Genomic DNA, 72089 nt, shown 5'->3' with positions numbered 1-72089 from the left:
TTCTTTTCCAAGCAGTGCAACAATACCCAACATCCTGTCTCTTTGGATACAGCTTCCTGTTATGCTGCAGTCATCGGACATAGTGAGGTGTGCATATAAATGCAAAGCTATCCTGAAGTCCTGAAGGTTTCTCCCCAAATTTGACACAAATCTTACCAACTGGCTATTCAGACAATTTCACTTTCCAATTCAAAGTAAAATCCATTACAGAAGAGCCAAAACTAATAAGCTGCTTAACATGTTACATGCTTGACATCTCGGTGACACACATGACAACTCTGTAATGCAGATGCCAGATTCATTTACTGTCATGGTATGAAATTTTAGCTGGTCTCCGGAGCTGCAGAGGTGTTAGGAGCCAGTGTGTTCCCATGGGAGAAATAGCACGGCACTTCAGGCACATTCGATGTGTGTGCTTGCACATCAGAAGCCTCGAGAAAGTTTTCTGGGTCGAGGTGCTCTTGCAGCAGTGTGTTTAAGACTATCCTGTCCACCCTAGCAGTAATTCTGATGCATCAATCTCTGCTGAAGTTTGGAAAAGTGTTCACATCATGTTCCAGCATCCGTACCGACTTTAATCTCATCAACTCATCAATCATTGGGTGTGCACCATGATTCAACAACTTCTGTCCTTGCCAGCAGGTAATACTTTGAGTAATGTGTTTTTAGTGATAAATACTGCCCACAGAAAATATTCATTAGCTTAGCAGTGATTATTAATATGCTTGCTGACCATAATTTCACTGCTGAATAGCTGCTGTGTGTACACTTATCAGTTTCGTGGGCGCTTTCCAAGGTAATCGCTAAGGAAATTTAGCAATCAAGGAACTGGACCACCACACTGGTCTGATGTGTGTCCAAGCTCACAGGAAACCAACATGATGAAAAGCAGTGCAGAAGCATGTTATTATGACATACAGTAACGTAGATAACATTGTTTATGGGAAATACAAGACTGTGTGAACAGTCAGGGCTCAGTACATATGCAGGCTTGTAGGGCATAAACATTGTATCTATTGTCACAGGAATAAGTAACTTAACAAATATATGTCAGCCGATGCATCTGCAGCGAGTGCATTATGTAAATATTGTGAGTCACTGTGAGGTTTTCCATATGTGTGACAGATTTTACACTCATGTTAAGCATTAGAAAAAACCTGGTAAGCACTGTGTGCACCCCATACTGAGACTGCACTGTATTTCACAATAAGACTCCATTACTGCAGTCTGTAGAAACATAGATGCATTAAAATCAAACTTTTGAAAGGGAAAGCCAAAAAAAAAAAAAAAAACACGCTGTAAAATTCTCAGTACTGACCAGTATCAACATATTTAACTGAGTCCAAGTTATTAAGCTTTTCTTACTAAATCATGTCACACTAAGTTATTACTGGAGAAAGCTCTGGATCACAAGCGCCTTAAAAGTGCATAATAGCCTTATGAGCTATATTTGACATGTGCAATAGCTCAGGCATTAATTAGAATTCAGGCCAAAAACATTACTGGAAAGCTGTAGTGTGTTTCCGCCAGAACTTGTCACAGTTAGCATCATGCAGTTTTTTTTTTCTTTAAAGCTAAACGATTTTTTTCTCTTTTGGACTAAACCATTAGCACCTTTCAGCGGGTAGGAGATACATCAGAAGCTCCAATACTGCTGGAGATACAATAAAGAGTAAATCAAAGTATTCATTCAATAAGCTAGTCGTTTGTTTACTGTGCCTAAAAATGTTACATTTCAGAATTACCAATAAAACTGCTTTTTTTTTCAGGATATATGATGAGGCTGTGATTATTTACCTCCAATATTCCCCACCCCACTGCTGGGATGCCCTTTTATGTTGATAAAACAGAGAGATCCCTGGGAGGGCACCTTATAGAGGTTGCAGCTGATGACTGTGTTTTCCTTGCTGCCTCAATCCTCTTACCTTCCTGTTTTCTTATAAAGAGGCTTTTTGGCTGAATGCAAGCCGAACCCACTACTGCGTTATGTAACGTTCCAGGAATAAATGGCCTGAGGTGGCGTGTGAAAACCTCATCTCAGGCTGCAGGTGATTTGTGATAGTAAACACTTTCTTTGGGGAATTCAGTCTGCAAAAAAAATCAGCCATTACCCGGTATGATTACTTAAATACTGTACAGTCTATCCATCTTAATTTCCATGTGTGATTACAGGATCCTTGGCTCTTTTGGATGTGTCTGCTTGTAGGAGATAGCTCGGGTGTGGGAAGGACTATGTGTGTCACAGCTACACTGTGATTCACATGTCTTTTTGTTTTTTTCACAGATTGCACATCTTCCACATCTCCCACCTTCTTCCACTGTCGCTTTTGCTGTCGGGAGCCCCGGCAGGTCAGGAAAAAATACATGACTGCTGACCTTTGTTGTGTCCCAAACAAACAAGATCTCCCTCACATTTTTCCACAGCTTTGGACAAAACCGCCCTGGAATGCGAAAGCGTGACCAGATTAATGAATCCTTGAAGGTCATGCATGTCACTACATTCCCTGAAAGAAGTTTCACCTTGAATTATAAGCAATCAGCCGAAATTCAGGATGGCTTTTTGTTAGGAAAGCTGTTGATGCCAAAACGGCAATAAAAATATCACAAATTACATCAATTTCACTGCAAGAAAAAATAGAATTGGCTCTTTAAAAAAATAAAATTAATTCAAATAATTAAGCAGGCATGGCATATTTTTTGCAGATCATTAAACTTACTTTGAATCTATTCAGATTAGCAACTGATCAGCTTGTTTCATCAGCTGCTCTGTGAATCGAAACGAGGCATAAAGGGCTACATCTTTGATAAAGAGCTGTAATGGTTGTGTGCACAGTAGAGGAAGGCGCTTTTAAAAGTCACTTCCAGGGCCGTAGAGAATAGGCTTCCTGCAAAAACACATCAGGGAATTATCGCCCTTCTCATTTTAAGAGAAAGAACACATTTGTAGCTGGTTAGAAGTCGCTCACTTTCAGAGCATTTGTAGTAATTTAGTTAACGCCATGGTGGCCCTTTGCCCTGGGCTGAAAATGAAAAAGAATGGGTGTGGAATAAGGGTCTTAAGCACATTAAGCCTCATTTTATCTTCAGCAGTGGGATCAATTTCCTGTGCCATAAGAAGTGTGAAAGTTTTTGCATCCAATAGTCTTTTCTCCTAAAACTTCACAGAAAGTCCCAATTTTGTCTTCATTTGGAGACACTGAGAAAAAGGGAGGAATGACTCAGAACTCACAGGACTTACATAACATGTATAACAAACTATCACTATCAGACAAGTAGTGGGCTCTCAGGTACTCTATTATGAGATCTTATTCTTCTTTTCTTTTCTTTTCTTTTGTTTTTAATTGTAGTAATGTTTCTCGAAGAAGTATTGCATCCATTACATCTGAGAAAGTAATTGTGTGGAAAATAGAAAACACTTCGTGGGTACTTTACAAATAACCTTATCTTACAATAAGATATGTAGTTGACAGAGCAACATGAAAGCCTGCAGTGGAATATTTACTATGACTAGAAAGCATCAACATTTATATTTGACTTGCAGAAAAGCTTTCCGACAAATATTGAAGAAAATGTGTGGCAATCATGTAGACTTAACATCCGAGACGGAGGAATCCGCCAGATTTTATAAGCAAAGCTAGGAAATTGCTCCAAAATGTCTTGAGCTCCAGCTGAACCCTATTGAGAAAAAGTATCAAATTCTCTCATGAAATGCTGGGGAGGGGGGCCTGTTATTAGTCAAGCAAATTTGGCATCACTATTATTCATATAGAAAAATGCAGAAACAACAAATTAGCCTCAGCAGACCTGAAGGACCTTGAAAAGTTGTTTTTTTATGAGGCTAATATGATGGAAAGATCAGTCTATGGGTTCACCCTGCATCTGTTTAAGTGAAAATGATCTAATTTGTGCTTTCCTCTGGCAAAATATGCATCTGGTCTATATGCAGTATGATTATGAGATCTTTCTTCTATCTTTGGACATTCAGGATTTGACCGCAGGACCCAGGTCATATGTACATATATACAATACAGTTTCATTATTATGTGTGTTAGCCAACCCGTTCTCACTCCCAAAGCGTAACATTTTACGCTAGGTGACAAATCGTCACCATATTACGTTTTCGGCTACCCACCACGTTCCTAAATGACGACCTCGGCAAAACGAGGAAACATGAGAACCGTCTGGACTGAATCTACACATGTTCACTCTTTTTCTTCAAATCGCTTAGAAACACGCTATTTAACATCATTATAGTCCTGGTTAAGGTCAGGAATAAGGTTATGGTCAGGGCTAGGGATAAGGTTAGGTTTAGGGCTGGAATACAGGGCTGGAACGTCTATTACCGTGGGAGCGTCACTGCACTGGATTCCAGCCATAACCCGCCGCGTACCATAAGAACGCCGAAGGTCTCCTTTCGCGTTCCTCAGGAACGCCGCGGGACGTGACAAAACGTCGACATGTTACGCCTCGGGAGTGAGAACGCTTAGCACGCTAACAACTGTGAACAACTAATTAACCTACTAAACATTCATTCAAATGGTTACTAGCTTATCATTCAAGCACCAATGCAAATTCACCACTAACTGCATGTAGTCTCATGTTAAATTTGAGCATTTTCACACTTGAAAAAGAAAACTGCCTTCACAACAGGTGTCTTATAATCAGGCTATGGCACCCCCTGTGGGCTATGAAAATGAAGTAATTTGCTTGCATATGCTTTTCTTTTTTTTAAAGTCTCCAAAATAATCTGTGTCTACTGTGTGCACATTCCAACCATTAAAATTAAACAGCTAGAATGAAATGTATCCCTGTTTATCCTGCCACCGGTCCAAGAACTCATCAGAGCATTCATTATGGATTTGACTTTTGGCTCCTTGCCTGTTTTTCTTTCAGCTTGCACGGTGTATTGTGTTGTTTTTTTTAGTGATACAGAAAATATCTCTCTTTATTAAGTGCAAGCATTTTGGGCAGACATGCTTCTCTCTCAAATACAACACACATATACAGTTCTTAACAAATTTATTAACTCTTGAATCAAAATGATGTTTTTTTGTTTTTTTTTTAACAAATTTTGACAGACTTCTAAAATATTTATATATATGTTTCACAACATAAGTTTTTATGATGAGTGGTCAAATAAATGTGTTAAATTTGCATTGGAATTTAAAATGTTACAGAGTAATATTACATTTCTTATACCTTTTGTATAGATATATACAATATAAAAAATATATTATCTTTCATGTAAATTAAAATCATTTTCTGTATAAATAATCTAAAAGATTCCAGACTGATGACAACCCATATGCAAAATTTGTTGAGGAGCTTTGCTGGTATTTTCTTTTAATTTTCTTTAAACTATTGATTTTAACTTGGATGTTTTGGCTAAATTTGACTCAAGGAACCTTTTTGCAAGACAGATCCATGCTGTATAGTAGCGGAGCGAGAAATCTCATAACAGTGCTTTAAATTGTTGCTGTATTTACAAAAGATCCTACATCAAATGACCATTGAATTCTGAAACAGCACCCAGTTCTTCATTGCTACAGCATATATCTGCCTGGTAAAGGATCCTGTTGTGACACTCATCAGCCCCTGGGGTCACAGATTGCAGAGTGAGTCATTGGGCTCTGGTCCATCAGGCTCCACTGTCTCTAGATCTGGCACACTCTGCCAGTCAAATGAACCTTGTTAGGGATACTGTGCTGCTCCACAGGCATGGTAAAAAAAAAAAAATGTCACCCTCCGAAATCTGATGGCAGTGCAAAGCAGGGTATGTGGCAGCCATGCCCTACAGGACTTAAGAGCTTGACATGGATGCGAGAAGCAACACCCGAAGGTGGATGCTGATTTCAGGCAGCATCCCTGTGTTGCCTGTCACCTTCCAGCTTTGTCAGACCTCGATCTCTTGCTCACACTTTCATGTCCTTGAGGTGGCAGCTGACACCTGTTGATTCAGTAAACTGTTATTTCACTTCTATCATCTATTCTCCTCTACCTGCAGTTCTGTTTCACTCTTATTGTGGCTGAACATTTCCATGAGACAGTACTATCTGTCTCAACCATATGCTGGGTGTTCAGCTCAGTCCTTCTCCATGCTGCTCTGTGAAAATGAAAATGTGGCCAGCACAGTGCTTACAACCATCACTTTTCAGTAGTACAGCCCTACAGGAGTGCATGTCAGCATCCAGTGATCACTGTGACCCTCACAAACAAGCCTGAGGAATAGCTCCAACCATTATAATTAAACAAAAATGAGGTTGCATGTAAAAGGTCATAGTTGGGACATGGATAACTAATGGAGTTCATTTTTTTTTTTTCAGTTCCATCCCTTGCTTATGATATTTGGTTTCATAGTAGTGTGTGTCAGCTACTGTGTGTTTACTCTTCAGAGTTTAATTTTTCAACTACTAAGTCTATAAAATGCAATTTATTACTGAGATTAAAGCGATGCTTTCCAATATTTTTGGTTTTTGATCCTCCAAAACAAACTGAGTGTGTGGTGTCGGTGTTTTTAGGTAGTTGTCAGTAGATACTCTAAAAATTCCCTTTAAAGTCCTAATGCACAGCAAGTCCAGGGTTTGGGTTGGTAATGTCCAGATCTTTTTATCATGTTTTTGTATATCTGACACTTTTAACAGAAAAATTGTGAGCAGAATGTATAGGACTTTTTTAAGCATGTAGCTAAACCAAGCCTAAATCTAAACGGGTTACCGGTGACCTGGCAGATGTTATTATATTCTGATGGGTATAATACACAAAGATCTAACACAAAAAAAAGTCCCAAATGATTTCTAATCTTCTTCAACAACCATCAGCTAAGAGTTACAAAGCTTTAACTATTCAGCCTTTGGTCAACTGCTAGTTTGAAACCAATAGTAAAATTGTACTTGTGAGAATGGGTACTTACAGCATCTGTGTTAAAAATCAATTAGAGTAAAATATTACATCACTTACAGAGGGTCTTTTTCGTTGGAATACTTTTGCTTTTCAAACTTCTCTTTATTTCAATGATAATAATAACATAGTTTTACCTAGGCTGAATTTTGAACATGGGGCATGTACTGGTACTACAGTATGTAAGTAAAAGAGCAGATGATATCTACTGTATACATGCTTGTGAACTCAGTTCACTCACTGATTATATTTGTCATTTACCTTGAAAAGCTAAGCTAGAATTTCCGTCAGAAATTCTTGTGATGTTCATGATACTAAGTACTCAGTGTCCTTGGAGAACTGACTTGTGAGCCTCTACATCTTTTGAAAATATTTATTAATACAGCCCAAGGCAAAGGAAAACAATAACAATGTTACTGGTTTCTGTATTATTAATATAATGTGAGGGACATTATGGTCAGATTAGATGGAACGAATGTTGTTTGATGCCCCTGATAAAGACGGAAACCTTGACTGCCTGAGGATGTTGCCAGGTGTCATTATACTCAATATTCAGCAGTGAATGGACTTGACCATACTCAGACTGAGTCTATCCTTTTGTGTTGACTCACAGAGAGAAAGCAAAGTAAATCAGTAGCAGATGCATGAAATCTTCGAGCAACATCCTGAGATTTCTCTCTTGAGAATGCTCTACTATAAAATGCAATAGGAGTTCCTGGTCCTATTTCCTCATTTTGGCAATTTGATTTGAGAAATTTTGCTCGGATAAATGAAAAGGAGACATTTAATGCAGCAGCTGCCACAGCTCTGTCATAAGATAATAAAACAAGTAGCTCATTGTTATTTTTTTCTCTTTTATTTGTTTTATTTGAAAATGGAACTGACAATATAAAAAAAAATAATAAAATGTTAACATAAATATTGCCTATGTTATATTGTACTAGAGTTAGTTTAAAATAAAACCTATCGCAAACCCAAGCAATGATATTTTTTCCATCAGGTTTGTTCAAAGAAAAGAATCTGTATTATTAATGTCTTAACTTTTTACAAAATTCAGGCTTATAGGATTGGCTGCAGACTATCCCAGGAAACTGGGTAAGAGGCAGGACAGTCCAGTGGACCACAGAAACACTGACACAGAGAGCCAGGCAATTCTTCACACCTTTGGCCAATTTAGCACCCACAGAAAACCCACACAAGAACAGGGATAACAGGCAAACAAGTGGGTTCAAATTCAGAACCACTGCACTTACTCGCCACCTCAATCTGTACAAGTACAAGTTTGATTTTGCGACTTGGAAAACACAGGCACTGGTGTCTTTTGTAGTTTAAGTCCATTGCTCAGATCTCTATAAACATTAAAACCACAGTGGGCCTCAAATAATGATTCCCAGTGTAAGTAACTAATAATGAGCAGAGGCATGCTGTTGTTCACCTTTCTAAAACAGAAACTGTGTGTTCTGATGCTGATAAAGTGTTGCCTGCTTAATTTGTGTCCATGTACGGGCATCAGAATTTTTGGAGGTTCATTTGGGATTTCAGATGTCTTTGTAGCTCTTGCTCATTGTCTAACTGAACTTGGACCACCTTTTCTAGCTGAATGAGCTTTGGGAAATATTTGTCCTCTCAGAAGTAATAAAGTGAACAAAGCAGTCTGGAATTAATTAATCCTGTGTGTTGGACATTATTATATAATATATTGTATTTGCGAGACATTTTTAGGATAGTCTCAAATCTAACAAAAGATAAGGACGATTTCCAAGGCACAGAAGAAACTGCTGTAGACACGTACATACATATACTTTGCTATGCACGCATTAATCACCCTAATAATGTCCTCCCGTTACTGAATAGATGTCAGGGGGTTGTATATGTCTGACTGCTATGACTCATCCTGCCTGATACTTCTCTCAGAGTGGGATGCACAGACCGTATAAAGAGATAGTTGAAGCCCTCTGAGGTTAATATCCCTTTTCATCGAATTACATGAGACTAGGATAATTTAAAAAAAACAAAAAAAAAAAACGATTTTCATAGAAAAACAAGCACAGCTTAGATAGTGATATTTTCTAATTTTTCTTGAAAATGCATGTGCATTCACAGCATATGGCTTTGAGGAAAACAATGCATACTTAAATGTGTTTACATGTTAAATCACATAGATTTTGCATCGTAACGTAATATTACAAACAGGAACAACATGACCATTTAGTGTGCCCATTTTCTAAGCAGTGTGCTCAGAAGTACAGGTAAGTAAACCCAGTAGTATTGGATATTCTGCTCAACAAAAGGAAGGACCCTAAAACTATATCAGGAACATAAACTGTAAAATATTATTGTGCAGAGGCCTCAATGCATCATTGATGGGTCAGATCTTACTCTGATCAGTTCAGTTCACATTTCACGTCTGGTGATTCTTTTTTTCTTTTTTTGTAACTCAAGAAAACACCTTTGATTGCTGCAAACATCCTGTGGTGGCTCTTTCCCACTGTGTGAGTGCACTCCAGTGGTGATGTATGAGATTGCACACTATCAAAGATGCTCAGTGCATTGATGGTTTTAAAAGGTTTGATGTCTCTATCTTGTATTGTGATTTTTTTTTTAATAACTACATAAATGAATAAATACAAATTGTAAAAAGTGTAAAAATATCTCAGAGTTGTCAGGAAAGGCTCAAGTTGTTTACTTAAAGCTGCTTATTTAACATATTTATTATACATTAATTAATTAATGTATAATTAATTACAATTAATTAACCTAATTTTAGTTATTGTATAAATAAATATAAATCAAGTATATGTTATTTATACTTCAATTTTTGTAATACGAGCAGAGCAGCAGAAATACTCTGCATGTCATTCTTTTAGCCTGAAGTTTATTTTTTCTGAAGTGACCCCAAAATACACAACATTACACTAATTTAAATGTTTTCTGCTTTTGTTCAGGTGCTACAAATACATTAAGGCTGTTCCAGGACAAGTCTGACCCCTATCTGTTCAGATGGAATTTAGATTCACCAGTCAAATCATGGAAAATGTTGATTGTTGAGGAGAATTGAAAGTGTGAAACTGTACATGCTATTTCTCTGTGTGTTTTTATTTTTTTCTATGGACCAGTGGTGACAGAGTCGAAGGGGGAGCTTGATTCAGTCATGAGAACTGTCTGTGATCCCACCACATTTGCCCAGGTTTCCATAGAGACAGGCATCTGATGGTATTTCAGAGGTCATGGGGGACTCTTCGATTACTAAAACAGCATAGGACTGATCATACAGTCCCCATCAAAACTTTAAGACCACTTGAAAAATGGCAAAAAAATCCCATTTTGCATGGTTGGATCTTAACAAGGTTCCAAGTAGAGCTTCAACATGCAACAAGAGGAAATAGAAGTGAGACAAAGCATTTTTGAGCATGCAATTTATTGAACTGAAACAGGCTTTTTCTACAGCTGATCAAAGGTTTAGGACTGCACTTCCAAAAAAAACCCAGTAAATCCTACCAAAACAGAAAACAAAGTTCCAAAGATAAACTCAGTAATGAGTAGCTCTACTGTTATTGTTGATTACTTCAAAAATTCATCGCAGCATGGTTGATGCAAGCGTTTCCACGATGAGAGTGGGAACATTTCTCCAAGTGGTGAAGATGGCCACATAAAAGGCATCTACTGTCTGCAACTGTTGTCCATTTTTGTAAAAACTTCCCTTCCCATCCATCCCCAAAGGTTCTCAATTGGATTTAGATCAGGCGAACACGCAGGATGGCCCAAAAGAGTGATGTTATTCTCCCGGAAGAAGCTCCTTGTCCTGTGGGCAGTGTGTACTGTAGCATTATGCTGTTGAAAAACCCAGTCGTTACCACACAGACGAGGGCCTTCAGTCATGAGGGATGCTTTCTGCAACATGTGCACATAGCCAGCGGCCGTTTGACGCCCTGCACCTCCTGAAACTCCATTGTTCCACTGAAGGAAAAAACACCCCAGACCATTATGGCGCCCCCTCCACTGTGTCACGTAGAAAACATTTCAAGTGGGATCTGCTTGTCATGGTTGTCATCAAGGTTACCCTGTTAAGATCCAACCATGCAAAATATGATATTTTGCCATTTTTTAAGTATTCTTAAACTTTTGATAGGGACTGTATATGGTGCACATGAGAAAAAGAGGTCATACAGAGGTCAGAAAGTACCTTGACACGTAATAATAAAATAGGTTGACATGGCGGTGCAGTGGTTTGCCCTGTCACCTTATAGGAAGAAGGGTGCTATGGCTCTGGAAAGTTCTTTCAGTAAAATATATTTAAATAAGGATTTATGTTATGTTTACATGTTTTAGATAACACGGGATATTGCATTGTGTGACAATTGATGCTTTTCACTCAAAAGAAATGTATTACATCCTAGAAAATATACTCAATGTGCACTCTGAAAAACTAATTAAGAATTAATCATTTATTTATTGATGTAAGACAAGCTATTTATATATTCTAAATAGATCATTAGTTTAAAATTTAGCATCGATAGTCATTATGAGGCGAGGAGGAAAACACATTTAAAGTGTAATTTAAATATAAATTAGAAAAAGATCATGTGAGGTGGATAGTCCAAAGACACGTGTGGCCTCTCGTTTCCGTTGCCTTTGGCTGTAACCAGCCACACTTTAGGAATTAAGGTGTATTTTGAATGTGTTCGTCTGTCTTTAGTATCTCTGTCTGTCCTTAATTTTCTTTGAGGACAGGCAGAATCTGCGCTGGCAGGTTGCACTCCAGTACAGCAGGTGGAGATCATTTCAAGTATGGCGCTTGTTGTGACCCGCCACAGTCATAGAAGAAAAGCTATGGGGAGAAAAAACAGGAAGCGTTCATAAACTTCATATGTTGCATTGCAATTATCAATAAATTTTAAGCGTTTGGATTTCAATTTTGGCGTCTAGCTTCTATGTAGTTAATTCACAGCAACCCAGGAATTGTAACGATACACCTACGTTTTAACCCACCTGCCGAACACGACGCATGTAATCTACGATCTCAACAAGGAAATGCCGAAGATTGCACGCCTCATTGGAAGAATTATTTTGTGTTTTCTACAAAACATGATCGGAATTAGACATCTACGGCGGAAGCTCATGGCTGTTTAGGACTGCCCTGGCCGTCACGGGTCTGCTTTAGGTGATGCTTTTGTGCATTGGCTGCTGAATTTGAATGACTGAAGAGAAATGGATGATGTGATCAGTCTCAGCTCAGACGACTCCGATGTGGAGATCGTCGGGTCCTACTGTACGTTCACTGCCAAGCCTGACCCGATGCCTCTCTCCGCTGTGCGGGTTGAAGTCGATGCCGTGAAGCTCGCCCTCCCACCGGTAAGCGGACTGAAACTCGGTTGCTGTAGAAACTAGGGTACATTTCAGTAGGTATTCTCAGACTGTTGCTCGTCACCTAAATAGAGAAAAAACAAACAAAAGTTAAAAGATACGGCCTGCTTATTAACGCTCTGCGGTCAAGTAGCAGCACAAGTCAAATGTAGCGACATTACTGGTGAAAGACGCTATAACCTAGCTTAAAGGTAAATAAGTTATTTGGCGCTTTGTTTATAACTTTGTTATTGTAAAATAATTTTGTTGCTCAAACAAGCATTTATGTTTAAATGGTGTCATTAGTATGTGCTGTATGTCTTTATTGTTTATAAATGTATTGCTACTGTACTACTGTACTGTAAATGCGCTGCTAAATAGTTTTAATTTTTTCATAGTGCATGAAACTGGGAGTGATAGTTAACATTAATACGGATTAAATTGCGTAGTAAAATGTGTCTACCAAAATCTTTATGTTGTATATTTTATGTAAAGGAGCTCTTTGTTATGTTATACCAGGCGAGCATTTGCTAGTCAAATGAGAAACTGCCCATGGGGAAGGATAAGATAACCTGATAGGAGTGTCTTTTTGACTCAAATTGCTCGCTATTCTGTGGCTTGGTCTTATACGTAGTCTTATACATCCAGATATTAAAGGGAGAGCCACCTCCAAAAGAACTGTGAGACCAATTACAACAACTCTGTACCTTCTTCTTGAACTGTACATGCTGTCCTTCCATAAAGTATAATTATTTGGGTTTTAAGTTTAACCAATTAACCAACAATACAGACATTGTGTATATCAGCCATTAAAGCAAACGTAAATAAAGCATTAGTTCTTTTATCTATAAAAATTGCAAAAGAAAACTCCATAGCTTTTCAGTTGCACTACTATTTCCGGTGGGTTTTGACCGGGAGATACACAACATTGGCAAAAGAATTCACTTACGGATCCAAATAATTGAATTCAGGTGTTTCAGTCACTTCCATGGCCACGGGTGTATAAAATCAAGCATGGCATGCAGACTCGTTGTACAAACACTGGTGAAAGAATAGGTCTCTCTCAGGAGCTATCTGAATTCAAATTCAAATTCAAATTTTATTTGTCACGTACACAGTCATACACAGTACGATATGCAGTGAAATGCTTAGACAACTGCTTGTGACCTAAAGAAAAAAAAAAAAAGGAAAGGGCTATGAATAAGATAGGAAATAAATATGAAAAATTAAAAAGTGTAAATTTAACTAGGAAGGAATAAAATATAAGAATATAAAATATAAAAAATGAAATAACTGTACAACACAAATTAGAATGAAGGGTAAATTTAACTGGGAAAGAATAAGATAAAATATATAAATTAAAGTTTGAAAATAAAATAACTGTACAACGAAATACACAATACACAGTATAGAACTATATAAGAATGTATGAAGAAATATAAATAAATAAATAAATATATATATATTAGGGGTGCAACGATACACAAAATTCACGGTTCGGTTCGGTTCGATACTTTGGTGTCACGGTTCGATATTTTTTCGATACAAAAAAAAAATGTTCATGCCTTTTTAATTTGTCATTTATTAAAATTATAAATATATATTTTAACTCAAAAGTACAGTTTTTAAATTTAATGTTGCTGAAACAAAAGTAATTAAAAAATATATATATATCTCAGGGCTCTCAAAATTTCAAAATTCCTGGTAGCCCTTCGGGCAGGGACTCTTCAGTTTTTGGTAGCCCAAAATAAATGTAAGTAGCCCGAATAAAAAAGAGAGCAATTTTTTGATTGATGTTTTGTTACCTGTTTTGTTTCCTTTATAATATTATACATTAAAGTATAATATTGTAAAGGAAACAAAACATTAATCAAAAAATTGTTGAAAAACAAATTACAACATTGTATAAAAATTACAATCATCAACTCAAATACTTGGTTCTAATTGAACAGAAATTTCTATGAACTTGTAAGAACTGTGTAGAACATGAATCAGTCTGTGTCAGATCCTGAATTTGAAATTTCCACTGAAGTCACGGGTAAGAGACAAGTGGAACCAAGATCGAGGCCATTTGCTTTTTGAAGTTTGCAAAGACTGCTAACTTTTGCCAGTGGTAGTTCAGTCTTTGCAACATAGTACGCTGTTCTAAACAGATTTTTCAGGTTTATTTTTAGTATGTTATTTGCAATTGGTGTTTGTTCTGGGAAAGATATTGCAGACTGAGCAATAATGCATTTCTTGCATTTCTCATGGCTTCTAATGGGGGCCTTTCTTTAAATGACTGGTCCCAGTAACAAAGGCGCTTGTCGACTCAGAAATCGAGGGAAAAACCAACAACACACCCGGCAGAACATTATGTTATTTACACGGGTGCACATAAGTGGTCCGCATGTGCGCATTCGCTGTCAAAATAAAAGACGCGCACCAGATAAGAAGTTGCAACGAGCGTTTGCGTCCATATAAAAAGCACTGTTTTTGTCCGCTAGAGTGGGATTTTCACGGCACATTCCGCACCACATCTCTGTGCGTTCATCATTTGTTTGAAGCCAGCTCACCTCCTGCAACCACTTTTCTGAGAATACGTGCTTCTTTTGTGGTTCGGACTCCTTCTGACATTTCTTTGGAGGTAGAGGAACACCAAAGTAATTGCTTAAAGGAGCTTCTTCGACATCTTTAAGAGTTTTAAACAAATGTCTGTCCTCCTCCAGAAAATCTTATGTATGCAAACACGCGTTGCAACTTCTTATCTTGTGCGCGTTTTTTGTTTGTTTGTTTTTTTTGACAGCGAATGCGCACCTGCGGACCACTTATGTGCAGCCCCGGTTATATAGCTCGTCATATTGCAGCCACAGAAATTCTTTTGTCCATGAAACCATAAAGCTGCACTTTCTTTTTGCCTTATAGTCTGATTTGTCATAACTTTTCCGTTTTGTGGTAAGCTTTTCTTTGGCTGTCACTTCTTTACCCTGACCTGTCTTATTTGGCTCAGCAGAACTAAAATATATATCCTGCTGCTTTTACACACACACACATAACGGTCAGCGATTCTCTGCGCGATCAACCTCTCATATGTTTAAGCTTGCTGCGTGAGATTTCACTTGTCATGTTTGCATAGTAAGCTAACGATTGATAAGACGATGTCAGAGGAATTGGTGCACAAATTATCATCACTCACCAATCAGTGCTGTTGCTCTCTAGCGATTTTGCAAGCCCTGTATCTGATTGAGGAATCACTCATCTTTGGAAAAGAGAGTTTATTACAGGGAAATGGCTCTTTCCAAAATAAAAGCTATACTATACGCTTCTTCTGGGCTATATTCTCAGCAGCATATTGTAGCGGTCAGGGCTGTTCGGGGTTCTGTTTGTACAGTTATGTTTTGTTTATGTTGCCATAGTGACGGGTGACGCCCTCTCGCTGCGACGGTGTGTCCTTCCGGGGTCAGAGGGCGCCTTGTGTGTTGTTGTTGTTGCTGTGCGGTTGCTGCGCTGAGCAGTTAGCTAGCGGCAGTGTTCTTCTGCAGATGTCAATAAACGGCTGTGCTCCCTGGCTAGCTCACGGGAAGCAAGACCAAACGACACCTCTGTCTCCTCGTTTGTCTGAGCTCGCCACATTGGTGTAGAAGTGGGATGATGGTGGCACCCCATGTTCTGACCCGAGTGACTTTTCCCCCGCGGTCTGTGACCGGCCGGTGCGCCAAAGAAGGCACCTGGACATTTGCAAAGTTGGAAGCAAAAACAAGCGCAAATTCAAACGCGATTTCAATATGTCACATATTGACAGTGGCTCACCAATGCCAATGACATAATTACCCAGCTACATTTCCGAAAGAATGCAAAAGCATTGACATATATTTTTCCTTCCTACAATAGCTCGACGGGCAGGGCAGAAATAGATCTTGGTAGTACGACTGGAAAAATCGCTAGCCCCGGGACGTCGGGCTAGCGATTTTGCAAGCCCTGTGTTACAGGCATGGCCCTTTAAGGATGAAGCCTGATGGGAAATGTATTCGGGATGTGTGTAGCGGGACTGCCTGGTGTGTGTGTGTGAAGAGAGAGAGCGGAGAAGGGGAAAAAGTAACGGTTAGCTACAGAGGAGACGAAAAGAAAATAAATAAAAGGAATATAATGACTCCCTCGACAGCCAGAGTTGTGTCGGCGATGCTCGCTGTGAGTAAACTGTTTCAGCCCACTGTACGCGGTGTTCGTGCCTTAGAGAAGAAATAAAGTTCGGTGAACCATTTTTCCTACGCCTCCTTCGATCTTTTTGCTAGCGGAGTTGACCTGTATAGTAAGCTGTTGCCGGCTACGAGTCAGTTACAGAACCTTCAAGTAACTGCCAGAGGTTTCCTTACTACGGTTCGGGGCCGCGGATCTGGCGCGGTAACACCTGTATCTGATTGAGGAATCACTCATCTTTGGAAAAGAGAGTTTATTACAGAGAAATGGCTCTTTCCAAAATAAAAGCTATACTATACGCTTCTTCTGGGCTATATTCTCAGCAGCATATTGTAGCGGGTCAGGGCTGTTCGGGGTTCTGTTTGTACAGTTATGTTTTATTTATGTTGCCATAGTGACGGGTGACGCCCTCTCGCTGCGACGGTGTGTCCTTCCGGGGTCAGAGGGCGCCTTGTGTGTTGTTGTTGTTGTTGCTGTGCGGTTGCCGCGCTGAGCAGTTAGCTAGCGGCAGTGTTCTTCTGCAGATGTCAATAAACGGCTGTGCTCCCTGGCTAGCTCATGGGAAGCAAGACCAAACGACACCTCTGTCTCCTCGTTGTCTGAGCTCGCCACATTGGTGTCAGAAGTGGGATGATGGTGGCACCTCATGTTCTGACCCGAGTGACCCCGGCCGGTGCGCCAAAAGAAGGCACCTGGACATTTGCAGGACTTTGTGTGGGGTAATGGGGTCGTCGGGGACGACTGACCCCTTAGGTGGGGGCTATGTAGCGGGTCAGGGCTGTTCGGGGTTCTGTTTGTACAGTTATGTTTTGTTTATGTTGCCATAGTGACAGGTGACGCCTTCTCGCTGAGACGGTGTGTCCTTCCGGGGTCAGAGGGCGCTCTGTGTGTTGTTGTTGCTGTGCGGTTGCCGCGCTGAGCAGTTAGCTAGCGGCAGTGTTCTTCTGCAGATGTCAATAAACGGCTGTGCTCCCTGGCTAGCTCACGGGAAGCAAGACCAAACGATACCTCCGTCTCCTCCTTGTCTGAGCTCGCCACAATATTAAACATATCAGGTCCCCATAAGGAGAATCATGTGCTAACGGCTGTCTAAATGACTCGGGTAAAGTTTGTAGCATGCATGCTTGTTGTTTTTGTCTGCTTCCACTTGTCTTTGCACTAGGATGATGTCGGTGTAAATGTGCAGTCATATTCGTTGTGTTCCCACTAGTGCTGTCAGCGTTAATCTCGTTGAAATGACGTTAACGCCACAACACGGCAAATCTCCGTTAACGAGCTACCCCTGCGTGGGGCTAGACGGCCAACACGTTAAAGAGCTAACTGCGCTAACACACTAGTTCCCACCCATGTAATTGAGCATTGCGTGGCACATCCAACATACTGTTTTACTTTAGTCCATGACGCGCTTACCTTCAGGGTCATACCTCACATGAAAACCAAAATAATTCCAAACGCCAGATCTGAATGAGGGTGGGGGAGGTTCAATTTGCCATGTTGCAAGGAGAGCTTAACTTCTGTCTCGCTAGCTTGCCCTGCGCTCTTCCTTCTGAAGATGCTGTCTGTGTTGAACGCTCAGTGGATCTGCGCTCGACAGTGCAGCCTAGGCGGAGTAGTCGAACGCAGATTCACTGAGCGCTCAACACAGACAGCATCGTCAGAAGGAAAGTTGATCAAATAAATTACAAATTTTGTATTGTTCGATACATATGCGTACCGAACCGAAAGCACTGTATCGAACGGTTCAATATCGATACGAGTATCGTTGCACCCCTAATATATATATACACACACAATAACAGCAGCTGTACAAGTATTAACTGGAAATGAAGAATATAGTGACCAGTGTTGTGCAATCCACATTATGTCTTGTGCAGTGCAAATATGCTTAAAGTGATTTAAGTGATGAAGTGAAAACAATGTCCAGAATGTCCAGTGTGTGTGTGTAAGAACTATATGTGTGGGTCAGTATTGTGTGGTGGTGTGATTCAGAGACCGTATCGCCTGCGGGAAGAAGCTCCTCCTCAGTCTCTCTGTGTTGGTCTTCAGGGAGCGGAATCGGGGAGCAGGGAGCAGACAGCAGACAGCGTGGTGCTGTGATAGGATGCCACCTGTGCAACATGTCCATTTGTGAAATTTCCTTGCTACTAAATATTCCACAGTCAACTGTTAGTGGTATGATAACAAAGTGGAAATGATTGGGAATGACAACAACTCAGCCAGGAAGTGGTAGACCACGTAAAATTGCAGAGCGGTCAGCGGATGCTGAGGTGCGTAGTGTGCAGAGATCACCAACTTTCTGCAGTCAGTTTAGACAATTAGCTCAAGAACAGTGCAAAGGGAGCTTCATGGAATAGGTTTCCATGGCTGAGCAGCTTTGTCCAAGCCTTAAAAAAATCACCAAGCTCAATGCAAAGCACTGGATGCAGTGTTGTAAAGCATGCCACCACTGGACTGTACAGCAGTGGAGACGTGTTATGTACTTGTCTGACTGTATTTTGCCAAGTGTAAAGGTTGGGGGAGGGGGGATTATCATGTGGGATCATTCTTCAGGACTTTGGCTCGGTCTCTTAGTTCCAGTGCAAAGTATTCTTAATTCTTCAGCATACCAAATAATTTTGAACAATTTCATATTCCTAATTTTGTGGGAAAGGTTTGGGGATGGCCCCTTCCTGTTCCAACATGACTGTGCACCAGTGCACAAAGCAAGGACCATAAAGACATGGATGAGTTAGTTTGGTGTGGAAGAGCTTGACTGCACAGAGTCCTGACCTCAACCTGATAGAACACCTTTGGGGTAAATAAGAGTGGAGAGTTTGAGCCAGGCCTTCTTGTCCAACTTCAGTGTCTGACCTCACAAATGTAGTTGTGGAGAATAATCAAAAATGGCTATAAACACACTTATAAACTTCCTGGAAAAATTTTCCCAGAAGAGTTGAAGCTGTTATAGCTGCAAGCGGTTGACCGACATCATAATAAACTCTATGGATTAAGAATGGGCCACCACTCAAGTTCATATGTGTGAGGGCAGACAAGTGAATACTTTTGGCAATATAGTGTAGTACCTTGACAGCATCATAAGAGGCAGTAAATTATATGATCGCATCTCTAGTCAAGGAGTGTTGCATTGGATTGTTGATCAATTTGTCTAAAGCATTTGACATAGCAAGAAGAAAGAAAACTGAAGATTTAGTTGCAGATGGTAATCAGTCTGGTTAGTCAGTACTTGGGCAGATCCTGATAACTGATTAGGGGAGGTGCAACCACACACAAACTGACAAGCAGCAAGTTGATAACCAGAGACCATAGATTGTCAGTGGCATTCAGAGACTTCACAACAGCTAAATAAACTGCTGGTGACTGGAAGTCACCAGTTAAACTTTTCTTGCCTTTGATGGAGTTGATTGAAACCGCTACCAAAACCATTGGCTGACATTTGTGGAGGTGGTTAGATATTATGCATTAGAAATATTACTATTATAACTGTAACTGAAGCTCACAGAAGATGAATATGTAATTAAATGGAGAGAGTATTTTTTAAGCTTATGTTGAGGGACTGGTGAGAAAACTTAAAGGTAAGTCAGGTAAAATAAAGTCTGAATAATTACAGACACTATTTGGTATGACCACCTTCAGTGTATCCTAAATTCTCTGAGCAAGTTTTCTTGTAATTTCTGTAGTTTTCTTCAGGAATAATTCAATATTAATAAGACCTGTTATAATAAGATAAAGTGGTACATAGTTACAAAAGCTAAATAATGTTTTAGAAGTAAGGTAAGGGTGATTTTCCTTCTTCCCCCTATTTCTTTCAGAAATGAAAAAAACAATCAAAGGTTATATTTGATTTAATATTATTTTTTTATTAATTATCTTTTCCTTTTTTTTTTTTAGAATTATATTGACCTCACAGATCCAAGATGGACTCTTCCAGAGCTACGGAGAAGGCAAAATGGCACTGGCACAGCATTAGTAGACTTGACTGAAAATGAAACAGAGCAGGAGACAGAGAATTTACCACCAGATGACTGTCAATCAAAAAACACAAACACAAATACAAATTTAAATCACTTCTCACAAAGTCAAGATTTTAATAACCAAAAAACGCCTTTGACGGACTCCGTTGTTTGTGCTCCACAGCAGGACTGTGGTGACCCAAAACCAAAGCAGAGACGTCTAAATCCTCAAATACCTGAAACACAACACCCAAAAAAAGACAATAAAGCAGCCCCCTGTCCTAACACACCAGCTGTAAAGTTGAAACGATTGCCTTTTCTAGAAACACATGTTGCAGAACTGAAAACCTCAAAGTGTTCTGTCTATGTGACCAAAGATTGTACTCAAATGTCTCTGAACAGTCACGGTGAAGCACCTCGTTGCAATAGTAATTTAAGTACAACTACGACTCCAAACGTTTCTAACGTTGGGCCTTTTTTTGATGTGTCTCCTCCTAAGGATGGACAAGAAAACAACAGTGAGGAATGTACAAACACACAGGTACAAGATGATGAACCACAGCACCTACATAGCCCTGCCGATTCTCCTCGCTCAGTGGGAGAAAACTCTGTTGCAAGTTCAAAAGAGCATAGCATACACGATGGTCCGAGCGATGGAGTTAGTTCAGCTCTACCCATTACAACCATAGATTTGGCATCTTCATCACAGGACATACACGATGGTCCGAGCGATGGAGTTAGTTCAGCTCTACCTATTACATCCATAGATTTGGCATCGTCATCACAGGACGAAGCTCAAATGGAATCCCCCTGTTCTGACCTGAATCAGCCAAAATTAGACGAACCAGAAAAATCTAGACAATCCTGCAGCTCTGGTAACTCATCCCCCTTCTCTCCTACTACTGCATCAAACTCTTCTGAGCCTTTTGAGCCTGACCCTCCCTCCAATACAAGTCCTATATCTCATAGTCGAAAGAGCCCTGCTGAGTCATCTCCTAGATCCGAATCAGCTGAAGATACGCCTGAATGGCAGTTGGAGACTGAGATGTACAAGGGAGATCTTGGACTTTACAGTCCAGGGTCTTTCCCATGGGAAGATGAAAGTGATGGAGAAGACATGAATGAAGAGACCATGGACTGCAAGGCGGTCAGTAGAGAGGATAGACATTTTGTGTGCCCATCTACACTCAGGAAATTACTAGCTGGAACATCTCAAAAAGCAATGGTGAGAGACTGCTGCCCAGATATCTATATTTGTATTTCCTGGTACTCTCATTAACTGATCAAATGCTGAAGCAAGTGCATTTTCTTTCCATAGATTGAAGAGGATGATGAAGATTTTGTAACTCCCGAGGTGCTATGTCGCCAGAGTCTGAGTCTGGTTTACAGTACGATTGACGAGAACTATCCAGAAGGTACTTTGCAGCTTTTGTCTGACCTACTACAGCCTGGTTACTATCCCCCCAGAGATATCACCTCCCACCTACTCCACGGCATTCTGCTCGACCTACAGTCTCCTCATCACCTCTGCGTGCAGGCTTTTAAGCTCCTGATGAGGTCACAAAGGTAAAGAGACTGTAGCAATATGAGTTTGATGAGTATGTTTAAATTGCATAGTCTTTGCATCATATCTTACAAATTGTCACTTGCTTTTTGGTCTTTGAATGTCTTAGACTAAGAATGTTGTGTGATTGCAGGCACCACATGGTTGATAAAAACACAGTTCCGTGGGATTGGGAGTTACTGACCTCAGTCATGACCGATGAGGTACTGATTTACAAAGGTTATCCAAAAACTCTATGAACAAGAGCATATTGTAAATAATTTAGTTGCAATGGTGAAAAACATTTGCAGTCCCATTACTAGTCAAACATTTTGAGTTTGCTTGCTTGTTTCACCTTGTTTGTCAGGCTGTTTTTGTTTTCAATCTGCTTTAAAATGCAGACATTTGCAGCCCAATATCATTTTCCTACTTGCTAACCTTTTGCCTCCTTAGGAGCACACACAAAGGCATCGGTGTGATGTGGTGCGCATGTTCCTGGAGTACATTGTGCAGACTTTGGAGGACGACTTTCGGGCCAAATGCTCTACATCCTCCTTGCACCATTCGATAGCAAAGGCAACATTGTCGTGTGATCAGCAGTTTCCCCGGGTTAGGTGAGCATGATAGTCAACCTGTATTATAAACATGGGTAACTTTGGACATAAGCACTTAAGTTTGATTGTATATCATTGAGGTTGGATACCCTTACTTGGCTAGTTTATGATGGAGGCCTGGGTAAAACTTTCTTCTGTGAAGATATTCTGCTGGGTTTGTTTTAACAGTATGGAAGCAAATGTTTTGTTAAGAAGAGAGGTGTTTTTTCATTTTTAACCTACCGTCATTTATACAAAAACAAACAAAAATACTCAGGTTTAGTTGACACAAATGGTCATTCACAGTTTTAATGATGACATCTTTCATCAAGTATAATACTCATACAATTGACAACAAATAATTATCACATACACCCAGTGACAAACCAGATTGTTTTAATTATTTTGCCATTTTCTTTATAAGTATCATATTTAAAGTCATTTTTGATATCTTTTTTATTAATTTTTTTTTATTTATTTTTTTTTACAGGGAGGTCATCAAGTGGCTGTTTTCTGCCATTATGAAATCAACAGAGCATGGAAAGGGTAGAGAAACGACCCAAGAAAGAGAATATATGAGGTGAATTAGAATAAATTGTTCTTAGATAAAGAACTGGTAGTTTGAGCAGAATAAACAACTGATTTGCATGTATGTAGCAGTTAGCTTTAGAAATGTTTAGACAGTGATTTAGTGGTGTGATTTTGGCTCTTTACACCACCACAGAAAATTTGTAATAAAACATTATATATGCATTTGAAGTTTATATTCTCAGCTGTAATTTTCCAGGTCTACAGTTTATGTATTTTATTTATTTTTTTCAACCCCTTAAAGTCAGGACTGAAAATGCATCTCGACTGTTTGATTTAAAATCTGCTGTGTTGGCATACAGAGCTAAAACTATGAAAGGTTTTAACAATTCCAATTTCTGTCTGCTTTTTAAAGTGTATGTCTCTCTGTCTCCTACAGAATGGTGTCTTGCTTGCAAAGGATGCTTTCTCTGGCTCTGGAGGTGGATTGTTCTCCTGCTCTAACCTCTGCCAAGCTGTCCCAAGAGCTCTTCCATATGCTCATCAGTAACGTGCCCCTACGAGCTCACAGGTGAGGAGGAGACGTGTGTTCAGAATATTGAATGGTGTAGGGAAAAATCTATTAGATTAAATCACGTTATTTTTGCTCAGTAGTCTGTAAATGTTTTTCATTCCATTTTCTATCAGAATTTATGGAATGATGAGTACTTTATTTTTAATTTTTACACTAACCTTTTTACATTTTTACCTTGAATCATTTGAACTCTTAGCAAAACAGAAAAGGAGCTTACTAAAATGTGAAGTGGAAAGTGTAAATACAAGAAGCCAGAAATCAATTTTTCTTTTTTTAAGTATTTCTGTAGTTATCCTCCCTGTAGAGCACTTTTTTAAAAAACATTATAATCCTTATTTGAAAAGTCTCCAGGCTTTTTTTTTTTCTTTTTTGGCGTTTTTCCACTGTAGGCTCAACAGTGCTTCCTGTTGTCCTATCCTATTACTTTGCCTATGTTGCTGGGTACTTGCCTTTGCAGCCCAAATATTGCTTGTTTGTGGTAATGAGTGGTAATATCATCACAAACAAAATTTACCTGTCTGTATTATAGAAACTCCTCACTTAAACTAAATAAAGGGCTGTTTGTATGGAAAAATAAATAATTGTGTTTTCATTGCATTGCTTTAATGGAAATATATTTAAATCTTGTAAGTACATCAATTAAGTAAATTATATAAGCAAACATATATTTATTCTAATAGCAAGGTTGACCCTTTTTTCCCACCAGTTTTTCAAGCTGCCTTTGACTAATCTGTTTTTGACTCCCAGGATGTTGTTGTTGGAGAGCCTACAGAGTAAGCTGCTGAGATGTAAGCTGTTGGAACATCTGCTGGACTATGCATGCCCAGTGAAAATCTCACTGCCCATGTCGCTCAGTCTGCTGCTTCACTTTCTAAAACACTGCACTGTAGCACCAGACCCTATGGTGAATATTACATTCCTGATTGTTATCTTCATTTTTATGTCATTGGCCAACTTCTTTACAGTACTTTAGTTCCCAGAATATGTTTTTGGGGGAGGGGTTTCCACTGTTCTTTAGTGTGTGCTATTTACCTTGTGTAGATTTTCCCAAAGTTTGCAACGTTATGAAAGCCAAATGTTGTCTTCTCTTGAAAGGAAACTGTTGATACACTGCCTGAAACACTAGACTTGTGTTTCTTATTTATAGTGGCTGCTTTGGCTTAGGATTAAACAACATTTAGCCAGCTAAATCTAGTTGCCTCACAGTCTGCCATCATTATCTCAACAGTAGTGTTCCCACAGAACAGTGCATGGCTAATGTGGCTAACATGACCAAGTCTTTAATTCAGGCCTACTTTTTGTGTACCAGTATACTGCATTTAATACAACCAAATAAAGTGTGCTGTGTCCTCATTTGCATGTTTTTTCCAAATTCTATTATTGAACAATGAAAAAAGCATCAGCTACTGTTAACATCTGTATATTAATAAAGCCTCAAAATAAACATAATTGTGAGCCTGTAATTGAGTATACTATGGGAATGATTTATATCATCGTGATCTTCACTTTAGAGACGCAGACAGCTTCTTGATGTTTTCAAGTCACAAATTTGTGATTCTTGTTTCTTGTTCTATTTGATTTTTTTGAGAGAAATAAAACAAAACAAAACAAGTGACCATAAACGATGATTCAATGCGACTGATTAATGTCTGTAATCTCTAGGATGGCACTGAAAAGTGGCTCAAGTGGGAGGAGTTGGTGCATCTCCTCTGGATGTTGCTGCTCAGCTATAACAAAGCAATGAAAGGTGAGATTTTGGTAAACAGCTGGAAATTGCTTCGCAGTATCTGTAGCTGTGGTAGATAAATGGTCTCCTATGAAGTATATAATATTGAAGACAAGATGATTGTTGATGGCGACAATGAGGGCAATTTTGCATTGATACAATAAATGTTTGTTGTACACAGCGTTATCAGCTTTTTCAGTATTTAGCAAATTATAGAGGCAGGTAAATAAATAGATTAAAAATTGCAATATGTGCCTATTGGATGAGCTTGCACATTTCCTGCTGACAGGAGTCTTGTTTGCACTGTTGTTTGTGGCATTATTGCCCTGTGGTGTTTTTTTTAAATCACTGTTATTGCATTTCCTGGTGAATGCCTCTAAAACATAGGTTACATAGGTTTTGTACCCAGTGTACCACATCCTCCACTGTAACAATAAGTCAATCAACTGCCTAACTCTACAATGTTTGTTTGTGTGTCCTCCTAATTTACGTTATCTGTTATCCACAGGCTATCTCTGCAACTCATTAACAGAGCCCAGAGGCAGAGTTGGCATGTCAGTCTATAAGCCTGATGACAGGGTATCACGACCTGCCGTTCAGGAAGCTGTTGAAGCCTTTCTGTCCAGATCTCAGGCTGACCTCGACCAAGCTTTACCTCTCCATGTAGAAGAGTCCTTAACTTATCTACAGGATCATCTCCTAGATGTCTGTCAGTGTTAAATAAAAGAGTCTGTGTTTCACGTTTCATATTGGTGCTTATTTTGTAGGTAAACTAATAAACTATATATATATATATATATATATATATATATATATATATATATATATATATATATATATATATATATATATCTAAGGTTAAAATATCAATACTACAGTCTACATATCAGGAGAGCAAATCTATGTGCTTTCAGATGTGTGGCTACATGTTGGTGACCTTTATTTTTATTTTATTTTTTTGTATAAAACTGTGGCCCTCTTTGTTTGGCCTAATTAAGTCTAACTAATTGAAGATCTCACTTTTCTCAATAAATTATATTGCCTTTTTCTATGAAAAGTTTTGTCATTGTGTGTAATTTACTTCCTCACAGATGCAAGCATTACATCATTATGCTGATAGAGTACACAATACGTGATAATCATTGTGCTTGATTGAGCATGATTTCTAGATAAGCCACAGTAAAGTGAATAATGGCATTTTGTCGCTCCATCTCATGGTCCATCATTCCTCACTTGATATTTATTGTGGTTCAACAGCTGGTTGGACCTTCCACACGCTGACCAATAAGATCAGGCGCCGTTATCGGCACAGGAAAAAAAATCCTTACAGTCGCCATGATACAGCAGCGGAAACGGGTGAGAAGTAGCTAGAAAACAAAAGAGAACACGCAGTCGTCCTCGCGATTTGGTATGCTCTTGCAGGTAAAAATTGAATCCTTTCTGTTATAACTCACCCATTTTCACCCAATTGACCAAAATCTTATGCGGAATGTTAGAAGTGCTGCCGTAATTTTCCGAAATAACACTTATTTAATAGGAAGTGGTCAGCTTCACATAATTAGGATGTTAGCTTTTAGCCAATAAGCTAACACAAGCTAAGCTAAATAGCTCAAAATTGCTTTCAAGTCCAGCTTTGTCGCTTTGTGTGCATTGGGTTCCTCTCTGTTTATCTCCGTGATAGTGCTTCTTGCTAGTGGAAGCTAGCTAATGACAGCTAACTAATGCGTTGTTGCGTGGCCTAGTGTTTATGCGCAACTCAGTGCTTTGGTATTATATAAAGCGAGACTGCATGGTATCTTTTAATATTATTTAGTGTATTATCCATTTACCCACTTGAAAAGGGCGTTAGCATCGGCTAACTGGTAAATTTTGTTTGTCTGTTTTCCGTCGTGCTAGTTAGCAAGCGAGCTAGTTTGTTAACTAGCGTCTGTTATGTATAGTTCGATAGCTGCCTAATTAGGTTAAGCTAGACTAATCAGTTAGCGTCACTGAGAGGAAAAATGTGCTAACCTAATTTTTACAAATGTGGTTTTATTATTGCACAAATTAAAGCTTCACACTGTTAACAGCCTAGTTTTTCAAGTTGGCGTGGAAAATATGGCTCTACAGTTGTAATTATTTTACGCTGTTAAATTATGTAACTCAAGCGAAATCACGGTCTTTATAGGGAGCTGTTGACATTTTAACAGCTCCATATGAAGGAAACTCATTGCTTTATAATCAGTAAACGGAAACTTATGACTTTAATCACATCTTGGTGGTCGCTACAGTCACCTGGGCTAACCTGATGAGCGAGACACATCACTTCAAACTTACTTTGGATTATTTCAGGCTACATTTATGAGCTTGAACTTCATTTTTAGTATACTTTTAGTTGTTGGTGAATTAAAATATAAATTATTTCTCTAGTGTTATAGGAATGCCCAAGGAAAAATATGACCCGCCGGATCCCAGGCGGATGTACACAATTATGTCCAGTGAGGAGGCAGCAAATGGGAAGAAGTCATACTGGGCTGAGCTGGAAATCAGTGGTGAGTATCTTCTGCTTGTGTAGATAAATCATTTGGGGGTTTTTAAATTTATTTTCCTCTCACATATTTTTTTCCATTGCTTTGCACAGCTGCACACAAGTAATTACTAAATCCTCACTATCAAAGAGAAATATTGCAAACATGTTTGTTTGTTTGTTTGTTTTTTTTTTTGTTTTTTTTTCCCTCCACTGTGAAATCAGCTCACCTGTTTTGACTTATTCATATCAATGGGGAACAGTTTTCTTTCACATTTATCTTTGTGAAAATGGCGTTGGATTCTTGGACTTATTGTCCTGTTTGGCCTTTTCCCCATTTTCGCCACAGGCAGAGTAAGGAGTCTCAGCACAGCCCTGTGGTCTCTGACCCACCTCACTGCCCTGCACCTCAGTGACAACTCACTGTCACGCATCCCGCCAGACATTGCCAAACTACACAACCTGGTGTACCTGGATCTCTCATCCAATAAGATCAGGAGCCTGCCTGCAGAGCTCGGCAACATGGTGTCTCTCAGGTAAGTGATAAACCTGTATCCTAAATTGGGTTATAAAGGACTATTTTCTTCATACCTTACTTTATTAAAAAAAAAAAATATATATATATATATATATATATATATATATATATATATATATATATATATATATATATATATATATATATATATATAAAAGCTGCAATGACCAGCTGCTGATTTTTACCACTGTTGTCACTCTTGTCCCATCTGTTGAAATGTCTCACTTTAATTTAAAAGGCTGCATTCATAATCATTTTAACACTGTCAAGTAATGCTTGTATTTTTAAATGACGACTTTTGGAAAATGTTTTTGAAAGACAAAGAGTTTTATGTATTTATTTTTAATCTTAGAAGTTTAGTTTTTAATGATCCACTTCCCATCTGCCCTCCACAGGGAACTGCTTTTAAATAACAACCAGTTGCGGGTTCTGCCATTTGAATTGGGGAAACTCTTTCAGTTACAAACACTGGGGTTGAAAGGTGAGTGGCTCTTCAATGTTTTTGTAGCCATTCTGGACTGGAAATCCCTCCATATTATAAGGTTTTTTTATTTCTCTAAGGATGCAGCAACAGTAGAGGGTGAATTGGCAGTGGTGGCAACTGATGTTTATGTTATCATTTTTTTCTGTTATTAAAGACAAACTTGAAATAGGGTCATACATGCTGTTGTTTTAGACAGAGTAACTCCTGTTGGCAACATTTCATTGCATGTACAGTAACCTAACAAGTGTTCCACTTGAGTAACATTATCCTGATTCCCTCGTGTGGGTGGGTGGTTAGGGGTTGTACATTTTCAGTGAAGTACATGGTTAAACACGTGTACAGTTCAGACTCAAGCGGAAATGAACAAATGCTCATTGGTAATGACATGTACAAAATAAATATATCCTTTTTTTTTTTTTTCTGTCTACTTTTTTTTTTTTTTTTCCCCTCCTATGTTTAGTTGGGGGCCCAGGAGGTCTTGGGTAGGGGAAACACTGATGATTTAGCCTGATTTGCTTTTCCTTCAACAGGAAACCCACTTGCACAAGAAATTCTGAGCCTCTACCAGGAACCTGATGGCACGCGGAGGCTGCTGAGCTACTTGTTAGACAATCTGGCGGGGGCTATAAAGCGCAGTGAGTGTTCTCTCTTGCTTTTGTGAGAAGTTTCAGCATATGTTGTCATTTTTACTGAAAAGGTAAATCTGTAAGCAGGCTCAACAGATCATGTAGTGTGTGTGGTTTCTTTCTTTTTTTTTTTTTTTTTTTGTCTTTAAAATAAATCCCTGTTTGACAATATCATGTTGATACCTATGCTGAACCATTTTCCATAAACTCAGTGCCAACAGAACAACCCCCACCCCGGTCGTGGATTACACTCCAGGAAACTGATCGAGCACGGCCCTCGGGTAAGAACAAAATACACACAACATGACTTTGAACAGAAGTACCTATATGGTTTTTGTCTTGTGTGGTCGTGAGTTTCAGGATGGTATGCAATGCAGTGATCAGTTGAGCACTGTGGCTTTAAACCACAAATATTTGGTAGATCCTAAAAGAGCAGTTCAGACTGCAACTCATTTAGACAGCTCAGACCTGTTAAAGATGTACACTGCGCACAAGTGTCCTCGTAGTAGTATACAGTCCAGAGAAGACTGCGTCATCAGGTTACAACATTTGGTAGTGGATTTGTAAACTATGACATCAAGTCTGGAAGCTACAGTTATGTAAAGTACAAAGTTTGCAAACCAAAGTTTGATGTAGTTTAGTATGGCTCCAGCTTGCACCCACATAAACTGACTGCCATTCGCATGTATCTGATCATCAAGAAAATGCCCAGTTTGACACAAACATGCTGAATGTTTCCTATGATCTGAAAGGTGCACAAATTTATAATCTGTTTGGTGTGAAATTTAGTGTCGCCCCTCTTTCTAGAGCAGAAGCTCTACCACTTGTGTTTAGTCTAGTGTATAAGCATTGTTTTGGTTGCTGAAGCAAAGCAAAACAAATGAGTCAAAAAAGAACGGCTGATCTGATTCCTGGTTTGAAGATGTATTGGTAGTTGATTTTGGTGCTTTCCGTAATGATGAGATTTACTCAGCATTTTTATTTTCTTTTACTGTTGCAAGCAACTGCAGATTTGTGGTTCTTTTGTTTTTAATGAATTTTTAATTGTAACTGTGTGCACAGTTAAGATGTTTTTGTTTGTTTTTTCTCCTGTTTGTCTCCTCAGCATTGTTCTCTGTGATGTGCTACAATGTGCTGTGTGATAAGTATGCCACACGTCAGCTATATGGCTATTGCCCCACTTGGGCGCTAAACTGGGAGTACAGGAAAAAATCCATAATGCAGGAGATCATGGGCTGCAATGCAGACATCATCAGCTTGCAGGTGAGAGATGTCATAGGCTACGTTCACACTGCAGGCCTTAATGCTCAATTCCGATTTTTTTTTTTTTTTTTTTTTTTTTTTTTTTTTTTGGTCTGCGTGTTCACACTACAAATAAAATGCGACAGCAAACGTGCTCTAATGTGAACGCTCAAAGCGGCCCGCATGCGCAAAAGAAGACTTCACACACAACGCGCTCTGTTTAGACCCAGAGCAAACAGTATTGTTTGACAGATGGCCGTTAATATAAAGATTTCGGACTTTACGTTTCCCAATTTTTGCTTTAAGTTATTATGTAAATAACAAAATAACTTAATGTAAATAACCTAATAATGATCCTTATTGCTGTTTTAGAGGAGCGGTGCTTCAAAGGATAGTTGCAGATTTCTGTCAGAATCTGCAGATTATACAGTACAAATAAAATGTTCACGTTGTCTTCCCAACAGTTTCACTAACATCATAACACTAACATCATCCAGGAAGCGTTCGCGATGTCTTCTCCGGCGCTAATAATTAGCGTCTGTCTTGTGTCAGTGACGTAAAAGACGGATTTAATGCGACATGACCGTTCAAACAGCAGTCTCTTTCTAAAACATCGGATATGTATCGGATTCAGTACCACATACGAAAGTGACCCAGATCGGATTTGAAAATATCGGATTTGTGCCGTTCACACTGTCATACCATGATCGGATATGGGTCGCATAGGGTAAAAAAAAAAATTGGATTTGGTGCGCTTTCGCCTGCAGTGTGAACGTAGCCATAGTTTCTTTCACTGGCTCTTAATTGTTTCCATTTTGTTTTCTATCAAATGGATCCAAGAAATTGGTCTAAAATTTTCTCATGACCACACACAAACACAAAATTCTGTCACTCATTATTTTAACAATATCACATTTAAACTGTTATGCTAACACTCTAATAAGAGTACTATGTTCAGTTGACAGTTGTGAAAATTGTGATGTGTTCAGTTTAATGGACAGTGTCAACAAATTGCAAACTTTTCTTTTGTGGTTGAGTGCTTAGATTAGACCTTTGTTTGCAGCTTAATATTCAGGTGCTTCTATTGGAACTAGTGATCTTTATGTGTTTGTTAGAGGCCTAATTCATTATGTTTTTATCAATTTGTTTGTTATCCATTTTATATTAATTTTTTTTAAATGCACCACGTTAGCTTAGACGCCACCTGTTCATTATAGAGACACCACTAGATGGGTTTTTATTTGCTTTGCAATCTGTCAGCCCTTAGGACCGCCGAGGGGTAAAGACAAGCACATATACTGAGTGAAGCAAAACTAGTTTTACACCATGTTTTGTTATGGATGTAGCAGCTATTCTTGGGAGGGGTCATGTCGGCTAAAAGGCAAAACTATACAAGCTGGAGAGACTTGTATTGGTTTCTGGGAATCTCTTCCAAGCCTGGCCCATTTAATTTAGTGCATGATCATCAATACTGAATTGACTACCAGTTCTAATAATCAGAGATTTGGGATGTTTTCAGATGATACTTATTCAATGGACATGTAGGTTAAAATTATATTATTGTCTTACTTTCCTTGAACCTGAATCGTCTGGTATCACTTTCAGTTTTATTATTTATCAATATTGTAATTTAGTTTTTACATTTTACATTTGTAAAAATGTGTAAGCTCAAAACCAGATTTTAAAACAGAAAAGACTTTAATATGTAAACTCTAGTTGTGTCAAATTAAAATGTTATACTTTTTTTTTTTTGTGAAAAAAGAAAATCAGATAAAACATACAAACAAAATGAGTTTTGGAAATTTCAGATATAAAAGAATAAAAAGGTGGGAATAGTATTGCATTTCAAATGTGTACATACCCCAAGAAGTGTTAATTGGGAGCTCTTTAAATTATGTCTTGCACAAAGATGTTTCTCCTATTCATCAGTGTCATCCCCAAAGATCACCATTAGTTATTATATTGTGCAGATTTTCATGGCTATTTTATCACACGCTGTCTCTTACCCATCCTGTTAATAGATGGCTAATGTAGCCAGATGGCCTTATATTTAGAGGGGGTTAACTGATGTACTTCCATGAATAACAGCCTTTCCTGTTCACCCTGGAACTTGTTTTTTGCTGTTAATTGCAGGAAGTTGAGACAGAGCAGTACTACAATTTCTTCTTGCCAGAGCTGAAGGAGCAAGGATATGACGGGTTCTTCAGTCCAAAGTCACGAGCTAGAACTATGTCTGAGTCGGATCGAAAGCACGTGGATGGATGTGCAATTTTTTACAGGACAGAAAAGTATGTGTCTATAGTTTTTGTCCTGTGGCAACTATTTCTTGGTTTAAGAATAGCTCGCAGTGATTTGAGTTCCTGTGGTGAATTAGATTGAAACTGCTTCACTATATTCACTAATACTTGTTAGCCAGTGCTTAGCTTAGTGATAAAACAATCTCAATTAAACCTGACATCACCTACTGTTGTTGTCTGAGTGACCGATGTTCCTTTTGGGTTGTCTCTAGTGTCCACAAAGTGGATGCAGTAGTTCTCAGAAAGAAATAAAATGTCATGTTGTAAACCTTTCACTCAAAATCCAGTCTATTACACTGGGACACTGTAACCTATGCTTAAGTATTGCTATGCATATCTTATCAGTTTAACTTCACTTCAAAGGAGAAAGTAAGTTTTTATTGTAGTCTCCAGACAGTGATGCCATCAGCCGTATAATGCAATTACCAAAAAGGCTAATCTAGCTTTAGCTTAACTTAAAGTTTAACTGTTGTTTTCAACTTGAAGTGAAACTATTCTTTTGGTATGTGTAGTTTTGTTTCACTCTTTAGCGGTTAATGTAGTTTGTCTTTAGTAATGCTTGCGTTAAAGCTAAAAGGTTTATTCATATAGCACCTAATAGTAGTAGTGTTTTTATCACTGTCAAAAGGTTCCATCTTAAAGACAATATGTGCAACAAACGGTTAAACTGAAACGATAAACCTTTTAACATTTTGTTAAAACTGTTCTAGAGACAGGAAAAGCTTTACATGTAGCTTTTATTAGCATTCAAATGGTTGTTGCTCACCTCCAGTTGTCTCTTTTAGAGAAGTTGTGATTTACCGGAGAATGCACACAGTCAGTGAGGTTTAAAAGAATAAATAATTATATAATACACACCATTCATGTATAATTTTAACCCCAACCTCTCAGGTTTGAGGTCAAACACACAAACCCACACATGTGCAATAAGACTGCTATATGTGCAATTCTTGTGCAATTCTTCTTCACACGAAGTTGTATTTTTGTATTTTCCTACTCAGTTGTGTATATAGTATTTGTATTTCTATTTTATTCTATTGTATTTTATTGCATTCCAGTGTTTTCTAATTTCTGCTACATAACTTTGCACTTTTGCTGTAACAAAACAAATTTCCCACCTGTGGGACTAATAAAGGTCATCTTATCTTATCTGAACTCCTATAGTAAGGTGATCAAAAGCTTCTGATAGCAGGACCATGAAATGAGAAACCTTAACCTAATTGATATTTGGCTGCTCTCACATCCAGATCATCATCTTGGTTCTTCTAACCACTTGCACTCTTGTGCTTTCACAGTGACCTGAATTTTTGTGTGAATCCTCATAAATTGTTATGAAACGTGGGTTCCCAAACAAGGCTGAGCGCTTTTCAGTTAGTTCCCAAGTACCCAAGTCTAAAGCCATCCAGTTTTGTGTAGAGTCAGAGGAAAAGTATTCTTATTTCTTTTTAGCATTCAGACCGATACAATATTTATGGATTTTGTTTTTAATTTTATTTTAGTTTGATTGCAAACAGTATGTTGGTGGGTAGGCTCTATTCAGCTGTGCATTTTGAACTGGACCCCCCAAGGCAAGACTGCCAGTATCGCACAAAATATGGTCCACAATAGCAAAGTCATAACCCTGAATGTGAGAAATGCCCAATATAAGTCAGGTTTTGATTTCTATGGACCTCTTAATACTTTGTATTTCCAACTTATTATGACTTTTCTATTTATTTCTGCTCATCTCTGCTTAGAAAGTGTTTTAAGTAGTTCTTTTTCCCCGTTTGTCTTTAGGTTCAGTGCAGTGCAGAAGCACACAGTGGAGTTTAACCAGCTGGCCATGGCTAACTCCGAGGGCTCAGAGGCTATGCTGAACAGGGTGATGACAAAGGATAACATTGGGGTAGCTGTACTGCTTGAGGTCCGCAAAGAGATGATGGAGCTCTCCTGTGAGTAGACAGTTAAGATCAGCCCTTTTGTACTACAAATTCATCTTCTCGCTGAATTTTATTCGAGAGGTATTGCAGAGGATTTTGGTGATGATTATGCCAAGGGCAATGTGTTCAGTTTGTCCTAATGCTCTTAGTACCCCTTTGCCCTGTTAAACATGCCTGTTAATATATGCCCCACCCTTCTTTCTCTGCCACTCATTTCAGCTGGTAAGTCTCTCCATGGCATGGAAAAGCAGCTGCTCCTTGTAGCCAATGCTCACATGCACTGGGACCCAGAGTATTCTGATGTCAAGCTGGTCCAGACCATGATGTTCCTGTCAGAGGTGAAAAGCATAGTGGATAAGGCCACACGCAGCCTCAAGTTGTCCTCTGTTTCTGGCGAGACTAATGCCATTCCACTGGTGCTGTGCGCTGACCTCAACTCCTTGCCTGACTCGGGTAAGTAGGAAAGAGCTGTACTCGACCTGCTCTTAAGAAAATGTTTTATTTAGAGTGCACAGATTGTTCATAAAATTTAAAATAAATTTGAATAAAAAGTGTTTGAGGTGCCTCCAGTGAAGTGCTGAGTTTATGTTAACAGCTGATTAATGTTGTTGCTGCCGAACATATCTCAGTGAAGCGAGTAAAGGATGGTTAAATCTGGCATGTTTTAAAGATGCTGACAACCTTGTTTTGCCTAATTTTCTCTTGCCTTGCAATTGAGAATGGGTTTGATTATAATTGGATAAATAGATGAAAATAATTGTTTGGCATTCATAAAAACATAAATTACATCAGTATTTGCCTTTTTGTGGTGGTGAACAGAATTGTTAGCCTGCTCACTGCATACAGTAGTGCAATATATTTTTGCTATAAGTTTTTTTTACTATAGTCAAATTTGAGTTGAAATAATAATGGAGTCTCACAAATTACTTTGCAAACTGTATTTTTTCTTAACTAATAAAAAATGGTCCATGTTCCACCTGTTTTAATTTTTAAAAATATTTTAGTGGGATAAGTCGTCGTCGTCATCATCTGTTTTTTGTTTTTAAATGCTGATGGTTCAGTTCTTCTCTGTTCAGGCGTAGTGGAGTACCTGAGTACTGGTGGAGTGGACTGCACACACAAGGACTTCAAGGAGCTCCGTTACAGCGACTGTCTGACCAAATTCAATTGCAATGGCAAGAACAGCACGTCTAATGGCAGGATCACCCACGGCTTCAAGTTAAAGAGCGCCTATGAGAACGGCCTGATGCCTTATACCAACTACACCTTCGATTTTAAGGTAATTACACATATGTGGTGTTTTGGGTTTTTGTTTTTTGTTTTTTATATTAAATGTATTTGTTTTGTTTTTTTTGTTTTTTGTTTTTTTTAAACGATATTGAGGACCAGTCTGTTCTTACACAAAACTATGCAAAAGTCACTTCTCTATTTCTCTTCTCAGGGTGTCATCGACTATATTTTCTACTCGAAGCCTCACCTGAACGTGCTGGGTATCTTGGGCCCTTTGGACCACCACTGGCTTGTAGAGAACAATGTCAGCGGCTGCCCACATCCACACATCCCCTCTGACCACTTCTCCCTCTTTGCTCAGCTGGAGTTGCTCCTGCCCAACCTGCCCCCCCAGGTGAATGGGCTCCATCTGCCGACACGCAGGTAGTGAGACCCTGCCTAACCACCAGGGGTAGCCTCTCCCTCTCAACCCTCCTCCTTCCTCCCACTACCAGCTCTTCCCTCCACCAAACTGAAGGAGGAAGACATAAAAACACAACCTGTAAAATATTCATACAGTGAGGTCTGGCTGACAGGGATTTCGTATAATGTTATAGATATTCTATATTTTTCTTTTTCTTTTGTTTGTTTTGTTTTTTAACTGCTCAATTCAGTCCTGTTAGTGTACCATATTTTGTTTTTGGACTCCCCTTTGTTCTCAAGATCCACCAACCCTACACACTTTGCTTCTGTCTTTTAAAATGAGAAGGGATGGTAGCTCATTCATATTTGTCACTTAGGGCACTGTTTGGTTTAAGAGTGAGGGGGGATACTTTTTTATTTTGGCTGAAGGAAATGACTTTCCACTGAAGAGCTCCATGGCTGATGGTCTGCATGTCTGTCTGTCCTGTATAAACCTGAAACCAGCAAAGACAGCAGACTTGTCAGTCTCAATACTCCATCCTTTGCTTGTGCTAGTTATCCCCTACACTTTGGGCAGCCAGCTTACATGATCAGTTTTCTAGGATACACACATTTGTTGAGGCAGATGTGTTGGGATTAGAGCAGCTTTTTGCTGGTAGTTTAAGTATCCCAGGAGGCGGATGTAGCGCAGCTCGTATGAGGTGAGATTTCCTGCTGTCATACTGTGGTGCTGAGGCCTTTTGTGTAGTCATGGCCTCCCGTGGTGCTACAAGATAGTCTACACCTCTGACCCTGGACCTGGTACTGCTACCAAAATCCACAGATGCCTAGAAAACAAGAATCCTGAGCTTAGATTTGATGTTTCACACAGATGGTGTGTAGTGCTGAAAAGCCACGATGTGAAAATTTGATAGACGCTACCATCCTGTTTGCTGACAATTTCACCCCAGCCTGTATAGCTGTTAGGTTAGTCTTGTGCTTAGGAGCTCATGTGGCCCATGCGTCACCTTTTTTTGTTTTTGTTTTTCTTTTGACCAAGCGGTGAGGGGATTTAGGCTGATGGGCAAAGCGATTGGGGAGTGGGGGGGGCTATTACCAGTATTTGTCTTGATTGCTTTTAGGGCAGGGACAGCGAGTAATGGCCGATACACAGGAATAAAACCAGCATTCCTCTCACTGTCAGGAGTTGCCATCCAGCTCCCCACACACACACACACACACCACACACACCACACCACACACACACACACACACACACACACACCACACAGGTAATTTGCAGGCAGATCTGTAGCACTGAGGCCAGTAGTGACTTTCCCCAGCCATAAATTCCATACACAAAGCCGTGGGTTTTTTTCACAAGTGTTTGTACAGAATAGAAATCTAGACTCAGTCTTTACATGATTGTATATGAACCACAAAAGACCTGTTTTCTGGCGTTTTTTGTACGAAGAGTAAATTATGATCAGTAAATTATGATCAGAAAAAAAAGATTGTATTGTAAACTAAGGCTAAATTTTTATCCAGTTAATGTTGAGATGAATTGATATTACCAGCTTGTACAAAAGACGTAAGAAGAGATTGTTCAAGGCGTTCGCTGTCACAACTTTGCACTTCCTTGAGATTAACTGTAATTAATGCATCAGTATATTTTTCCCCTTTCTCTCTGCAGTTTTTTTTAATGATTTGCTGATATGTAAATAGACACTGAGTAAACTGTTGCTTCTTGCCCATTAACAAAGCCATTGATCCACACTGCTGCCATCACTTCTGACAAAAGGACACGCAAGGATGAGTTACATCTGTTCATTTCTATAACTTGCTCAATAGTGATGTAACTGGCAAAACCTATATAAACCCCACATATATGTACATTGTGCCTCACTGTAGCAGTTGACGTTGTCTTGCACTATTTACATGCGACGAACGCCTGAACAACCTTTTCTCCTTTTATTTTTAAATACTGTTGAGACATTTGTGAAGATTTTATGTCCTTTTTGGTTTTTGTTAATGTTTATTTTCTTTTTTTTTTTTTTATGAGCTGTGACAATGTTATGATGATGTGTATATCCTTGCTATTCATTAAGCTCTCTAGTAATCAGGTATGCTTTCACTACCAACCCTTTCTCCTTTTCTTAGGAACATGAGTAGGGTTTCCTGTCTTTATAAATCCACTCATGTTTTGCTCTCTTTTTACACAGCTCCATGCCCCCAGAAACGCATAGCCCCTGGCTTTCCCCTGCCCGGCCACAAATTTAAACCTCCCTAAGCCTGTCCATCAACCTAACACCTCTCACCCTAAACTGCCCATCTTGGACTTTAACCTCTCGACTATCTTACACAAGCTGCATCTTTTAATCCCCTTTGCTCAACCACTTTGTATAGTTTTCCTACCCTTGTTACTGCAGCTATAGTGCCATTTGTGGACCTGCCCCTCCCTCTATAATTTGGAAAGGGTTGAAGGTCCTCCTTTCTCTGCGATTGGATAAACAAGGGATGAGGGTCAGCAGACTTAGGATGGGCTAACCTGTTGCTTATGAATTTGATACATCTTTTTAAAAAATGAATTAAATCTGTCACAAGCAAGATGGCTACTTAAAGAGTCATGCTTTTATACAGATGAGAAGCACTTAGTAGGGTCATATGCAGCTTCCCTCACTCCCTTCCCTGTTGTATTTGTAGTAAAGATCTCATTACTTTAAATGCATTGAAATTCAGGTTTTAAAGTGAGAGGGAAGCACCTAAATAAGAAGAATAAATTTGGTCCCCATCTTTTTTCTTTTTTTTTAAATTTTTTTTTTATGCATGGTTTTTCTTTTTTCCTGAATGGCATTAGTATTGTAGTAGATTCAAAGGGTAGCTTTTTTTTTTTTTTTTAATTTTCTTTTTTTTTTCTTTTTTTGTAAAGTGTGAATAAAAGATGTATCTCATGTTTCCTTTCTAAACAGATTGAATTGTGTTTGTTGATGTGTAAATCATGAATTCTACGATGGTGTTATGTTTGCTACGTTGTTTTTACTTAAACTCAATTTTTCTTTCCCCGTTCGACTCATCCCATCACAAACCAAATCCTCTCTAGAAATCATGAGACGTAGTCTTTGATGGGTTGATCAGAAGTTGAATGTTCTGGATAATACCTCCCACAGTGAAGGATGGAGAGCTTACTGGTGGGGGTAAAAGGAAAAACAAATCCCTGCATCATTGGTAACAGCACGACTTTGAGCGCAGGGATATGTAGTTTTAATTTTTTCTTCTTATTATTTTACATTTCAGCTTTATTTTGGATCTTGCATGGCACTAGCAGGAGAGTGCTAGTGCTTGTAGGTTAGGGCAGCAGAGCTGTCTTCTAGTGGCTGCAGTTCAGTACAAAAAAACATTTTATTTTTTATTTTTCTTTCTGTGTCTTTCGATTCTTTTGTGAGAGGTGTAAAACATGTTTAAGATTAAGCTAATGATGTGCCGCTAGACTGGTACTGTGATGATTTGAGTACTACTAGTCCATCTCATTCTGTTCTCGTGCATCACAGTGGTTAAATCTGTCAAACTAGTTAGCTACTATTGACAAAAACGTCCTCTTCATCATTTCTCGTTAAACCACAGATGGCGTCGGACTGAATCTTGTCAAATCAAAGCTGAGCTGTGACAACCTGTAAGCCCCAGTGACTAATCACTTTTTTGGCTTTTCCTTTTTCTTCTTTACATTGTTTCATTTTTAGGTGTAAAGAGATTTTAATTCCCCCCCCCCTGTAATTTTTTTTTTTTTTTTTCTAACCTTCTCCCCAGGCTGCGTCTCTTTGCATGGGTGCACACCAAAGCTGCTCGTAGTTCAGTTCTCCAGTCTAGATCCAGTTCAGGGTTTTGTTATGGTTTTGTTTTTTTGTTTTTTTTGTTTTTAAATCCAGCTCATAGTTTTCATGAAATGTAGGGCTGTAAGGAAAACGAAGCACTCTTGTCCTTTTCCTGAACCGCATATTCACCCGTTTCCAGTTTGAGTTCTCAACCTGACGGCTCATTTCAGATGCATCCCCCCCCTTTTTTTTTTTTTTTTTTTTTGTCCTTGTCCTAAAAACTTGGCAATAATACCCAGAAACATTCGCACATTCAGATTTTCTTTAGATGTTTACCTGGAATATGTAGCTATTTCATCTTTCACAGTGTGGTTGTTTAATTATTTTTAAAACTCCCATCTTTACCCTTCCAGGTTACCTGAACAGCATTTTTTTTTTTTTTTTCTTTTTTTCTCCTCTTCCTCCTATCATCCATCTTGTATATTTACTCATCTCCTTCTCCCTGCCAATTTAGTGGTAGTTGTTCAATGATCAGGATTGTCTATCTGTAGTCAGCTGAGTACATATATTGATCTGTGTCACTGTGTTTATGCACTGGACCAACTATTGTTTACCATTCATGAAATACCAGCAAAAAAAAAGGAGAAAAAAAAAAGAAGACAAAAACACTTGCACAATGTTGTAGAATGTCCATTAACCCAGATGAGAAATCAAGGCAGCTGTTTTCAAATCAACACATACTGTTTTAAAATGAAACTGAATGGTAAACAATGCTTTCCGTTGTACCCCCTTAGCCGTCCTCTCAATTCTCTTTGGTCTAGTTTTTATTATTTTTGGTTTCTTATATTTTTATTTTTTTCTTTGACTACAGGTTCTGCTCGTTTCCTTTACACCTACCTATGTATTTTCCTACTTCTGGTTGAAAATAAATTCTGTATTATCTGTTTCAAGCCGTGTCACCTCTTATTCTTTGCAATGGATATTGGAAAATAAATTCTATATCTGTTCTCCTTGTCGTGCCTGCTTTTTTTTTTTTTTTTTTTTTTTTTTCCCTCCCTCCTCCCAGCCTTTCTCAGGTTTGGGTTAACACGTGCGTATTTCTGTTCCTCTTCCTCGGTTGGTGACTTCATCAGATGTTACAGATGTTGCCAACAGGAGATCACTGGCTCAGATTATATAGTTTTCTCACGGCTCCACACAGTCGGAGTCATTCTGTGGTTTCCATCTGTACCGTTCTTGTGAATATGATCTCAGAAACGCTGAGGGTGAAGGGCACTTTGACCTCTTGTGTTGAGACTCTATATGCTAAATATAATTCAAAGGTTTAATTTTGAAGGAAGAAAGTCAGAGAGATTTTATATTGTAGCTTAATGTTATAAGCAATTTGTCAGTTATTTATATAACTTGGGAGAAAATGAAGCAATTTTGTCTTCTGAAAAGTGAAAGTGCGGTCTGCCCATCCTGATGATTTTTTTTTTTCTCTTTTTTTTTTTTTTTTAACTTGTAAGAGACCCCTGTCATTCATTTTTCTCAAATTCCTCTAGACCACCACCTCACTGATGAGCTGTGCATCATCACTTTGTTGAACCAGGCTCAGAGAGGGGGGGGGCTCTGAGCCTGGTTCAACAAAGTGATGATGCACAGCTCTGCTGGAGGTTTCTTCCCATTAAAAGGGAGTTTTTCTTTCCCACTGTTGCCAAAGTGCTTGCTCATAGGGGGTCATGTGATTGTTGGGTTTTTCTCTGTATGCATTATTGTAGGACCTTACAATATAAAGTGCCCTGAGGCAATTGTTGTTGTGATTTGGTGCTGTATAAATTGAATTGAGCTGAACTGAATTAAATTTGCTGTCCCCTCTAAATACCTCAGCATGCAGCCGTTATTGCCTCAACCGCTGACAATAAAAGTGAGTACACCCCTAATTGGGCACAATTTAGACATTTTCAATCAGCTGTTTTCCCTTCCTGGTGACTGGTTAGTGTTACAAGGTCTCAGATGCAAATAGGGAACAGGTATGTTGAATTTGGTCACAGGAAGTTCAACATTGCACATCATGGCAAAGAATTCTCTGAGGATCTGGAAAATAAAATGCTACTCTACATAAAGATGGCTATAAGAATATTACCAACACCCTGAAACTGAGCTGCAGCAAGGTAGGCAAGACCATACAGCAGTTTAGCAGGACAGGTTCCACTCAGGACAGGCCTCACCATGGTTGACCAACAAAGTTGAGTACACATTCTCAGCGAATTATCCAGAGATAATTCTATTGTCTTTCGAAAATAGATGTATGAGTGCAGGTTGAATGCATGATGGGGGGTCAGCCTGTCAGTGCTCAGACAATATGCCATACACTGCATCAAATGGCTGTCATCCCAGAAAGAAGCCTATTTTAAAGATAATGCACAAGAAACCGCACAATCAGTTTGCTGAAGACAAGCAGACTAAGGACATGGATTACCTGTGGTCTGATGAGACCAAGATAAATGTATTTGGTTCAGATGGTGTCAGTCGTGTGTGGCAGCAAGCAGGTGACGAGTACAAAGGCAAGTGTGTCTTCCCTACAGTCAAGTATGGTGGTGGGATGTCATTGTTTGGGGGCTGCATGAATGCTGCTCGCACTTGGGAGCTACAGTTAACTGAGGTAATCATGAATGCCAACATGTACTGTGACATACTCAAGCACAGCATGATCACTTCTCTTCAGAAACTGGGCCACAGGACAGTATTCCAACATGATAACAACCCCGACACGCCTCCAAAAAGACCATGTCTACAGACTTAAACCCAATTGAGCATCCTCAGATGGAAGGTGGAGGAGCGCAAGGTCTCTTACATCCACCAGCTCCATTATGTCATCATGGAGGACTGGAAGAGGATTCCAGTGGCAGCCTGTGAGGCTCTAGTGAACTCCGTGCCCAACAGAGTTAAGGCAGTGTTGGAAAATAATGGTGGCCACCAGTGTTGGTCAAGTTACTTGAAAAAAGTAATCACTAATTACTGATTACTTCCCCCCAAAAGTAATCCCGTTACTTTACTGATTACTTATTTTCAAAAGTAATTAGTTACTTAGTTACCTTTTAAAAACATGATTTATAACCTAAATAGATAATAGACAATAGATAAGAAAGCAATAGATCTTTCAGCCCAATTCTACTTTTTCTGCATAATCCACCATATAAACTTTAATCAAATGGAAAAAGTCTCTTTTTAAAACTTGTTTTATTAGTTTTAATCTTTTAACTTTATGCATCAAGCAAACATTAAATTATATGCAACATTCACTGGCTGGAAGAAATTTGTTTAACATTTAAACCTATTTTCTGCACATTCCAGCACATAAAATAAAATAGGTTTTTGTGTTTACACTCAGTCTTTCAAATAAATGCAAGTGAAACACAGCAGAAAATAAATAAAGCCAAAGACTAGTGGTCCTGTTGCTCTATTTTCACCTGTATAGCGGGAGTGGGGCAGGCGGATGTTTGCCCTGGTGCAGGTGTGCCGCAGCGGTCAGTGGAAGAATCCGCAAATTTCTCTGTGAATTTCCCATTACATGGCACCGTACTCGGTGCTTGCTCGGAAGTTTAGGGGTTTTTTTGCTGCAAAGAGAAGTTTTCTTCCGACGCAGTGAGCAGCGGAGGCTAATGTTTTTGTCACTTTTTACAGAATCAAACTCAAAGTAAGGTCAGTACTTCCACGCTTTAAACGCTGCACGCTCATACTCTCTCCCGCACTCGTTATATTATCCATTGTTATTCTGCACACAGCTGTTGCGTCGCACTCGCTTACGTCATTGTCATGAGACATTCTCCCAAAAAAAAATCACAGTTTTAGTAACGCAGTAACGCAAAGTAACAGTAATCTAATTACCTTTTTTGCAATAATAATCCCTTACTTTACTCGTTACTTGAAAAAAGTAATTGGATTACTGCCCATCTCTGGTGGCCACACAAATTATTGACACTTTGGGCACAGTTTGGACATTTTCACTTAGGGGTGTACTCACGTTTGTTGCCAGCGGTTTAGACATTAATGGCTCTATGTTAAGTTATTTTGAGGTGACAGCAAATTTACACTGTTATACAAGCTGTACACTGACTACTTTACATTGTATCAAAGTGTCATATCTTCAGTGTTGTCCCATGAAAAGATAAAATAAAATATTTACAAAAATGTGAGAGGTGTACTCACTTTTGTGAGATACTGTAAAAGAAATCTATCTTCTATCTATCTATCTTCAGTTTGTGGCTCTCTATAGATAGGCGTGGGTTTTTAAAACTGTAAAACTGAGCGGCACAGGCTTGCAACGGTGAGGTGATAATTCAACATTTTTAAACTAGATTCAGGAGCATCGTGTGGCAGTTGTTGCCGTAGCAGTAAGTGTGTCACACAGCTGGCGAAGGCTGGATTATGAGACCCAAGGGTATGCAAGTTTGCAGGTTTTTGTTCCAGCCAAGCCTTCCTCCAGCTTCATTAGAATATGTGAATATCTGCTCAAAATTAAAACCTGCGCACTCACGGCTCTCTGTGACACACTTTTTCCAGACTGTGGGGCGAGGAGGACTGTCTCGGTTGAAGCACCTGTCTCAGTAAGCGCACTCACCCCCTGAAGTGTCCTTTAGTAAGACACTAAACCGTTAACAGCGCCACGGGTGCTGTTATCTAGCTGAGACTGACCTTTGGTTTTCCTCCAGAACAGCAAATGAAACTAGAATTTCCCATTGGGGATCAATAAAGTTTAACATTAACATTTAGTACCTTAAGTAGGTTGAGGATGACAGTTTTTTGCATTAACATTCACGGGCACATGATGGAGCCAGAGGATTACCTCTGGACAAGCACAGCGCACTGATCTGATCCTGACAGCAATGTGAAGAATGAAAAACATCTCAGATGTGCCACATAAAATCTTAAACAAGGAAAATCAGATTTTTTCCTGATTATTCTGATGCTGACCAATAAATCAAACTCCACTCCAAACTGTTAGCCAGAATAGCAGTGTGTGCATTTAAAAAAGAATAATATCAGAACTCTAAACAAATGTTGTTCTTTCATAAGTTATCATAAATAATCTTGAAAACATGTACATAATTTTTTAATTTGCAGGACTCTGTGCAAAAGTCTTGACAATTTGTTGGTCTGGGGCATTCAGGTGTGTGCTAATGCTGAGATGTCATAGAGTGCAGCATCACAAGTGGTGAAAACCAAACGCAGCGTATCAGCACAGATACCTCCTACCAGCTGTCAAGCACGGTGGTGAATGTGTGTGTTTGGACTTGTTTGCAGTCACTGAGTCAACCATGAACTCCTCTGTGGACCACAGTATTCCAGAGTCAAAAGCTAAGGCCTGGCCGACACTGGATCATGCAACAGCACAATGATCCCAGGCACAGCACCAAATTGACAGCGGAATGTATTAAAAAGAAAGTATCCAAGTGTTGCTATGCCTCGGTCAAAGACTGTTTGAAATTGTGTGTCAGGACCTGAAGACAAGCATTGCCGTAAGGAGGAAGGGGGGCCAAAGCTGTTCCGCAATAATGTGAGTGACTGAAAAAGTCACACAGAAAACAATTATTTCAAGTTATTGCAGATGGTGGTTTTACAAGCTGCAAGTACAAGTACTTAGTAGTTACATTCTATACAGTATGTTGATCACATGCTAAAAATAGTAATTAAAACTGAGGGATTCCTTGACTCATTATTAAGTACTGCCACTTATTGTTATTCACATATAGAAAAAAGGAAAATAACTAGCAGTTTTTCCTCCGTTCTGCATCTAAATATGAATGAAGGAGTCTCTCTGTGTGTATGTGTGCACCTGCCCCTTGCTTCTTTTTTTTTTTTTAATCCCTTCATCTACTTACATTATGAGTGGATTTCTGGCCATCTGAGGTCAGTGTGGAGTGTGAAGATCTTTGGCTAAAGTCTTTTCTTGTTACACTTTCACCTCCACAGAGGTCCTTCTTCTTCAGAACATACTGAGAGCACAGCTGGTTCTTATCTCAAACAGTATGCAGAGAAAAGGTTGTTCAAATGAATGTTAAGTATTAGCTGATGCATTAAGGCTAACATCAGTTTATATAGTGTCAAATTGAGATTACAGCCCTCCCTGAGCCTGATTCTGCCAGAGGTTTCTTCCTGTTAAAAGGGAGTTTTTCCTTCCCACTGTCACCACAGTGCTTGCTCATAGGGAGGTGATCTGATTGTTGGCTTTTTTCTCTTGTTGCGATATTATTGTGGGGTCCTTATCTTACAATATAAAGCACCTTGAAGCAACTGTTGTTCAATTGAATTGAATTGCAGCTAAATATTGGCAACTGAAGCAAAGGTGTACTCAAGCTGGGGGCAAATTGTGTGACATAACTGACACACAAACCCTCCTGATATTAACCTTTGGAGCTTTTTCCAAACTTTGATCCACATAAACAGATGATCTGTTTATAACACATGGCTAGATTAGGGAAACACTATGAAAATGCTACAGATGTGTTACTGTTTGAGAAGAACTGGCTGCAAGAGTATCCAACTGCTATCTGTGAACACGGCTGCAGTTTTCTGAAGGTCCTAGGTTAAGTTATCACTGTGCTAGCATAGTTTAGCTGTACTAGACATTAAAAGCCATTGAATTAGTCTTTACCGCTATTAGCATCAGCTAAGATGGCGCTGTTAATCCATACAGGATTTCTACCTGTGGTGTTTCTATTAAATAAAGTCGAAAGAAAATGTTTGTGCTATTACCGGGATTCACTTTCAAAGACAAACACAATCCAGCTAAACTAATAACACACAAACAGGGGTACCTTTCAGGCCATTATTGAACAGGCTGAGTAAACAGTCACAGCACACAAGGCAACAAATCTGTGAACCGCTCCGCTTAAAGTGACTTCAGTTATGTTGTTCCACTTGAGGAGATGAGCTAGGAAATGTGGATTACAGGTTTCACTCCCCATAAATAAAGACAATCCAGTGTGTTCCTACCACACAGTGGGAGTTCAGGAATACAATATTAAAACACAGCTGTAAATAACTATTTTACCTTTATCTGAAGCATTTCTCCAAGGGAATGCAAAACTTACTATTAATGAGGGGTGTCATCGTATGGGCATATGTTCTGTGTCCACAGGTGGACACATGTAAAACTTTATGTTTAGCCTCACATTTTAAGCTTCTATGTCCATTACTTTATTTTAAAAAAAAAGCCTTTTGAAATCAGATGATTCTTGATGATGCACCCTGTATAAGTAGATATTTTCTCAAGGACAAGCAAACACGTTCTCGATTTTAACCTGCTAAACTTTGTAATTGTTATAAATTCTGTAATTACACTTGATTTATAAATCGCATGTTATTTTTTCAAATTTTGTTTTAATTTGGATTTTTCAGCATTTCATTTTCTTAAGTTCTCATACAATTCAGGGTTGCATTGAGGATTGAAGTCCTCCCAGGTGTCAAAGGGTGCCTGGAGAAATCCTGCACAGAAAGGCCCCTGATTGGCTTGTGGATTTAAAGTTTAAAGCCATTTATTTAGTTTTTGACTCTTAAACAACAGGGTTATTAATCAGTCCAACACTCCAATAATTGCAACTTTCCTCATGACTCCATGCATGCCTTGAACAGTCCGCAATGTTGCTGAGAATGCAGCATAACCAGTCTGTAATCAGTGTGACATCCACTGCTTCTGTTTTGCTTCTTTACTGACTGTAAATATAAATGAACATTTCCTTTCAAACTGTTGTGGTTGCACAGGGAAATTAGATTTTGCAGAACTTTGTGGACTTTCAGTACTGCGCTTGTGTCTGCTTCACTTGTTGTTCATTATATTAGTTGTAGTTAACAGACCTTCAAGAGTCTGAGCCCTTTTTTAATGGTGAGGACATGATGAAATGGTTGCAGAATAAATCTGAGAAAGCCACTAACAAATGCAGGCAAACCTGCACTCAAAACAATATAAAATAAGTGTACCTGTATTTTTGTTGCGTTGTTAGTAGATGCCCACTTCTATACAGTTAATAAAAAGCTTTTAATGCAGCAAAAGTTGTGTGCAAAAAGCCACACGGATCATTTTTTTTAGCCCAAAATGCTCTGTGAGAGTCAAAAACATTCTCACCTTGCTTATCATATGGAAACCAGAGGCTTTCTAAACATGTTGCCTTAATTCAGTCGATTTAATCAGTTTAAAATGGGTGTCAGGAAGTTGGAAGAAAACATTAAGGGTTGTCCAAGAGGTAATTTTTGTTCTTGAGGTCATGAACTAGTTTTTGTTAGAAGTGGAATTCGTTGTAGTGACAGCTAGCCAAATGTGTTCTTCTGTGTTAGTGCATCAGAAGGAGGACATTAGTTCAAGTTGTTGACGTGGCAGCATGATTTCAAAGGCTCTGCACTTTCTTACACATGTACTCTCTCTTTCTGTCTCGCCCCTGTTGTTCTTACTCCCCCCCCCAATCACTGTTTCCCTTTCCCTCTGAAATTCCTGCTGGTGCGTCTAAGTGTGTGTGTGTGTGTGTGTGTGTGTGTACTTACACGCTCACGAATGACTACTGGGCCAGTTGCCGAGTGATGTGCAGCCAGCTCCTCCTAACATTTTCTCAGAATACTTCTTTGGGTTGAATGGTTGTGGATTCGAGTTTTAAAGCTCCAGAAATGAGTACATGAAGTATATCTGCGTGAGTCCAGCTGAGCATTGGCGTGCCAGACCAGACGCAGGCCTAACAGAGCCTGGCCAGTGCTTGGACCTGAGAGTTTGCGTGAGTGGAAATCACAAAGGAGTTCTATGGTTGCTGAATGAAAACCAAGGAGAATGAAATAATCTGGAGAAAATGTTTGACCAAAACATTTTATTGTGGAGGTAATGACACCTGCTCATTTGTTTCTGTGTAAAAAGCACATGCGTGTGTGTCTGTGTGTGTTTAATACCCTGTTTAACTACAGGGTGTGACTTAGTTATTTTTGAAGGGATGCTGGGATGGGAGTTACCAGCAGTAGCGTTGGATAAAAATCTGTACTTTAAAGTGAAAAAAAGCCTTGTATCATAACCTAACCTAAAGGTATAATAAAACAATTGTACTTCTGTGTAGACATTTAAACTTTGTGCAGTGTTCCAGGATAACCAAGCGTAAGAGAGTGATAACAGCTATGGTTGAGCTACCTGGAGAGTTAATGACGAGAAAGAGGCATTAGCATGAACAAAGCAGTGAAGTGTTTCATGGAGGCAACATTTTAAAGAACAAATAAACACTTTCACACAAACCTGTGGTAAAGTGGCTCAGTGCATACACACTGCATCTTGTTCTCTGTTGCCTCCTTTCTTTGTGTTTTTATGTGTCCTCAGCTTTTCCACTGGTCAAATAGGCACACTGATCTGCATTTTATTCATCCATGACAGAAAGCACGGAAGAAGGAGGTGCTAAAAGAATGGAATATGGTTGCCACTTTATAATAGGGTTCATGCAAATAGACATTGTGGGGGATACTCACCCACTCTGCCCACAGCAGAAAAACAGGAAGAAAATTAGAAAGCACAGGCGGAGGGCAGAGTTTCTGCAGACAAATTCACCAACACACTGTGGGTAATAAGTTGTAATTGAAGGAATTTTGGATTTTTTTAAATGACTGATTAATTAATTTTATTTAATTCCAGTGCATATCACAAACCAAACAATATCACAGACTAAAACATATATGAATAAAGACCATGATACTGTGGATGTAATAATATACCACAATAAGGATCGTCAAAAACTAATCATAAAGGTCAGCTTATTTCCATTGTGGATCTTTTGGAAGATTTACATGACAGAAAACCCAACAGAAAAAGTGCACGTTTAAAACAAACAAACAAACAAACAAACAAACAAACAAACAAAACAAAACAATCACAAGCTGGCTAACTAGAATTCAAAGACATTATTTAACCATCACATTAAAATAACAACCATTACCATCATTATGCCTGTAACAAAGTACATACTGAGTTGATTGTGCAACACTCTTCATTGTGATTAACAAAAATATTAACATTTCTCTCTCCCTTTCCTATCCCTCACTCACGTCTGTCCCGTCTGTAACATCTGAAAATAAAATATAATAAATAATAAAAACAAAGGTCGATCAAATGGACCAATACGGCAATGCCACGATGATCCATTTGGCAAAGTAAATCCATTGGGTATCCTTGTTGGTCTTCAGACAACAATTCTGACGGCTAAAGAACCAAATGGGACAGGCAAAAAAAAAAAAAAAAAAAAATTAACATTTTGCCTAAATTCAGAATGTTTACACAGAAGCATGATTCGTTCCATAGTTTCTTTTTGTCTCTATGTTTTAACACTAAGAGTAACATATGGAAAAAAACTGAGGGACTGCAAAGAGGTCTCCAAACCACGATAGAAGTATTGCTATGAATATTATACATGAGGTTTAAAGATAAGTGATCCACCACTACTGGAACACTTAACCACTTTAGTCTACAGAAGTTATTAAACACCAGGCTTTACTGATTTGGATAATTAAGAATATAAGGTACACATTTATTTTGAGCTGTCTGTGATTAGGTATTGGTTCTTTCCTGAAGGTTGCTAAACCATGACTCACATGCAGTTTGGTTAGATCAGTGCAGAGCATAACCTTTACATTTCTTTTAATGAAAAGGATGCCTTCGTCCCCCCAGCGTAAGAATCTAAATGTTGTAGTTTACTTTTAATACCAGCCAGAGGCTAACATATTGTAATTTCTGACACAATTTTATTATTCTTGGGATTTTTTTCACTGATTACACAGCCTGAGACGTGGCATTAGCATAGATGGGGGGAAAAAAGTAATGGGCATAAAATAGAGCCTTGTGGTACACCACAATTAACATTTCCAAGAGGGGACCTACAGGAGCCATTGTTTGAGTCTACATACTGTTTCTTTCTGACAGATAGGATTTCAGCCAAGTTACAGAAACATTACCTAACCCTATTGCTTTTAATTTTGCTTCTACAATAGAAAGATCCGATCAAAAGCCTTTTGAAGGTCAGTCAATACAACATCAAACCACTATCCATATTAAATCTTAGTATATGAGAGCAGTATCAGTTGAATACCCTGGTCTGAAATTTATATAATAGCATCTTGCCACTGATCATGAAAAAGTTCTTAAGTATTTTGGATGCAACTGGCAATATACAAGTCTAGAGTGAACTTCAAAATTGCTGTCTCCTTTTTAAACAACAGTACAGCTCTGCCAGTTTTGAAATCAGTTGAAGCAACTTTAGTTAATGATATATGTATGAAGACAAGGAGATTACGCAAGGTGCATCTTTGAAGATTTTAGCTGGAATCTTACTGTTATATATTAAATACTGAACCTAAAATCTCCAAAACCAAAATTTCTGCTTATAAAAGTGAATATTTTCTTTAACATTGCCGATGCACTTTTGGTAGTACCCAACATTTTTCTTAAAAAAACATTTTATTAAGCCTTTTTTGGCTTTAGCTGCTGCACAGTAAGATATATTTTATAGCTTGATATAGACCGCATGAGACTTGCTGCCATTCAATTTTCTGAACTTTACCCAATCACTTTACTGAGAAAATCGCTGTACTGTAATGTACTGGTAGTGAACCTTGTTTAAGCCTATCAGCAGCTGCAGCAGGTCTGAAAGTGCGTTGTGGAAAAGTATAAGGTGACCTGACCTCATAACATAAAGTGCCCATGAGATAATAGTTGTTACAAACTCGTCATGAAATTGAATTGAAATACATTTCATTACATGTCTCACATCAGCTTGTGAAATACTCACAAAATTGAATCTACTGATTTGTGTTCATGGGCACGGGCAAACATGTCCAGTCTAAAAATCAATTTGTGAAACAGTCATGGATTTTTTTTTCCTATTTGTGACCATGGAAACCACTTGGAATGCTTCCAGTTGTCTGTAGTAGTTGGCAGGTAGGAGCTGTTGGCATATATGACACGTGGGACTTTTAACTTTCTTTTGTGTTGTTGGTTTTTTTTTAAAAAAAATGATTTTATTCTCAGTTTTAATTGTGTTTTCATTCTTTACAGGTTTGGGTTAGAACTGAACTTTCATCATTTCTTTACAATCCCCTTTTTTCCAGGTTGCATGGATGAGAATGCTCATTAGAAGAATCAAAAAAAAAAAAAAAAAAAGTGTTATGACGTGAAACACACTTCCATTTGAAATGTATGAGTTTCAAAGTTAATCTGACTCTTAAAAAAAAAAACAAAGGACAATCTGTGTCCATGTACATTAACAAATGGATTGCATTTCTTGACTATTTCATGACTTGCCCCGAGACTGGGTTGAATGATGAAAGATTAGTGGATGCCAATGAAATTTTCAGTAGATTTCTGTCTAATGTTTTACACACTCTCTCTTTCCTTCGCTCTCTCTGTGTGTTTGTGCGTGTGTGTTTTAAGGCATTTTAGAGGGTAGCCAAGTGGCATGTCGAGCAGATGTGAAATGCATTAACCAAAGTCACCTGCTGTCAGTGTGCGGTGGGGTTAAACTCACCCGACAAGAGACTTAAGCATCATCCGAAAAAGTACCTTCAGCTCTCTCCTGCTGCAGCTTAGTTAGACACTGTTGTGTTCAAATATATGTTTTGTTCACCTCCTTTTGCCAGTTTTTTTTATATTTTGACTCATCCAACAGCTGTTTCTTGTTGCTGAGTGTTATTGTTAGGATTTGGGACGAGCCTTTTTTAAACATATTTTAAGATGTCATGTGCTGTTTATGTCATAGGCAATAAAAGGTATCATAAAATGTCTGCACAAGGCAGACACTCGGCTCAGGCATGCTTCCTGCAGGCTTGCTCTGCCGCACAGTATTTATGAAATGTAAATAATACTGTTCTGCTGAATTTACTGTTTCAAGTATTATTGGGCTCCTTATTGAAGTTATTATCTGCTGCAAAACCCAAAACCTCCACATGACTTGATTAAAATGTTAAGATTTAAATGTTGATGTAGGCAGGTAAATAATGCAACCTTAGTTTGCACTGTGCTAATGTAAAATTAGGTAACATGGTGAGTAAAGTATTTAAATAAATTAATATTAGCACTGACATTAAGAAGTGGAACAGACCTAATTAAGATGGAGGATGCGCCAACCAACAAGCACACCTGCTTGAAAATGCACACATGAGCATTCCCTTCAGCAGCAGCAAACCTGCCACCAACATATATTATCCACAAAGAACACAGCGCAAGCACAAGGCTGCTCATCTGAGAAGTCATGCCAGGAATTCACAGCATGCATTTTACGAAGAAACAAACAAAAAAGAAACAAAATAAAAGTGAGATTTATGCCCTGACTTTTCTCAAAACAATACAGCGTGATGTGTTGTTTCCTTAGTTTGTTTATAGCTGAAGTTACATTAGGTCAAATATGAAATGATCTGCTCATTATCACTGCTTTAACAGTTGTGTATTATGGTTAAATTGCAATTACTCATGGGATTTTTTTTTTAATCTTCTTTGGCAAGTGTTAAAAGTGGTAATAACTTCTCTCTGCTTCCAAGAATGTGGGAACGCCAGAAGTTGATTGTTCTAGCTTTTCCACTTGACTTCCTTGGGTCTCTGTGACCGTACCCTGTATTTGTTTTTAAGTCTTCAAAATGTCGTCTAAAGAAGCGTTTAGACGTTATTGTTTCTGTAAATATGCACTTTAACCTGAGCAACAGAGCAGACCTCTGCCAATGCAATGTACCTTTATAAAGGAATCCACTGACATGTGTGGAAAAAATATGGCTGAAATTTACCAAAGGATTGTGAAGCTGTAATTAAAAAAAGAAGAAGAATATGATGTTTTACAAGTTAGACTTTCAAAAAAGTAAAGAGAAACTGAAATAAAGGAATTTAACATCAACCAACTTTACCATTAATGGACCCCTAAACCAGGGGTGGCCAACTCCAGGCTCGAGAGCCAGTGTCCTGCAGGTTTTAGATAACACACCTGAATCAAATGATTAGTTCATTACCAGGCCTCTGGACAACTTCAAGAAATGTTAAGGAGGTAATTTAATCATTAAAATCAGCTGTGATTCTGGACAACGTCAAGAAATGCAGCTGTGATGGACACATCTAAGGCTACGTTCACACTGCAGGCGAAAGCGCATCAAATCTTTTTTGACCCTGTGCGACCCATATCCAATCATGGTTTGACAGTGTGAAAAGCACACCTATATTTTCAAATCCGACCTGGGTCACTTTCGTATGTGGTACTGAATGCAATGCATATCTGATGTTTTAGAAAGCGACTGCTGTTTGAACGGTCAAGTTGCATTAAATCCATCTTTTACGTCACTGACACAAGACAGATGCCAATTATCAGCGCCGGAGAACACATCGCGAACACTTCCTGGCCATCCAGTGAAACTGTTGGGAAGACAATGTTGGAGAAACGTGAACATTTTATTTGTACTGTATATTTCTGACAGAAATCAAAACAGCAATAAGGATCATTATTAGGCCATATGTAGATAACAAAATAACTTTATAAATTAAAGCAAAATTGGGAAATATAAAGTCTGAAACAAGTCTTTATATTAAGGGCCATCAGTCAAAAAATACTGTTTGGTCTGGGTCTACACAGAGCACGTTGTGTGTGACGTCTTCTTTTGCGCATGCGGGCCATTTTGAGGGTTCATAGAGCGCGTTTGCTGTCGCATTTTATTTGTAGTGTGAACAAGCAGACAAAAAAAAATCGGATTTGATCAAAAAATCTGAATTGAGCATTAAGACCTGCAGCGTGAACGTAGCCTAAGACCTGCAGGACTCCGGCTCTTGAGGCCTGGTGTTGGCCACCCTTACCCTAAACAAAAAAACCCAAACAAACAATAGGACTGCTTATAAAGGAAAAATATGCTTGAAATTTAAAAATATTCAGGAAGTAAAATGTGTAAAATCTAAAATGAATATGCTGCTTTGCATCTTGGACTATGAAAAAGGGGGAAAAAACTTATAAAGTACAGCAGAGTAGAATGTACAACTTTTAAAGCTTCCATGAAATAAGAAAAAAAACAAAAAAACAGGGACAGAAGTAAACACCTTAACAGTAGGGGTCACTGAGCAGGCTACTGAACCGTGGTTAAACAAATAAGTAGTATAAGCTAGCAGTGATTCACAGTACATTGCCTCCTCACACAAAAACACAAAGAAAGAGAGAAATCTTATTTGTTTTGAGGAAAAAGCAACACTTCTACAAAGATATCTGCGTGACTTTATGTAGGCCTGCGAGAGTAACTGGCATTCACCCCGCACAACAATCCTAGACTTTAATTTTCTTCACTCTTGGCCTGAACTACACCTGAAAGCTACTATTGGTGCAGCAGGTAAAGATGGAGGAGTGATCAAAATACTGTTAACTGAATTGTAGCTTATGTGACTGACTAAGGCAGGTAATTGGGTGTTTTTCAAATTGCTATTTGTTAGTAAGTTGTAAATATAGTTGTAGTCACACCGCAGGGCTATTTACTAGCCTGGTAAACACCTGTTCGGTTATAGGTCCACCCCGCATGACGTGACGCTCCTGTTTTCTCTGACCTACTTTGCCCTCTCGGCTCGCTCACCAGCGATCTTTCCTGAGCTCTCAGAAACACAGGCGTAGTTTATCTCCAGGCCCGTTTCAGTACTTTTGCCAAACCAGACTGATCGAAAGTGACACACATTTGCTTTAAGATGGAGAGAGTACAGGAAAGGGGAAACAATGAGGGTATGGAGAAAACTGTAATGAAAGGGAGCAGAGCTGCGGGCTGATGATGTTGTAAAAGGCAGTGGTTTCAATCAAGAAAACATTTCTTTGTGCCTTTGTGACTGCTTCTGTAATAAATGACTTGAGCAATGTTTAATTGTGAGCATCCTATTGCTGATTTATGCTGCTGCTGCTGTTGTCAGCGCTGCCACGGTTATTGTTGATGCCGCTGCTGTTAGGGTTTGTGGGAGGGAGCTGAAGTCTAATGTGAGAGGTTGCTGGCTGCGGTTGTCCCTTTGTTTACTGTTGTTTAGTCTAGTATTTATAGGTACAGTGCTGCATGGTTCATCTAATTATACTGTGGACGCCATAGGGATAATTGCTGTAATGACTGGTTGGCTTTCTAGAACATTCGTAGCTGTTTTCCTCTCCATTCACTTTGCTGTGCAACTACACAATAAGGGAGTTTGTGTATGTGTGTGTGTGTGTGTGTGTGTGGCTGTAAGTTTTCACATATATCTGTGCATGCTTTTTCAGTGCGTGATTGCATCTAGGTGGCGCCATGTCGCATTTTTCGTGATGAAGATACAGATTTCCTTCTCAGCTATGAACTTTGATAGGGACCCGGGTCTTCTGCAACCTCCACAGCTCACTTAACATGCAGAAACAGACCCCAGGAATGTTCCTTAATCAACCTTAATTATACTTTCTCAGACTCTGCTGCTCCCAGGTCAGCTGTTAATCCAGGCTTTGGGTTCAAAAGTTCGGAGTGTCGTTTGTTCAGACAGTGAGGGCCCCTAAACACTTTCTGGCAAATACTAAACAACTTAAAACACCCACGCAGCTCACATTCGCTATTATGTCTTCAGCTGTGCACCTACATATAAATGCCTGCACACGCTGATGATAATGAGGATCTATGTTGAACTGTGTTTCTGTGCCGTGCCTCAGTCGAACTATTAAAATTCTGAACATCCCTGGCATTTAGTTTTATGTTTTTGTGGTGTAGCTGGTTTGCAGCTGCATAAAGAGAATGCAGAGCGTGGCAGGTACCGTTGGTAAGCTGAATTTGCACATCTCTAAGAGAGGCTGCTGTCTGTGTTGTTTGCCCATCTGCCTCACACTCACATGTAAACAAGAAAGATTTCTGATCCAGTCCCACTCAGAGGAATAAGTGGAACTTGTTCGGTAAAGCGTAAAAATAATTCAGCCCAGATCCAGTCAAACACACATGTGGAGTGCGGATGTTATCGGCATAGTTTGGAAGTACGTCTGACACGTTTTCAAAACATCGTGTGCTGGGTTGAAAGTGTGCTGGATGGGTCAGTAAAGTTTGACAGGAGAAAAACAGCCTGGTGTGTGCTGAAAATCCACATCTCATCTTGTCCGTCCGTGAACTCACAAGTGCAAAAGACTGCTTGTTTACACACGGGCATCTGGGTTGAGATTTCTTATGGGAAAAATATCAGAATACCGACCACAGTGCCAGTGTGTACATGTATACACTTAAAACTGGACCTAATGGAAGGTTATAAACTGATTAAAAATGTAAAGGGAAATGTAGGACAAGAGCTCAGAGTGACATACAAAGTGAAAAATGGTCACAACTTAGAGTTTGTCCTAAATAGTGTAACTAATTATTGATAATAAATTACAGATTACATTTTGATGTATGTCTGAATTAGATATGCAGCTCTGTATAATTTCTACATAAGATTGTAAACTCAAGGTTCATTCCTACGTTGCAGTTTTGGGTATGTTAAACTAAAAATATCTTCCAGCCAGTGTGTCAGTTAGATTCTAGGATTAAACTAAATGTGCATATGAAACAAAAAAAAGGCATTAGGGACTGTTATTTGATGACAGCTTTAGCAAGGAATGGGAAGTCAAGAGACAAATGAGTTGATTATGGGAGATAGAGACTTTCAGCAGCTGCTGTGTGTCTGTGTGTATGTTTAGTTGGAGGGCATTTGTGTCTGAATATCGATCGCTATTGAGCAGAGCAACATCTGAGAGCCGAGGTACTGCCAGCTTCCTCTGTGGCCAGTTGCTGCTGTCATCTCTTCATTTCATTATAAGCAGTCATTTTAGCTTTATCATGTACTTAACTCACTTGGCTCATTATGTCTTGCAGCAGTCCTCAAGGCAAATATGCCAATGAGTTCATGTCTGCTGCCTGTATGGGAATGAGAATGCTTGCATACACCATAACAACTCAAACACAGAGCCAGCAATGAGGCGGTTGAATTGTAAATAATGTTTCCACCAACAGGTCAGATTAAATCACTGTTTTCATCATAATTATTCTCTTTAACGATGCATAGGTTTCAAGCCGCAAGCATGAAATCTGGATTTCCCATGCTGGTGTTGGGACTTATGCGTGTATAGCATGCTAGCAAAGGATGCTTCCAATTAGTCCTCACCTTCTTTACTAAAAACTCTAAAATTTACATACAGCCAAACCTTATTCCTGTATGCTACAGTTCTGTTCAAAAGTTTGCATACACTGATACAATGTCTTTTAACTCGATGAGTACAAGGCCGATTGACTTCTTGTTAGCAGTGATCCTAGTTGACTACAACTGGTAGTTTCTCTTTGCCAGATTAAAATGATTTGACAGCACTGGATTGATCAATGCTCAAAACAATGGGAAATTCCAAAGATCTAAGAAGGATAATTGGAGATTTGTAGATGCCGGGAGGGTCTCTTGGAGCCATTTCTAGAACTGCAGATCCCAAGATCATTCTTTAAACAACTGTACTTGCACTGTAGACACATCCAAATAACTTGCAAGTTATTTAGATGTGTCAGTACTTTAGCAAGGTCTATAAGAAGACACAAACTTGTCTTAATTGGTTATGTTTAGGAAAATGTCATGGCAAGTGAGGCCAGCTCAAAGCTCAAACCAAACACCAATAGTGCTGTTCTTTTAAAATTTTTATTTACAAACCAGAAGTCTTGAAGCAATGATCAGTTAACACAGCAGGGGGGAAATTTGAGAGATCCAAACAGAATGCTGTAAAGGGAGCACAGGTATGGTTTCAAAGGTAGGTAATTGCACTAGAGGGTGGACTTGCAGGCAGGTAATATAGGTGAATAGTGATTGTTTCTGAAGGCTAATGGTACCAGTAAGGAATCAAAGGAGAAGCTTCTTTCAGAGGGCGAGCACACTTGGGAATACTCGGGGAAATTTTTGGAGTAACTAGAGAAACACAGAGGTAACACTGAGAGCTGAATTACCAAAATCGAAGATGGCAATCTGGTGGTGATTAGTGGCTGGAGCTGGTCCTTAAGTACTGCCACGACGATGAGTACATGTGAAACAGGTGTGTGCTAAGCAGTGCAGGAACAGGATGCTCCACCCCGTTTGGTGGGCCTTAATCAACTGCTTCAGGAGACAAAAGATGAGTGGAAAAGATGCATACAAACACGAGACCTGACCAGCTTGAGAACCATGAGAGAAGAACCCAGGAACCAGGAACCCAGGAACCACCTGGAACCACCAAAGCTCCGGCTGCCAATGGGAAATTCCAAAGATCGAATTGGAAAACTGCTGGAACACGAGCACTACTGTCCACAGCACTGTCCAAGCTCCTACCACCAGAAAGAGTATGTGTTAAGCCACAACTGTTTCATTACAAAACCACTCTCCATGCAAGGAAAGGTTGATCGTTACAGTCAGAAAAGACTATGTTTAACCTTCCCTCCACTCCATTTCTGATGCTGAGGTAAAGGTTAGCAATTTTTGTTGAAGCAAAGAACATTATCAATGCGTTAAACCATGTTTGTCAAGAATTTGCTGAGAGAAGGAATTACTGCGAGAGACAAACGGAGTAGAAGAACAGAGTTGAGAAGAGATAATGATGCAGCTGGTGTGTGAGCCCCTGAGAGTTCTGGGAAAGGCGGTTTTGTGTCCCGTGCCAGAGATCACATGATAGCTTTGTTGTCACAAAACCAGGTAAAGGATTTCAACAGCAGAAACATGCGGGCATCTTACTCTGGTTTCATACTCATTTGGTAGTCACCTTGATTCACCTTTCAAACCATCCATCAACCTGTTGTCACTCATGTGGCAAAGCTATGAGCATCTGTGTGTGCGTGGACCTGTTTGGAATTCTTTCCAGCAGAGACCAAAAATAGATGCTTTGTGGATGTGATGCAAGTCTTTTTAATTTCTCAATACAGTCTCTTGTGTCACAATTTGTTATAGGCAATATGGAGAAATTTGGAATTTTGTAGTGTTGTACTCTATTCTGATTAGATTTTCAGCCAGTAAAATATTATTTTGGTGACACTGAGTGGTCGCAGACAAATTATTAAAGCGGAAGGCAGAAACTGGTGAAAGAAGCAAATTTTCTATAGAAAAGGTACATGGCCACGCAGCAGTCCACAGAGCCTGTGTAACACAGTGGCAGACAGCAGAGAGGTGGTCAGAGTCTGTTGTGTAAGTGGTGGGAGACTTTGAACTATACCTTCTCCTGTTACACAACCAGTGAGGGCACCTGTACTCGCTGCCCTGCCATCTCTTTAACCGGCACCTGGTGAGTGTTTGTTGTCAGAAACCAGTCTATCAGTTTGACCCCCGCGCCTGTTCTTGCAGAAATGGCAGCCTTCCTTCCTGTCGCCGCTCATCCTTGGAGCAGAAATGCCAGCGAACACTGAGAGGGCTCTCTCTGTATCTCCGTGCCTCTGACCTCCAAGAAGTTGAAAGAGAGACGATGCAGAGCTCAGAGTCAGAGTGGAGGATGATGGAAATCTCTAAGCAGCGTAATGGTATTGACCTCCTCTACAGAAAGACAACAAATATCTGCCAGGATTGTATATTGTATGCGGCCTCTGCTAACCCACACTGTATAGGTCTGAGAACTGGGAATTGGTTCAAGTTAAGATCCAAATTGTCTATTCTATAGGAATTGCAAGCCTCCAAGCTTACCAGTTTTCCTATCAATGCAGGCATACTTGCACCTTTATTTACTCTGTTACTCTGCACCCTTACAGAAGTCAATGAAGGTCAATAAAGAATATGTCCTACAAGTAGAATCCATACTGTTATTGTTATCAATAAAACCTCACCAATATTCACCTCCAATTCAATTTAGGGAGGTCTTTTATTTTGGCTTGCCTTCAGATATATTGTAGAAATAGAGATGTGGAAAAATAAAAAGCCATGTGGACAAATAGCCTGACTGAAAAGGGATGAGGAGGCATGAGTGGGAGAATGGGATGAGACAAAAAGAAAAGAAAATGCATCAGGGACAGAGGGTTAGTGTGACATTGAGAGGCAGAGAAGAGAGATCTCAGCTCTGTCAGGCTGCTTCAAACGGCACAGATAGATGGATCGTGGCTCTTTCCCGGTCTAATGATCACCCCCCAGGCTCGGTGTCTTCTTTACGTCTTCTTTACGTGAAAAGAGGTAACACCCCTCCCAAATGTCAGACTTTCACAATAGCGCTGTTCTGTCGTTAACAGATATTTTTTGTTTTGTGTTTTATATGCGCCAAGATTTTATTCCTGCACAAACACGGAGCCGAACTACTGAAGCAATATGGTTTTTGTAAATTATTTTTCTACACCACATTCTCTTAATCTATACCCACTGCACAGTCTTTGATCTATATTTTAGACAGTCAGAGTCCGTGTCCAGAATAGATAAAGCTATCACAAACTTGACACTCTTGTCTCATAAAACCTGGCAACTTTGTTCATAAATTATTTCATGCCAGGGAGAACTGTGGCCGTGAGGGTTTTGGAGGAGACCTTTAGCTGAGCAGACACTGCTTTACACCTATAATATAAATTAAGTGTGGGCAGGGGAGGGGAAGGGATGGACACCTGAACCTTATCCACAAAGCAGTAGCTGCAGCCTGACTTTACCAGCTCATGATTTATTAGCGCCGGATAGAGCAAGGCTAAGACCTGAATGGTAAAGTCCTTCTCCGGTGACCTTATGGGCATTTTTTAAACAAACAAACGGTTAGTTTCTAGGCGAAATAGCATCAGGAAATCTGACCTGACAATTTCTGAAGATTAGCTTGCATTGCATTCCTTCTCTTTACAGAGAAGCTCCGATATTTAAATAAGGTAATGAGGTTGGCAGCAAGGGATCTGTGAGGATTATATTTCGATTTCTGCTGAATATGTCTCTGCCATTATGTGTTCATTTAAAAAAAAGAAAAAAGTAGGTTGAAAGGATAATTACTTTTTATTTCATCTTGGGATGCTTCGCACTAATATGGCTCTACAACTAAAGCTATCAGGGAACGCAAGAGTCACACGAAGCAATGCATATGGAGCACAAGCTCCAGACAGTATTCCAGAAAAGTTGTCTGATGGCTCATGCACTGAATGGAAGCTGTTCAGTGATGCATACTCTAAAAAATATATAACTCCAGTTTTCTTCCATGTTGTACCCAGATGTCAAGACCATGGAGAGAACACACAACTGAGATTTACAGCATCGGTCTGACTTTCTGATGAATCAAATTAATCAGCTTGAATAGAATTATCGTTTGGCTTCTTTAGGCTTTCTGCATTCAATTTCAACAAATGCAACCAATGATAAGAAACTAAAAAGGCTAAGTTTGAAAACTTTGTAATACTCTGTAAAATAGTATTACCTCATTTAGAGAAATATTTCTTTTTCTTATTCAGTGTAAGAGAATAATGCACACTGAACATGGAAGACAGTTTAACAGTTTGGCCAGATCACTTTATGTTTGTTGTCCCAAACTGGATATCCCTGTTGCATTAATCAAAAAGTCTTTTTTTTAATTGGTTAATTTCTGTGTTTTCTTTTCAACACAGCTGAAGAGTATGGAATTAGCATGACCCACAGTAAGCAACGAATTCTACCTTAGTGGGATGAAATAAAATGTTAATATTTTTCATAAAATAACAATATTACTTTGCTAACTGGCTAAAGACTTTTATTCCAGATTAATCTAATCTGAATCTTTCACCTAAATAAGCAGCGAAACTTGGAAAGCAGTGAAAATTCTCTGCCATGGGACCCGAAACAGAAAAGATGTGAAAGCTTCCCTGTGCTGACAGGCATGCACAGATGTTCTACTGAGATACTGGCAACAGAACCGAGCTCCCAAAACACACAGGCAAAAATATGTTGCATCTGTTACAGTAACAAATTTTATGTAACTTTCTATCCGACATTGTCAGTAAAAGCTAGAGTAATCAACATAAACATGTGTAATTGTCACATGGATCAGTCTCTATATAGGTTTAATGAAAAAAACAAAACAAAAAAAAAACAAAGGAAAAGACACGTTAAAACACACGTGTTACAGCAGATATAATGATCCAGTTCTGAACTTTAACATACAGCTTTCTTTATACAGCCGGTTGTTCAGCAGGTCATCATGCTACTTGAGAATCCGCTGAGCCTGAACTTTACCTGGCACCCATAAAATAGTGAGACCTTGAGCAATACAACAACCCACTCCAGCTTCCAATAGAATTTTAGTTTGAATTTTTATATATTATGTTTTAGAAAGAGCTACCTCACAACATCAGCCACCATTAAGCTATTAATAGTAAATTAAAAATTCCAGCTAGTACTTCTCATAGCTATCTTGTAGGGTAAAAGGCTAAGCATTGTGTGAGCCAAACAGTGCTCTGTCTGTAAGCTATAAATTCCAACTATAAGTTTTAAAGCAAACGTAATTCTCAGAACAGAAGTGATTGGAAATAACACCAAATTTAAAAAACAAACCAAATAAAATGTCAGTCTTACTGTTTTTAAACTAACTTTTTCTTTCCTCCGGTTTTTTTTTAAATCACTGTAAATACTTACATTCCTGCACTATCTCATAGTATAAGGCCTTTACCAGATAGCTGTGGCACTTTGATTTTAACTGTTATTTTTTTTAAATTTATTGTACACTGTAATATTCTTACTTTTTATCATGCAGCTGTATCACAAACATTTCTTGTGGAATCAATAAAGCATCAAAAACACAAATTATAATTAGCCATCTATCCATTTTCTACCACTTATCTAGATTCAGGTTGTGGAAGAGCGGTCTAAACAGAGAACCCCAGACTTCCCTCACCCCTGCCACCTCTTCTAGCTCATCCAGGGATTCAACAACTTTATGCTTAAGCCAGCCAAGGGATAGAATCTCTCCAACGAGTCCTTGGTCTGCACCCGGTCCTCCTTCAGGTAGGAAATGCCAGAACCACCTTAACTGGCTCCTTTCGATGTGGAGCAGTAGCGGTTCTACTCCACGTCCCTCTCAACTGACCAAGCTCCTCACCCTATCTCTAAGGGAGAGGCCAGCCACTCTTCAAAGGAAATTAATATCTGCCACTTGTATCCACAACATTGTTCTTTCAGTCACTACTGACATTTGTGACCATAAGTCAAAGTAGGAACATAGACAGGCCGGTAAATTGCCAAATTTGCTTTTATGTTCAGCTCTCTAATTACCACAACAGATTTAACCTAATACTTCTGTCATGCCCATTAGATACTTAAACTCCCCCACTAAGGGCATCAATTTGTCCCGAACTTGTAGTGGGTACTCCACCCTTTTCCAGTTGAGATGCATTGTCTTGGACTTGGAGATGTTAAATCTCACTCCTTGAGGTCATCTTATGAAACCAACTGAACCACATCACCTGCAAAAAGCAAAGACAAAATCCCGAGGCCACCAGAGTGGAGACCACCTCTGCAGTATCCACTTGGATACGCTTGGATATCTGAAAACTAGACAATACTGAAGCCGGCATGAAAGCAAGAATGCTGTGAGTGAAGCAAATCAGCATCATCACTTTGAATTTAAATTGATGTGTGCTACTGCTGAGTAAACTAACATGAACACCACATAGTGTATTGCTGTAAATTTTTCCACAATACTGCAAACTGACCAGCGTAGCCTGCACTAAATGTCCTGGCATTTTCATGCAACCTTTGAATAACGCAACATTAGCGTAGCAAGATGTTTCACAAAAACATAATTCAGCAAAACATCAAACAAAGATCCCATAGTTCATTGTAAAACTGTAAAATTAGTTAATACGTGACATGTAAGACTTCCAGTTTATCATGTCACTTGTGGAGCATCTCTCACCTTCCTCTCCTGGCTGTCTTCCATACTTTCTCTCAGTGTTGCACAATCATCTTTTATTTTTTCTGTCCCTGGGAAACACAGCTCACAGACAAATTTTGTGACAAACTCTGCAAAAACTGTTTATATGTCTGCTGATATTTGTTGCACTGTTTAAAAAGCTGCATTTGAAATTACCTGCCACTTAAAAACAACCCCAAAATGCTACCCCGTACATGCTCGCTCTGCTTCTGTAGTGCTAGCTGGATGCTGAAGTACCACGAACGCCACTTTGACATCTGCACTGTGAAGATGTCGCAGGCATGAGAAGGAAAAAAGGATGTGGTGAAGGTGTAAGCAGCTGTGGGATGTCATTATTTTCTTATTACTGAACAAGTATCTCCATGCTGTCACTGGAAGCAATGCTAGGCTGTAACACAGGAAAGATGAACTCATCTGACAGTACCTGCCTATCAGATATAAATGCCCATCAGATGAAGGGGGTGTGGAAACCCCATTGGTTTGCATATTGAGTCATGAGCTTATTTGTGAATTTAAAATCCCTGAATAGTTGTTTCCCAAGTTAAGCTAATTGATCCAACAATAGCACCATATTTATAAGACATTAATGGTGCCAGACTGTAACCCTTCTAAATGCGAGATCACTAACGGGACATTAATTTAGCTGAAGGCCTGGAAATCTTGTTTTTTTTTTCCCCAAGACATTTTAGTTTGACCTCTTCAAGATTATTATTTTCCAGTCCTCCAACTCCAAAGCCAAGCTCAGGCATGCAGAGTTTTAAATGAGTGACAAAAAGCTCTCCAGAAGCCTTAACTCTCTCCCGTCAAGTTACATGCAATAATATCAAGACAAGAGGTGGCCTTTTTAAAATCTGTGTTGAGCGCGTGGGGAGGAAAATGCAGGAAATTTGTCTGTGTCATGTCCTCCTTTTTTCCTCACGACGTGGATGTTTGCTCATCGGGAGAGAAACAATCAGCAATCTCGGAAGCTTCCACAGGCCCCATTAAAAAATCATGAATCAATTTGAGCTTGTTCGAAATTTCAAACAGAACTATCATTAAAAATTCACTGGGACTTCTCTGTCTGCCACTTGTAAATACATCATTGGTATTGCTGCGGCTGATGAGTGCTGCCTGAGAATGAGCCCGATGAGTATGTGCTTGATCTTTGACTTTGGTGTCAAGGGTAAAGCTGTTGACTTGGATCACACGAAGTCTTCCCCAGAGGTGTTTACTGTTTAGCAACTTTTCATAATACATTCGGCTGTTGCATAGCTATATGTCCTCACATTAATTTCCCTCTGAATTTTACACCACTATAGTTGCAGCCTTTTACCTCAAGCGTTCTTTTATCATTAAAAATCACTCCATGCTTAAATTTTAATGGGAACAACCAGGTGTTAAAAATGGAGTGAGCTCTGTAAGGTGCGAGCAGTTTCTTACCTGCAAACTCCCTCTCTTGTTCTCTGTTTCTCGTACATGAGCATACAGACACACATACACACACACACACACACACACACACACACACACAAACACACCTTGCTTTTCCCTGGTTTCCATGGAAACCTGTGGTGAAGGAACAGAGAATTCAAGGACAGGTATGTGTGCAACTGAGTGTTCCTTGGATCGTCCACTGTGCTCCCATTATCCTCCTCCAACACGGATTCTTCTTCTTTGACACTAACAGGGTGTCACGCAATCACAAGCATTTTGTTTTTCATATAATTTTTTTTAATAAAACTTGAAGTATATGAGACAAAACATGGCACATGACGGCATTTGCCTGTTTGCCGGCTGCGGATTACATCTGCAGAGCATGCTGTGTTTGTATGTTTGCTTGTGTGTGTGAGAGCGCGTGTGCACCACGTGTTTGGCTGCCTCGCATACCAGAACAGACACAAACACAGACATACTTCAATATGGTCCCTGATTAGGACACCAGACTGTCCTGACTTCAGCCTCATCACAAAACATGAACAACTCTATCTAAATACCAAGAGTGATGCGAACAGTGTTTACCAGCATTATATTCCAGAGGAAAATTAGACTGGAAAAGTTAAAAAAAAGGGATATATTTGCAGTTTTTCACAGTACGTCTTCATCACTTCATAATGGGTAATGGCAACACGATATCTCATTTTTAGCACTGTCTGACTGTGCTGTTTTTGTCTTGTGGAGTGTGAGGAGGATCACATCTCTGTGATCACTCGTCTGCTGTCCCTCACAGACATGTGGGCGTCAGACTCTGGTAGGTTACATTCAAAATCCCATTGAATATTATGTACTTATTTTTAAGCAGAAATCAGCAGTGCAAAGACATGCATGTTCATCCAAACCTAACCAAACGGGAAATAAGAATGACATAGTCACTCCATCACAAATAATTACATTTTTAGAACATTTTGGACTCAATTACCTCTGATTTGCCTAAAAATCTTATGTTGGACATATAAAACGATTGCTGTGAAATTTTAGATTAATATCGTTTACTTTTTAGGATGATTTTTTAAATGGTCTGTTGATGAAGATTTCACTGTCCTTTTTGTTTTGCCATAGAAAAGAACCTGAATCTGTCAAAAGTACAGACATTAAATTTTTCATATATACAAATAAATGTGGCAAAAGTTCATTAGGAATAACAACTAAGCTAATTTCACATGGCTCGATTGGTACTCTGATATAAGACTCTAACCCTAATACAAGCAGTGCTCAGGCAGTTGGCATGCTGACCACCAGAATGAATGCTGCAATAATTGTAATTTGTTTTTAATACCTCTTAGTATATTTTAAACTTAACCTGTAAGATGCTAAAACTCCTCCAGGGCAATGTGCTTGCCAACAAAGTGGGTCTCAAAAATGAAAAAGAAACAATTTTCTGAGATATAATTAGAATACCATCTGGAATTTTGTTCTATTTGGATTAGACTGTCTGCTGATATTTTTGTTTTTGTGGTACAACTTGTCATATTTGCTCAATCCAGCGTTACATTTGAATAAAAATGGCATTTTCTACATTTTTGTGAATAAATACTTCTTCTTGTTCCACATCCTAAGTGACCAAAACCTAATATATTGCAGCTGTAAAATACTCAGTTGATGTATTTATGTTTGGCATGTATTAAAAAAAATTACAACAGTATAAGCTTCTGTTTGTGCAGTTCATTAATGTATTTGCTCAGGGTTTCCCTTACAAAGAGTTGCCACAGTTGTGTTTATTTGGAAATGAGTCCATGTTTTGTGTGCAGGTCTCCTTTGCATGCCCTCTAAGTTTACACACTATGCACAGGCTGCCCCCCCTCCCCAATAACACTCCATGCCATATGTTACCCCTAAAGGAGCAGCTAACTCAGGCTGTTGCCATAAAAAGTGAATATAACTTGATGTTGTCTGGGCGATAGGCTGATTAGTGGGAGAACAGCGTCCTCACAACCTCCACACATGTCTGCATGGCAACCAACTTGTTTGTCTCCTTCGGTCTTGTCCTCCCTTCATTTGTCTTTAGCTCAGGGTATACCAAGCTATTAGTGCATTGTTAGAGGATGTGTATGATGTGCATGCTTTTGTATGTATGTTATATAATGTATGTCTCACAAAAAGTTACATTCATTAAATTCCACCTTTTTTGAATCACTATGCATGGTTGTATTTTCTTAAGGGACTGACTCACATACTTTTACTAAAACTGTTTTGTTTTCATTAGCTCATCTAGGCAAAGGACTCACTGTCCACAATATTGCTGCTCCTCATAGATTTTTGGTATTCGTCAAATTTTAATGAAACTTGCACATAGTGTATCATTCTACCAAACGCTAGCTTGAACTATCACTTTGCCCCAGATGTTGCACACTTCTTATATCCTGATCATGGAAGGAGAGGTCCTATAGTTGCCACATTAGGAAGGCGTGTTTGGGCCTTTCTATCAACACTGCTGACATCAGTCATATGGTCAATGCTTTGACATGTGGATGGGTTTCATGGTTCCATCAATTACAACAAGTTGTCCAGGACCTGAAGCAACAAAGAATCTCCAGACCATCACACTACCCCAACCATGTTAACTGTTGGTATAATGTTCATTGTATTAGACCCTGGGTTAGTTTTAGACCAGGTGTAAAGGGGTTCAAACTTTACACAGAGTTCAACATTTGCATCACCAGTCCACAGATTATTTCCCCTTGAGGATCAAGATGTTTTTTTGGTAAATGTAAAATGAGTCTTTGCGTTCTTTCTGGTCATCTGCAGTTTTCTCCTTGGAACTCTCCCATGGAGGCCATTTTTGAACAGATTCTTCTTACTAAACATGAACTCTGACCTTAACTGAAGCGAGTGAGGCCTGCAGTTGTTTAGATGTGGTTCTTGATTCTTTTGTGACCTCCTGGAAGAGTCATCAGTGCACCTCCAGGACGCAATGGATTTTTTTTTTCCATTTGTGGATAATGGCTCTCCCTTTTCTGACCGATAGATGTCAATGACTTTGTTTGTCATATGTTCTTGACTTTCTTTCGATCATGGCAACATGTATTGCTTTTTGAGTCCTTTAGGTTACTTCCCTTTTTCAGACAGATTTTATTTAGTAAATTACTCGGGTTAACTTAATTAACAGTCTTCTCCAGTTTCTTAATTTACTTTAGAAATCCAGATTTTTTTCTTAACAGTGGATAAAATGGAAGGGGATGATGACCCAACACTGCACTTCACTAGGGTTACCGTGTATTTCAATGTCTTTCAGTTCTTACTTCATCCAACTCTATTCTTAACTCATTAACTAAAGCAGCTAACATAAAGGTCTCCTGCTACCAGCCAACTACTAAATGATAAACAGAAAGGTTTTTTGAGGTACAATAACTCTGTGTCACTCAACATATCACCGGCTTGCTGGATTTTACTTTCTTGGGACTTCATTGTTCAGTGCAAAGAGATCAGAAGAGGATTTCCAGGAGAGCTGAGATTTGTGCAGGAATTCATGAGGAGACAACCTTGAAGTCAAATTTAAAAACTGTGTTTTGAGCCTTTTATCGGCAAAGTCCACTTACATAAGAAGGTGAGAAGCATGACTTTTTTGTGACAGCTTTGGTTTTCAGTTTCTATTGTAACCAGTAAGGCCTGAGATTTTTTTTAAAAAAGAGAAAAAATATATTTCTAAAAGAGTGATGGGGAGATAGAGACCTGCAGTAGCAGCATGGTGCTTCATCATTGAAAGCTTTCCTGTTTATGACTGCCTCTGTCTGCCTAAGTCAACAGCCAGACAGGGAAAAAGTAGTTCTGGTATGCATTCTTTTCCATCATACTCACACTCTCCCTGTTTTAGTTTTAATAAGCTGTTCCTCTGCTTTCTCCTTTCCCTCACACTCAGTGCTTCTTTATTTATTTCTTCACTCTTCCTTTCTTCTTCTTTGTCCACCCTTCTCAATGTGTTTTTCTTATTGCTTATTCTGTTTTACCCAGCTATTTCGCTCAGTATCTCCATCTTAGTTTCTTTCCCTGCTCCAGCAGAGGCACTTTGTTTGTGTCAGATCTTGGCATGGGTGGCATGCTTCCATATGGAAGTGTTCAGGAGATGATATAGAACATATGTGACCCCAGTTCGCTGGCTAGGGACTCTGTGGAGATCACACCGTGTCATTACTGCGGCGAGAACGCCAGCACTGCAGTGCAAGGGAGGGGAAAGAAGGACAGATATAATTAGGTTAACGAAGGGGGAAAGGGCAAAAAAGGAGGAAAAGAACAAGAAATGGTGCTGAGTACATCGTGTCCTTTGTGAAGCTTAATGCCTGCCTATCTGTGTGTTCTGGCCACCTAGATGGTTAGGTTCCAGTGATGTAGTAAGCTGAACTGAAGCAGAAAAGGCCAGGTAGACTCTCACGCTTCAGTGTGCATTCAGTGTTTGCTTTGAACCTGAGTCTTTTGGGACAAACTTCAGTAAATTGATTTTCTCTCAACCTTTGTGTAGCAAAATCTGTCAGGAACCATTAATGTACAATCCCGTAGAGAAAGACTACTTAGTTAAATATGAGGCTTTCATAACATTTACCCAAATGTCAGCTTGCTAAACAATAAATCCAAGATTCCACCAAGTTACAAAGATATGCACTGATGTCATAGCGCTTCCAGACCTCAAAATGAAAACCAAGACTTGATCTTCAAATTTTCCACATAATGCTTCACACAGAACGAATCTGTTTGGATTGTTGTTGTCACAGGCTGGCCTGTGGAAGGATTTGGTCAAGCCACAGTTATTTTGGTTCAGCTTGTGAAAGTCAGCAGAGCCTAACTTTATTCCCTTACATTGCACACTGTATGAGAAATATTGCTCATGTAAAGCAAATTCACTGCAGTGCAGCGCCACAAGGGACACTCATAAGAAGTATGAGCTGATCTTGTTGTATGCGTGGTTGAAAATAAATATTATATATATAAAGTAATATTTAAAAATATAAAAAAATAAATCAAAGTTGATGATAAACTTCCAAACAAATAGAATATAAATGTGTTGTACTTACTCATTTAGTGCTTATAATTTTGAACAAGGTTCTGTCAACAATATTCACCCCATAAGAGAAGAAAGTGATCTATAAGTAATGTAATGTCTTACTCCAGTCAATTGTAAGCAATTTCCTTTAAAGCGACCTTCATTTTTAGCTTTAATATGTGCAGTGCAGTAGCCCACATTACCATCTAGTGGTTTTATTTTCTTTGCTAGGATTCCAGTTAACAGCATATTTCTACTTCTGCTGTTCTTCCCGTGGTTCACCACACACACAAACAAAGGCATACATGCACACACACTATAACTATAACCTACATAAACATACTTTCAGACATTCCTGCTAATCTCTTAGAAATGTTGTATATACACAACGGAATAGGAAAAGATATTTAGAGAGGCTACACAAACATTGCTTAAAGTTACAGTGGTTACAATCTCACCACCAGATGTCAGTA

General features: G+C 39.1%; 2 protein-coding genes across 7 annotated transcripts; both read left to right on the top strand.

Moving 5' to 3' along the window:
- The first annotated feature begins 11700 nt into the window (after positions 1–11700).
- simc1 (SUMO interacting motifs containing 1) lies at positions 11701–26130 on the top strand. 5 transcript variants are annotated; one of them, XM_040015718.1, is made up of 11 exons: positions 11701–12249; positions 20305–21000; positions 21079–21591; positions 21685–21932; positions 22064–22133; positions 22363–22523; positions 22993–23082; positions 23470–23601; positions 24352–24508; positions 25267–25351; positions 25839–26130. In XM_040015718.1, exons 1-11 carry the CDS (start codon positions 12106–12108, stop codon positions 26048–26050), a joined length of 2508 nt encoding a protein of 835 aa, XP_039871652.1. In that variant the 5' UTR covers positions 11701–12105; the 3' UTR covers positions 26051–26130. The 5 variants fall into 5 exon arrangements, with proteins under 5 accessions (XP_039871652.1, XP_039871651.1, XP_039871653.1 ...); XM_040015720.1 differs by having other exon boundaries at positions 12136–12249; positions 20305–20357; positions 20866–21591; positions 25839–26128; XM_040015721.1 differs by having other exon boundaries at positions 12136–12452; positions 20305–20357; positions 20866–21591; positions 25839–26128.
- A 415-nt stretch (positions 26131–26545) lies between these two features.
- On the top strand, positions 26546–41312 carry cnot6a (CCR4-NOT transcription complex, subunit 6a). Of its 2 annotated transcripts, none has more exons than XM_040015724.1 (12): positions 26546–26686; positions 27740–27861; positions 28186–28372; positions 28770–28855; positions 29389–29493; positions 29697–29765; positions 30590–30747; positions 32860–33014; positions 34800–34954; positions 35162–35395; positions 36019–36221; positions 36384–41312. In XM_040015724.1, the coding sequence occupies exons 2-12, from the start codon at positions 27750–27752 to the stop codon at positions 36597–36599; spliced, it is 1680 nt and encodes a 559-aa protein (XP_039871658.1). In that variant the 5' UTR covers positions 26546–26686; positions 27740–27749; the 3' UTR covers positions 36600–41312. The 2 variants fall into 2 exon arrangements, with proteins under 2 accessions (XP_039871658.1, XP_039871657.1); XM_040015723.1 differs by having other exon boundaries at positions 26547–26752.
- Positions 41313–72089: the final 30777 nt, after the last annotated feature.

The sequence above is a fragment of the Simochromis diagramma genome, unplaced genomic scaffold (genome assembly GCF_900408965.1).
Source record: "Simochromis diagramma unplaced genomic scaffold, fSimDia1.1 OVJJ01000685.1, whole genome shotgun sequence".
NCBI classification, from domain to species: Eukaryota; Metazoa; Chordata; class Actinopteri; order Cichliformes; family Cichlidae; genus Simochromis; species Simochromis diagramma.
The sequence above is the reverse complement of the archived record's forward strand: the minus strand, read 5'-3'. Positions and strand labels throughout refer to the sequence as shown.

Excerpts from the sequence above, each read along its gene's own strand:
- cnot6a (XM_040015724.1), top strand. The coding sequence starts at position 27,750 with ATGCCCAAGGAAAAATATGACCCGCCGGATCCCAGGCGGATGTACACA. Across the intron at positions 34,955-35,161 it reads AGAGATGATGGAGCTCTCCT|CTGGTAAGTCTCTCCATGGC; the intron begins GTGAGTAGACAG and ends CACTCATTTCAG. Across the intron at positions 35,396-36,018 it reads CAACTCCTTGCCTGACTCGG|GCGTAGTGGAGTACCTGAGT; the intron begins GTAAGTAGGAAA and ends TTCTCTGTTCAG.
- simc1 (XM_040015717.1), top strand. The coding sequence starts at position 12,106 with ATGGATGATGTGATCAGTCTCAGCTCAGACGACTCCGATGTGGAGATC. Across the intron at positions 21,592-21,684 it reads GAACATCTCAAAAAGCAATG|ATTGAAGAGGATGATGAAGA; the intron begins GTGAGAGACTGC and ends TTCTTTCCATAG. Across the intron at positions 21,933-22,063 it reads CTCCTGATGAGGTCACAAAG|GCACCACATGGTTGATAAAA; the intron begins GTAAAGAGACTG and ends GTGTGATTGCAG.